The sequence below is a fragment of the Zosterops lateralis genome, assembly GCF_965231275.1.
Source record: "Zosterops lateralis genome assembly, contig: HAP1_HAP1_SCAFFOLD_55, whole genome shotgun sequence".
Classification (NCBI taxonomy): domain Eukaryota; kingdom Metazoa; phylum Chordata; class Aves; order Passeriformes; family Zosteropidae; genus Zosterops; species Zosterops lateralis.
Window position 1 is genome coordinate 280,227 of NW_028154611.1, and position 72,089 is coordinate 352,315.

General features: G+C 41.9%; 1 protein-coding gene and 2 pseudogenes across 3 annotated transcripts in view; 2 read left to right on the forward strand and 1 right to left on the reverse strand.

The window, feature by feature from the left end:
• LOC310923449 (beta-sarcoglycan-like) overlaps positions 1-2,310 on the forward strand; it is a 5,267-nt pseudogene extending 2,957 nt beyond the window's left edge. The window contains exons 5-6 of the transcript in view: positions 262-393; positions 1,232-2,310. The product of the transcript in view is annotated as a beta-sarcoglycan-like (transcript). The remainder of the gene's footprint in view (positions 1-261; positions 394-1,231) is intronic.
• An 8,841-nt stretch (positions 2,311-11,151) lies between these two features.
• LOC310923442 (F-box only protein 15-like) lies at positions 11,152-44,035 on the reverse strand (the record flags this gene model as incomplete). The annotated part of the gene is made up of 10 exons (XM_083885446.1): positions 11,152-11,449; positions 23,317-23,441; positions 28,827-28,972; positions 30,115-30,197; positions 32,421-32,550; positions 34,343-34,552; positions 34,803-35,036; positions 38,568-38,672; positions 40,574-40,687; positions 44,016-44,035. 10 exons carry the CDS (start codon positions 44,033-44,035, stop codon positions 11,180-11,182), a joined length of 1,437 nt encoding a protein of 478 aa, XP_083741572.1. The 3' UTR covers positions 11,152-11,179.
• Positions 44,036-45,233: 1,198 nt separating this feature from the next.
• On the forward strand, positions 45,234-53,148 carry LOC310923441 (mitochondrial import inner membrane translocase subunit Tim21-like; annotated as a pseudogene). The gene is made up of 7 exons: positions 45,234-45,306; positions 46,676-46,978; positions 48,143-48,205; positions 48,306-48,402; positions 49,684-49,755; positions 51,540-51,647; positions 51,742-53,148. The product of its transcript is annotated as a mitochondrial import inner membrane translocase subunit Tim21-like (transcript).
• Positions 53,149-72,089: the final 18,941 nt, after the last annotated feature.

The following is a 72,089-nucleotide window of genomic DNA, read 5'->3' on the forward strand; positions in this document are numbered from 1 at the left end:
AAAATTGTCATATAAATTTGGGGTTTTTTTATACAAGAAAAATTAATTTCACATACCTTCCAAAATTCACTGATCTTGTTTTGAAACTGAACGTGGGAAATAACAAATATGCAGAAGCTAATGGCAGAAGGGCAAAAAGTACATTCAAGGTTTTTATTACATTGCACAGCACTACTCTTAAGGTAATTAAAGTTACTCAGACAAATGCAAGTAGCACATTTTCATTAAGGTGTAATACAGCTTTTTTGGTTATGTTCTTAGATTACCAGCAATGCAACCAGCGATCTAAACATAAAGGTTGATGGTCGTGCCATTGTCCGGGGAAATGAAGGTGTTTTCATCACAGGCAAGACAATTGAGTTTCGAATGGGTGGAAACATGGAACTTAAAGCAGTAAGTATTTCAAATTAAAGCAATTCTTCTAACAGCTTAGTTTCAAATCTAGGCTGATAGTAAACTGATGTAGCTTTATGTCATTTCAAATTTTATAAAATTACTCATGCACAGAAGTCATTTGGATTTAAATAGATGGTTTATTACTTTGCAGTTAAGTAGTGGTTGAATAGTTCCAGGTAATATTGATTTACCACTATTAAGACACCAAAAACCTACAACGCAGTTAAAGCTAATATATTGGCCTCTGTACTGGCATGAATACCAAAGGAAGTTAATCTCCTCTGAAAGCTTAACCAGGGATGGCAATGTTTGCCAGAAGAGCAGAGCATATAGTTTGGAGCATTCTGTGCTGCTGCTCTAAGATTCACTGGCATTTCTTTAAGATTTTTGGAGATTAAGATGGTAGTATATATAGAACGATGGAAAAAAAGGATAAAAATAAAGGTATATGCACTTTCAAATGTGAATGAATTTCATGCATGAATTCAAACACTGTTTCCTGTTTCATGTCCATATTTTATATTTACTGCATTTGCTAATAAGAATGTCAAGTGGAAAGTCACCCTACTGCTGTCTTTCTCAATATCAATACACCACTGAAATAGCAAAGTACATTGCTGTATATAGTCAAGAAATCCACAGGCATTGCTGTAATTGTTATTAAAAAATTATACATTTGCATACATACCTTTTTTTTACTGTTGATTCTACAGCCATCCTAGACGTGTTATTTATCCATTAAACCAGCTTGTCCTTCTCAAAAACAATATGCCTTATTTACATTAGAAGTTGTAATTCTACAACTTCTTTTTTTTTTTTCCTGTCTCCTTACTAGGAAAACAGCATCATCCTGAACGGAACTGTGATGGTCAGCCCGTCACGACTGCCAAGTTCTTCTCACGGGGAGCAGTTCAATAACGGCAACTGGCTGCGCTTCAAGCTGTGCATGTGTGCGGACGGGACGCTGTTCAAGGTTCAGGTGACAGGGCACAACATGGGCTGCCAGACCTCTGTCAACTCCTGTGGAGCCACGCACTGAAAGAAACTGCTGCAGGGACAGGTCTCCTCCGTGTTTACACATATTTGTATGAAGTAATTGCATGCCTTCAAGGGTTTCTTTTTTTGCAGCAGTTTATGCTAACATTTCTTACACTGTATTTTTAAGGAAAGGCTGTTACAGTCAGCAGTATTAGGTCATCATCCTGTTAGCTGCAGTACTGGCACTGAATCTATAAGCTTTCAGTGTACGTGCATACTGAAGTACCTTCTCGAATTGGGATCAGTAGAATATATGTAAAAGAACATGATCTTGGCAACACCTCTACTGCCTACAGTAGTCTCTTGAGGAGGTTTTTGTCCTGTCTCAAGACCTTGAAGACTGCTGAGAATATAACCACAGTCTGAAGTACTTCAACACGAATGTCAACTTTTTGTTGAAAATAGATTCTCCTAGGATGGCTGAAGTGGCAGACTTTTCTCTGCTTTCTTGTTGATACATTGATTTACCCCAAACTTAGGTGGTTTACCAGATGTGTACTGAGGGGTAATGCCAGATTCACTTAAAAATATCACATGATTTCTGCCATGTATTCTCATGTTATTAAAAAAACTGTGCTATCATAAATAATATTTGCAAAGTAATACTGAGTATGGAAATGTAACTTGAATTTTGAAGTAGTCTTGCAGTTATTGAAGTGTTGCTTGAACTTCCATTCTGTCTGTGCAGTTAATGCATTCTGCAGTTGTTTAATTTATGTGAAATACTTACAAAATGTGTTTATATTAGAAGTACGTTTTTAAAGATGTACTTACAACTTGCTTACTACCCAAAAATAGTGTTTTCCGAGGTGCTCTAATGTGAACAGTGTCTGAGTCCATTACTCGATAGGTAATAATCTAAGCTTAACTGTTGCAGCAGTGTCTGACGTCAGTTCTCTCCTTCCCCATAATTTTCAGTACTGATGCATTACTGAAACATCGGAATTAAATTCTGAAGTTAAACTGCAGTTTTGTAATTCTAAACGTGGTGGGAGGACATCAGACTATGTGTATCAGAATTTGTCAACAGTGAAACTATGGTGAACTGGGGCCTGCTGCAGCCTTCCAGTGGCATTTGCAGCAGTGATGTGTTTTGAGCTAAAAATAAACCAGCTATTTATAAGATTCTTTCTTTCCCCACCCCATGTATTTCTTCAGTTTAAAATAGCTTGGTTTAGCAGTAGCGTCAAGTAATCTTAATATTGGAGGTCTCAAAAAACTGTTTGTAACAGCTTTTTGACAAGATTTTTGATAAGCACACCCTTCATTACCTTCAAGTTGCATGAGTTTTGCACATTAACTTCAGAACTGATTATTTGTAACATGAAGGTAAACCATCTACCCTTGTTTTACAGTGCTTAAAGTACATAGGATTCCATAAAATACAAATCAGCTCCTGCTGTAACAAGAAATTCAACTCTAAGGCCCCAATTTCTGAACTTCATGGAAGGCAGTAAACGCTCATGCAGAACGTGTATGGGTGGAAGTGGTTGCTGGAGGGATATTCATAAGTCAGGCATTACAGCACATGGGGGAGGTCAGAGGAGTTGTATTTCTCTCACTGCTCAAAGGCAGATTTTGATGCTCAGTAGTTGTTGGGGGTTTGGGGCTGGTCAGCAGTGGAGCCGTTCTGACAAAATCAGAATAAGCAGAATATAATGTAGCAAAAACCACTGAGTTCTCACACTAAAGATTACGGGGAAGTACTAACATTTTGCATACTGTCTTTATGGACCTCAGACTTTTATCAGAGATAATAGTTACTAAACACTTTAACACACATTTTGCTGCTTTACACCCATCTTTGCTGCTAAGCGGTAACTCAATTTCTGTTACAGTTAAAAGGAGGAAATAAACTAACATTTTTCAAATTGTCACTCATGCTAATGGCAGCTTGTCACTTTCTGTATACAAATGGAAACACAAAATATAAAGAGCAGTATCCTCAAAGCTGACATACATCTTGAAAATGCCTTGGTCAACTAGATTACACACGTATTAAAGCTCTTCTCTGATTAATACTGACATGTCTATATGCTAGTATTGGATTCCCATAATTATCAAGAGTTCTTTTTAAAATACTGTGTGCAATGTACAGCTGAAAGATTTTGTCACAAAGGTACTCTTAAATCATGATCTGCAGAATTTTTTTTCAAGTGTGGATTTTTTTTGTCAAAATGTAGCAAAACCAGTCATAAAAATACCAAATTAAATAAATTATCAAATTTGCTAGCCACTATGTATTGTTAATATATTTTACATTTATATTATGCAGTTTGATAAACGTTGGCACCACACATGCCTTCTGTTGAGCATTTATTTATCTTCTAACTGCCTAAGGTACATTTTTCTGTATGTATTAAAAGCATAGAGTAGAACACTGTTTATTTCAGTCCCACAGATGCACTTAAGATTTTTTGTGTATAAAGTGCATTCTACATGCCTGTGTAAAATGCTATACTGGGTACGCTGAAACAACTTGCATGTGAAGAGTTCTCACCATCTCTCGGGGTTTCAATCCGGTTGTTTCCTCACCCGAGATTCCAAGGCTGGCTGGTGGTTCGTGTGGGCACGAAGGGAGTGATTTTCCCTCTTGACCTCTGAAGGATTTAGGGTCTGCTGTCTGACTCTGTGTCTCTGTGTTCTGTGCTGAGCTCGGTGCTCGGTGTTCGGCGCGAGAATGATGAGGAGTCTCAAGGTCTTGCTTTTCTGGTTTCTCGCGTTGTTGATTAGTTCTTATCTTACAATTCTCTGTGTCCGGCCATGGTGTTCACAGCAGCTCGGACACAAGGCGACTCCCCTCCTGTGTCCGGCCATGGTGTTCACAGCAGCTCGGACACAAGGCGACTCCCCCCTGTGATGGGAGGTCGCTACCTCTTATACAGATAACTACGTACCCATTGTTTACAATTCTGTGCCAATGCCTATCACCTATACTAACACGGTCATTTCTACTTTGATCCAATCCACTGAAACTATTTTGTGCCCACGTCACTGCAGAAGATGGATGCCAAGGGAGAAGAAGAAGAACCCAGGGCACTGCCCTAAAATCACCATCTTGTCCCTTTGCATCTACATTCTAAAAATCCATAACTACAAAATCTTCTGCACAGTGATAACTACACTACTCTCAGTAACACCTTTGTGACTTGCAATTCTTCTCTCTGTTGGATGTTTTTCTCATGGACCAAAATCAAAGCCTGTGTCTTCCTGGGCTCTGTGCCAGGCAAATCCCCCTGCACAGACCCCAGACCCTCTTTTTTGGGTCCCAGGCCTCTCTACCGAGGTCTGTGACTTCCCAGGGCGCCCAGAGGGATGCCCTGGACTCCAACATCTCCCCCCTTTGTTTTCACCAAAAAACACCTCTTTGGCTGCTTTGCCATATGCATTAAAGCAAACACGACTTGATCATGAGAAGAATTACAAGTCTCAATAAAATACATACAATTTTTTTCAAAATTTTCTTCCACAACCGTGAAAGGTTGAAGAAATCAAACATGCCATTCATCCGTGATCTGGTTTCTTCTCTGAGTTTGTTCACTCCATTTCCCAACCGCTCTGTGCTCTCGTGAATTGATTCTGAACCATCTGACAAATTCATGCAATACAGAAGGAAAAGAAAACGCAAGATATAAGTCCTTGCACGCAGAATGAAAGATGTCTGCAGTCTTGACACTGGTTCACATCTGCATACTCTCTCCTCTACTCTTGAAGCTGTCAGAGCTTCTGCGCTTGACATGATTTCCACACTCTTTGCAGAAATTCACTTATGTTCTGTATCTGCAAGAAACAAAAGCTACTTCTTTGCCATAGGTTAGTTAAAACTGTACTTTGATGGAAAATGCACAACTCTTGTTCAAACCTGAAATCCATCAGGAAAAGTTTCACATGCAACATCTGTGCTTGTTGATGAACACATCTCTCCTCTAGTTAAAGCCAAAGTGTGGCCAAAACCCTGGCCTTATCTAGAGTGATATCCTTTAATACATTTTTGGAACAAAGCTCTTAACAACAACAATTATGAAATGCTTAAACAACTAAAGAACATAAAGGAGAATTTTGAAATGTATCATGATACAATTAACAATACTTATTACTTAAAACTTATTATCTTAAACTTATCTTATTTTACCAACTTATCTTACTTATTACCTTATTATTTTAACTTATTTATTATCTTAACTTTAACTTACTTAACTTAAAACTTAACTTATTATCTTCAAACTTTTTATCTTAACTTATTTATCTTATCTATCTTATCTTAAAACTTAATATACTTATCTTAACACTTATCTTAAAACTTATTTAGCTTAATATAAAATATATTTAAAATCTACATACAATAAAACTTTAAATTTATAAAATATAAATCTATCACTTAAACTTTATCAATCCTTATCTTAAATTCAACTTTACTTACTTAACAAATCTTAAAACCACATAGAAATCCCTTCTAATGTCAATACAATACTAAAACACAAATTAACTTGGATCCAAATACATCAACACTATAACCAAAAATCCTTTTCCATGTCATGACAATAAGTCTTTTGCTCCTGATCATGCAGCTGCTTTGCAAACATCCAATGATTTCCAGATCTCTGCTTCTGAATTCACAAAACCTGTAACTTTAATTGAATTCTTATTTTGCCTGAATGCAGCCCCTCCTAACCCCGAGGGTTACTGCCTTCCCCGGCATCCCTCCCTCTCCTGGATGAGGAGTGGAGACTTTAAAACTCTAAGAAAAGGGTAAACCCAGCATGTAGCCGAAGGATAAATGAAGAAAGGGTGTGTGCAGTGGATTCAAGGGAAACTTGGCTACCTTTTGCTGAAAGGAAAACTTGAGGGAACTGGACTGACAATGTCAAAGTGCCGCTTGTGGGCGGGGTCAGGCTCTGCAGCACTCGCTCTGAGGGGGTGGCGCCTTGGAGAAACTCTCCGCCCTGGCCACGCCTCCTCCCTGCTTGCTCTGCCTTTGCCTGCCCCGGTCCTGCCTGCGCTGGCACCACCTGCCTCGGCACTGCCTGTGCCGCCCCGGCGCTGCCCGCGTCTCGCTCTCTGTCGGGGTTTGTCCCGCCTGGAGCGATCCCACTGCTCCAGCTGCATCCCACTCGCTCTCTGCCTGCCGCAAGGCCTTCTGGGATTTGTAGTTTCTAGCTTTGCACTTGCGCCGTCCATCTTGGCTCTGTCACTGCGCATGCGCCAACCGCAAGGCTTTCTGGGGTTTGTAGTTTCCAACTCTGTACTTTCTCTGCCTGTTCCGGCTCCTCACTCGCGCTCCGCGACACAGGCCCTGCTCCGCCCGCGCCGCCCCCGCAGCCCGCGCTGTCCCGACACGGGGCACTCCCCGGCCGCCCCCAGTCGCGATCGCTTTCGCGCGCACACGCCGCAGTGTTATCTCTCACCACTGACGCGATCTGGGCTTGTTTTCCCTGTTTTCCTGGTGTCTCCTCCACTCCCCCTTCCCCCCTCTCTCTGTCTGTCCCTGCGCTGAAGGGGAAAGGGCAGTGGAAAACTTTCAGGCCGTGTCTGAACGCGCTGTGTCTGAGGGGGGCTGCAAAGACTCCTGGATGCACTTTGTCTCACCTCTCCCTCCCCCACTGCTGCGGCAAGTGTCCCGTGCTCACGGAACACGCCTCGAAAACAAGCATGTCCTTATCTCGGGATGGATTAGAAGTTTTGACTTTCCCGAGACGAATTTCTGGGACTGAATTCCTGAGGACTGTGGCGAACCCAGGGAAAGTTGATGACTTTTCTGTGCTAAACTCAAGGAGACCTGCTGACTCTCCTGTCTCGAGGGTTTTTTTACCTCCCTGCGGTAATCCTGAGGGTGCTGGTATCTCTCCTTTCCTATTAAAACTCAGAGGAGGCTGATGGCTCTCCCCTTCCCCACCTCCTGTAAGAGGTGTATGAGACCCGTCTGCTGATAACAGACGACAGGACCTGCCTGGCTGCCGGCCAGCAAAAGAACCCGCTGCTCGCTGCTGGCCACAGACAAACCCGGTGCTGGCTGCAGGCCAGCTGGTAAAGTGTTTCTTCCTCCCTCCCTGCTACACTGCTGCTGCACGGAGAAGGTTTTTCCCTTATTTTTCCCGGGAGAGGGTCTCCTCCCGTGTTCTAAATTTAACTGTTCTTACCAAAATCGAAGAATGCAGTGCAGGTGTTCTCAAATTCAGTTCGGAGGTTTCCTGATCACCGACCTGCAGATTTCAGGAGACGAGTCCTGGGCCCTTGGAACTCGTCGGTCCGAGGTGAATTTGCAATCAGCTGCCGTCTCTGGTTAGAGATTTCTTCCCCTGTCTTCTCAGCTTGTCTTCTTTCCTTCAGAGGTCTTGCTGTGTCCACTGGAAAGCACCGATTCTGCCCACACCGGTGTCCATTCGTGCCCGTTCGTGCCCATCCATGTGCCCACTCGTGTGCCCACCCAGGGACGCCAATTCTCGGGGTTTTAATTCGGTTGTTTCCTCACCCGAGATTCCAAGGCTGGCTGGTGGTTCGTGTGGGCACGAAGGGAGTGATTTTCCCTCTGGACCTCTGAAGGATTTAGGGTTTGCTGTCTGACTCTGTGTCTCTGTGTTCTGTGCTGAGCTCGGTGCTCGGTGTTTGGCGCGCGAGAATGATGAGGAGTCTCAAGGTCTTGCTTTTCTGGTTTCTCGCGTTGTTTATTAGTTCTTATCTTACAATTCTCTGTGTCCGGCCAAGATGTTCACAGCAGCCTGGACACGAGGTGACTCCCCTTCCCCTGTGTCCTGCCATGATGTCCACTGCAGCTCGGACACAAGGCGACTCCCCCCGTGATGGGAGGTCGCTACCTCTTATACAGATAACTACGTACCCATTGTTTACAATTCTATGCCAATGTCTATCACCTATACTAACAGGGTCATGTCTACTCTGATCCAATCCACTGAAACTATTTTGTGCCCATGTCACTGCAGAAGATGGATGCCAAGGGAGAAGAAGAAGAACCCAGGGCACCGCCCTAAAACCACCATCTTGTCCCTTTGCATCTACATTCTAAAAACCCAAAACTACAAAATCTTCTGCACAGTGATAACTACACTACTCTCAGTAACACCTTTGTGACTTGCAATTCTTCTCTCTGTTGGATGTTTTTCTCATGGACCAAAATCAAAGCCTGTGTCTTCCTGGGCTCTGTGCCAGGCAAATCCCCCTGCACAGACCCCAGACCCTCTTTTTTGGGTCCCAGGCCTCTCTACCGAGGTCTGTGACTTCCCAGGGCGCCCAGAGGGATGCCCTGGACTCCAACAGTTTTTGGAAGAGATGCTTTCTTTCATGAAACGGACCACTGCAGTTGACCTAATGTAAACCCTTTCCTCTGTGGAGGTTCTTATCCTTTGTGGAGGTTGTGGAGTGTATATCCTTACATATATAATGAAAAGAAGATGCAAATTGAAGAAATGGAAGCTTCAGTTAAGGCATATGTAACTTACTAGGTTTGATCATACAGGTGGTACCTACTGAATTTGTGCAAGTTAAAACCAACTGAAATCAAAGAAGTGGCATAAATATGGTATCAAGTTTAGGTCCATCTGAGGCCTGTTTCAGGACACATCCTTCATCCTTCATATAATTATAGTCAGTGAAGATACAGGAGAATAGCTCTGCAACAGTTGGGTCCATTTTTTAAGATCTTGGAACAGTTTGCCTGGGTTTTGCTGAATACACGTTGTTGAACAGCAGAAATAAGCCAGCCCAGCAATAACCTGAGGAAACTGCTCTGCCTTGTATCACCTTTTAGGTTGACAGAGCTGCTAAAGACTTATTCTCATCCCAATCAATTCAGTTAGTAAGCTTTCAGGCTACTAGATTAGCCTGTCAGGGGTAGGGACAGCACATTCTCTTTTTTCACTTCCAATGGTGATGCCAGAATTTTCTATAAAACATTCAATTGTATAAAATACTCAAATACTTTATAAATTGAAATTGCTTATTAAAGGAAGTATTTTACTTTTATTAAAAAACCTCTAAACCCAGAAACATTGGCAATACAATAAAAATTCAGCTGGAATGAACAGTGACAGACCTCTCACCATTTGATGGCTGCTGGGTGCCCATTGACTTTGATAGCTTCACAGCAGGGAAGAGAACATACTTGCACATTTCAAAGGAACAATATAGCCAGAATAATTCTACATTTTTGTTTACAAGCTTAGCAGGAAGGCCAATGCCTAAGAAAACTTTAGGACTGAGCTACCATTTCCTTGCTAAAACTGGTATCTCAAACGTTAAATTTGGGCAAAACCAAATATCCAGACTGGCTGCTTGTCTGTGCAGATCACTTTCAGTGTCCGTCGTTCTGGCATTCATCACACCCAGCCCACATGTTAAAACCTTTATATCACTTCAAGGGATCCCTGTTCCCATCAGCATCCAGTAAGAAAGACGACAAAATGCAGCTGATCATTCTTGTTCTGGCTAACGACCAAAGGTAGAAACATTTCCACTGTCTCTTTGGGTAAAGTTAACAAGGTGAACTAGAACGGTAACAGCCTCAGCTTATTGCCTTTGAAAGTCAAATTAACATACAACTCTGTGGCTGTAACATCTATCTACCTCTGTAGCATGGAAGACATGCTTACATATAAACATTGTACAAACCAATTAACGTATGGAAACAAATAAAGAGTATTTATTTTTAAGGAAATCATTACCATAATAAAGTCAGAGCAGTCAGCTATGTAATTGTCCCTGACAGGTAATGACATTGGACTCTCAGTATCGTGTAATTTTTTTTTTGTTGTTGTTGGTTTTTTTTTTTTTTTTTTTTTTGGTTTTTTTTTTTTTTGTTTTTTGTTTTTTTTTTTTTTGTTTTTGTGTTTTTTTGGGTTTTTTTTGTTTTTGTTTTTTAAATACAGGAAGTGGAAAATTTGATCCTAAACTTACTCCAAGGAACTGGAAAGACCAGGCACATATATTCAATTTTCAATTGTATTCATATTGTTAGATAAACTATCAGATATACATTGTTTCCAAAACAACTGGATGTTACATAAATTCAGTATGAACAGACACCAGCTGAGGTTAGCTTATAATTGGGACACTTACTCATAGGCCAATATGTGAGGCAAGTATCTAGGCTCAAATCAGACAAGGTTAGAACATGGGAAAACAGAACAAACAGGAATTTAAAGAAACGTCATAAATAGGTTTTACACATTACTTCCTTAACAAATGCCTTGACTGACATATTTTTCAAACCTGACTTCCCATCTACCCTTTCAATCTTTTACTAAAATATATTTAAGTGACGTTTTTCTGGAAAAAGCATTTAACAAAGCCTGTAATTTACCAGTAATACTCCAACAAACCTGGAGCAAACAGCACACATGCTGTTTTATTGCTAAGCATTAAAAGCCAACGTTCTCAAAACCAGTGCAGCTTATGTAAGGTAAGGCATCTCCACCGTATGGCTCTCAAAAGAAGCAATTCCTTAATGACAGTAACATGTGTCTATAAAGAAAAATCTTCCTAAAAATAATTTAAATATAGCCAGCGAGAAACAGACTAATGTTCAACAGAGAAGAAAGCCTCTCACATAAATCAATATGTCTCTTTGATCCCTCAGTTGCCTATTAAAAAAATTTAGGCAATTGCGCTTATTACTGGAAAATTTGCAGTCTTGCTCGTTGGTGTCAATCTTAAATATCAGTTTGTGGTTTTTTTATTGTGGGAGGGTTGTTTGTTTGGTTTTTAAAGCAAGGAAATTAGTGACCTAATTAAGTCAGTAATTTGTTCCATACCAGCTATTTACCTTTTTGGTGCTTACATAAAGCACCAAACTGACCACAATATATTCCTTGGTTTCTTCCAACCACACAAACTCAACACAGACTTTACCCTCTGAATCTGCATAGTCTGCAGTATAAATATGACCCATGTAGTCATAAAGGCCAGATGACTTGGTAGACAATCCCATGTGGACTGGAGCACTAAAACACCAGAAGGGCTTTCCAGTTTCATCCAAGAGAGTCAGATCCATCACAAAGCAGTCCTACAAACACAAGCAGAAGAGATTATTTCCCCATGGCCCAGTAAGTAGATCTGTCCCTGATGTTAGAAGAAATATAAAGGGTTCAGAGGGTTTTGTACAAAGGTTAAAACCTCAAAATAAAATTGATAATGGTTCACTGACCTATTGCAAGAAATACTTACTTAGAGGTTTTCTACAGAAATCAAAATTGCAACCCACAGACATGAAACACTGCAGTACAGAAGGTACCACTGCCAAACCAAATCAGACATTATTTCTTGAACATTTTTCAGCCCTTAACATCTGTTTTTCTCAATTATTAGTTACTTTACCATTCAAATGATTATAGTCCCTTCAATATGAGTAAGCAACCTAAGCTTAATGTCAGTTGCTAAACTTGTGTGAATGTAGCAATGTTTGCAAAGATACTCAGGGACCACTCAAGGCAGAGCACACAAAATTACCCTTCCAAGCCAGCTGTATACAGTACTTTTTGAAAGGCTCACAGCTTCAGTTCCCAAAAAGGTAATAGTAATAATCCTGATGTAATTCCTCCTCTTACAAATTCTTGAAAATATTTCTTTACAAGATTACACAACTAGATAATTTAAAAATGTTAATGCCAATTCTTTTGTCTTTGCAAACTGATAGTTTCCCATATCCCTTAGAAGCACAGGAGTTGTCTGTCATGGTTAGTATCAGCTGTTCCTTATTCTCTTGAGTTCTGAATCACTAAATGAATCAAATTATCTTAATTATGTTGTATCTGTGGTCCAAAAGCAGAAATAAACCAAAACCAACATATTCCATGCCAAAAAAATTCATTTGGAATGCTTTATTTCTCTGTACTACATAGTTGTGTTTCTGTTGCTCTAACATTGCTTTCACTATTACTTTACTTCAATCAAACAACATAAGGGCAGATGGCACAAACATGAGGCAGTATGATACACACAGTTTCCCTAAGCCTTTTAATGCAGACTATGCTGAAAATACAAAATTCAAACCAAAACTGATAATGATGGTATCATAAACTTATATGAGCTACAGAATCACTGGAAACCAGAAAGAATTACAATTTTCTGGTCTGACAACTTGCATATATAAGGCCAATTACAAAATGTAAAGTGGGATGTGCAGTGGTTCGGCTTTTTCCAATGGGTGCAGTTCCGGCCAGCCCTGCCGCCACTACATCCAGGGGCTCACTTTGCCAGAGGCGTGGGCAAACTCGACCAAGGTGCGGATGGTGCGCAGAATAGAAAGGCGGGACTCTCAGGGGGTGCAACCAAGGGATGCGTAGCCCCAAGGCAGCGCTCCGGAGAGAGACGCTGGCCTCAAGATGGCACGGCTTTTTATTAGGTGGGTTCAGGGGTGGGATTGCGTGGGACCAATTAAAACTCTTTGCCAACATATAATGAGGGATGCAGAACTTTTGAACCAATAAGAAGTAACTTGGGGAGGAGGAATACATGATGAGGGGGTGGGGAAGTTATATAACTTAAAGATTGACAGGTAACCGAAAAGTGGCAAACAACCATTATGGGATGGGGTTACCAGGACAAACAAGATTTTGGCGGGAAGGTTTGAGGGGGGGGGGAAGGAAAGTCTGAGGGAAGGAGAGAAGGAGAGGGAAGGAGAGGCCATCTTAAACAATAGTAATAAATACAAAATTATAAAACACAAATTATAAAACCAAACCGGAGCAGTGAAAACCCAATTGGAATTGAATTTAAGCACCACCACATCTTCCCCTTTTTTATTTTTTTGTGATGGCTTTTGGTAGTGTCTGCTTGGGGGATAGATGTTCTGTTCCGTGAGCCACCTCTCGTCATCAGTCTCCGGTACAAAAGTCCTCTGGGTCAGGGTATTCCTCATCTTCCCATGACGGGAGCTGCTGCATCTCGATCTTCTCGACGGGAGGAACACTGGCCCAGACGTTGTTCACGCTGAGTGACGAGGTGGCTGCAGTGATGGTCTTTTGGGTGACTCGTCGGATGATGCCAAATGCAATTCCAATTATAAGTAACAAAAACTTAGGAGTAACTTAAAATATAACAAAATAAATTAATCAACAAAAAGCCAGTGAGGAATGGGGAAGGAAGGAGCGGACCTCTCTTCCTCCGGACCAACGGGCTTCCTTTTTCTTCGCCAAGTGACATTTTTCACCTGATTATCTGACTCTTTGGAGGCCCTGGGAACATAAGGTCTCACCCACTTGGCCGGCACCCATTTAAGTTCGGTGGGTGTCGATACGCAGGCGTATCCGCGTCCCCAAGTGATTAAATCGTGTGGACCTTCCATTCTCATGGTCTCCGGGTCCTTGACAAGAACTGGCGGCTTGGATTCTAATTTCAAATTTGGGTTCCCTCCAAAGTGCCTAATTATTGGGGGATTCATCAATTCAAATGAACAATTTAGAAAATTAATTGTGTGCAAGGCCCTGGCTAATCGAATTTGGGGTGACTCCAATTTTAGAATTTGTCCCTGTTGATTGAGGACTCTTTTGATGTTTTGGTGTGTCCTCTCCACAATTGCTTGGCCTGTCGGGGAATAGGGGATGCCGGTTTTGTGTTCTACTCCCCATTGCTGGAGGAAGCTGCGGAACTCCTTGGAAATATAGCTTGGCCCGTTGTCCGATTTGATGACCTTAGGGATGCCTAGGAAAGAGAAGGCTTGGAGGAGGTGTTTAACAACATCCCCTGCTTTCTCCCCTGTATGGGCGGATGCATAGACTGCTCCAGAAAAGGTGTCCACAGACACATGGACGTACTTCAGCCTCCCAAACTGAGGGACATGAGTAACGTCCATCTGCCATACCTCGTTGCTGCTCAGCCCTCGGGGGTTTACCCCGGCATGCAAGGTTGGGACTGCATGTCGCTGGCAGCTGGGACACGTCGCCACAATGGCCTTGGCCTGATCTCGGGTTAGTTTGAACCCTCGGACCAAACCTGGCACATTCTGATGGAACAGTTGGTGGCTGAGCTTTGCCTGCTGGAAAACGTCAGGCAGCGGGGCCTTCGCGACAGGGGCAGCAAGAGCATCAGCCCTCCTGTTTCCCTCCGCTATGAACCCCGGCAAATCCGTGTGCGACCTGGTGTGCATCACGTAAAACGGTTGCTCTCGGTGGGAGATCAGCCTTATTAGCTTCGAGAGCAACTTAAACAGAGCAATGTTAGTCACTTCTTGGAGAACTGAGTTCTCCGCTCTGGACACTACACCTGCTACATAGCTCGAATCGGTTACCAAATTAAATGGTTCAGAGAACCTTTCGAAGGCCCTGACGACTGCGGCCAACTCAGCAATCTGAGGGGATCCTTCCACCTCAGCAACGTCAGACTCCCACTGCTGAGTCTGAGGATCTTTCCAAGTCACCACTGACTTGTGGGACCCTCCGGACGCGTCTGTGAAAACTGTCAAGGCTTCGAGCAGTCTTTTGCTCTGAACACTCCTTAAATTTAATTTAAATTGAGCATCCGAATTAAAAATTTTGTGGGCAGGCCGATGGATTGAAATTTGACCAGTGTAACTGTCCAGGGCAAACTGAAGTGCTTCATTCTCTTGAAGCAAGTGCTCTAACATTGCCTTTGAAATTTGGCCCGAATTCAACCGAATTGGTACGTGGATCACCTCAAAGTCGCAGCCAGCCAGTTCTCTAATGCGAACTCTGGCTTTCCGAATTGATTCAGCCATCAACTCCTGTGGGCGTGTCATCCTCTTGGACCTGTGATGGCTGAGAAAGACCCATTCTATAATAAGAAGAGGATCTCTCCTGCCTCGGTCCTTCCGGGGTATGCTGGTCACCTCGTTGTCCCATTGGAATATCATTCCATGGAGGTGCGGCAGATTCCCTAGAATGACAAATCGGAAAGGCAAATCAGCATGGCATCGATTTGCCTGTCTGGTGGACATCAACTCTTGAACCCTTTTCAGTGCTTTCTGTGCCTCCGGGGTGAGTGACCTAGGGGAACTCAGCCCCTCTCCCCCTTTCAATAAACTGAAAAGAGGTGCTAGGTCCTCGGTAGTGAGACCCAGCCAAGGCCTCACCCAGTTCAAAGCCCCACACAGCTGGTGCACATCCGCTAAGGTCTTGATGTTGGTTCTGATCGCCAATTTTTGCGGAACAATGGTCTGCTTATTAATTTCGAGGCCAAGATATTTCCATGGTGGCATCTTTTGAATTTTCGCTTCCTGCAACTCAAACCCTGCAGCAACCAGTGCAGCCACTGTCAGGTCAAGCGCATGCGTCAACAGGTCGTCGTTGGGGGCGCACACGAGCACGTCGTCCATATAATGAAAGATGACGGCCTGGTGTGCAGCTGCACGCACGGGGGTCAGCAAGGAAGACACGTACCACTGGCAAATGGCAGGAGAATTTTTGACTCCTTGGGGAAGAACCTTCCAGTGATACCTTTTCCTTGGGGCCTCTCGGTTGATGTTAGGAACCGAGAACGCAAACCGCGGAGCATCGTCGGGGTGGAGAGGAATTTGAAAAAAGCAGTCTTTAATGTCAATTACTGCCAGATTATAATTTTGGGGCAACATGGCTGGGGAAGGCATCCCTGGTTGGAGAGAGCCTATGTCCTCGATGACCTCGTTAATTTGTCTGAGGTCCTGGAGAAGCCTCCATCGGGTCTTATCCGATTTTTGTATTACGAACACTGGGGTGTTCCAAGGAGAGGTGGTCTCCTCTATGTGACCCTTTCGGAGTTGCTCTTCCACGAGCTCATTCAGCGCCTTTAACTTTTCCTTAGAAAGCAGCCACTGCTCCACCCAAACTGGAGAATCCGTTTTCCAATTCAGTTTTTGGGTGGGGCGCAGTTCAGTGACCGCAGCCTGAAAATTTTGTGGAGGGTCAGGGAATTCAATTGTTGCCCCCCACTGGGCCAGGACATCTCTCCCCCACAGGGGTGCTTTGTAATTCAAAACAAAGGGCTGGATGTTCGCCAATTGCCCATTGGACCCCTTAATTTGCACCATGTGCTTTGATTTTTTCGCCAATTGAAGGCCTCCAACACCCTCAACTTGCTCCACCACTGTCTGCAACGGCCAACGTGACGGCCATAGGTGTTCCGGGATCACCGTTACGTCCGCCCCCGAGTCAAGGAGACCTTTAATGATGGTGGTCTCCCCGCCCACCCTTAATTTGCACACCTCCTCAGGTCTGTCATGTGTGATGTACACGACCGTGCTTATCTGGGGGTGGCAGGTCTTGCAGTCGCCCTCGGGACACACCCTTTCAGGGAGTGATGGTATTGCCTGGGCGACTATCTGTCCCTTTGACAGATAAATGGGTGGAGTCGTGCAGCGAAGCCAGAGTTCAAACCACTCGGGATCCGCAGGAGTGGTTTGGGGAACAATCTCGATCTCCGGCGGGGTATGTTTACAATCCCCCACGACTACATATGTTGTGCCAATTTTGTGCCAGGTACCTCGATTTTTAGATACCGCCACACGGTGCCATTCATCATCACGGATCCACAGGGCATCAGACACTTGAAGATGAAAGGGCACTCCTTCGCTTGTTGTTGTCAAGGACTTTCCTGTGAAAGGAACAGGCACATTCGGGTCAGGATCATCAGGTGAAGGACTCCTCAAAGGGGAGTCTCTTGTCTTGTCCGGTGAATTCCCTCTCAGAGGGCTCCTCTGCTGCCTCTGGGAAGAAAAAGTCAAGTCCGTTAAAATGTCATGTCCGGTACAACTCAAATCATCATTCCCCATTCCTCCTCCCCCGGCTTGGGCCACCCGATTGGGGTCATCGCACTGGGTGGCTCCGCGCTCCCTTATTCGTTTTTTTGTTGGGAGCGTCCTCCCCTCCCATTTCCTCCTTCTCCCTCTTTGGCTTGTTTAAATTCCTGAAACTCCCGTCTCAGGGGACAAGCCTGCCACCAGTGTCCTTGCTTGCCACATAAGGCGCAAGGCCTGTCAGCTGAATTTCCAGATGGACGCCTCCCTTTTGGTACCACGGCCGCGTTGTCCTGATGGCAGGTTGGGCTCTCTGCGGTTGCTGCATTCACGGTTTTCCGTCGCTGTTCCGGCCTCTCTGGCTTTGCTGATGTCATCAGGGGGACCACCTCAGTTACCACCTCGACATAGTCCTGTAATGTCGGCTTGGGAATCCGTGGAAGGGTCAGCATGGCCTGTTTGCAGACTTCGTTGGCGTGCCTGAACGCCAGCAACGTGACCAGCCTCTCCCTTGCCACTTCGTCCTCTTCCTGCTGCTCTATGGCTACCGTTAGCCTTTCCACAAACAGCAGGAAGTTTTCCTGAGGTCCCTGAAAAACATCTGAATACGATTCCATGGGGCCGGAAGGCCGCATGGTGGAAAACGCTTTCACAGCAACCCGAGCAATCTGTTTCAACAACGGCTTTGGGAGGCTTTCAGCTTGCTTTTGGGGCATCTCCCATTCTCCCTCACCCATCACATGTGACAGCGTGATCATGTTCCTTTCATTGTCCACAGCTGTGTCAGGGTCATTTGACCATCCTGGGAGAGCGTCCTGCAAGTGCCTTTTCCAGGTTGCAAACCAGAGCTGATACTCAGTTCTGGAATGCAAGCACTTGAATAGGTACTTGATGTCATGGGGGACAACCTCACTCCCGGTAACTTGGCCATCTAACAAACCAAGGAAGTACGGACTCATGCGGCCGTACTCCTTGAGGGCCTTCATGAGTTCCCTGACAACATTCTGGGACAACTGCTGCCACTTTGCCTCCTCATGCCCTCCTCTACCCCTCCTGTAGGTAACTGGAGCGATAGAAGGGACATGGGGACCATCACTTCCTGGATCCCACCCCTCCCCCTCCTTGCCCCAAGCGTGGGAACCGAAAGAAGGGGCGTGGGAACCGGGAGGCAGTGGGCGGGACTTGGGCGTCACCGAGGGGAGTGGCCTGCGACGGGAGGGGGGCGTGCCAGGGTCTGGGAAAGGCACGCCTTCGGAGGAGTGGTTTTGGGTGGAGACTCGGGAGGAGCGGCAGGTGGGGGGGTCATAGGAAGGGGTTTCAGAACAGTGACAGCCTCGGGGAAGGGTGGAAGGGGACGGAAAAGGGTTGGGGGGGGGAAAACTTGGGGGACTGGGAAGGGGAAGGGAACGGGAGCGGGGCAATGGCGGCGGCGGCGGCGAGCGGCACCCCCGGCAGCGGGCTGGCGGGCAGGGCGGACAAAGAGAACGACCGCGCCATGCGGCCGCCGCCATTCCGCGCCTCTGCCGCGCGAGCACTGCGTGCCTGCGCCTCTGCCGCATGGCTGCCACGCGGTTCTCCCGCGTGGGCACCGCGTGCGCATTCCACGCGCGCGCAGCGCGCGCCTTCCGCGTGGACGCCGCATGCGCCTGCGGCATGGAAGCCGCATGCGCCTGTCGCATCGGCGCCGGGGTCTCCTTCCGCATGGAAGGCGCGTGCGCCTGTCGCATGGGCGGCGCGTGCGTCTGCCGCATGGGCGGCGCGTGCCTCTGCCTCATGGACACCGCGTGCGTTTGCCGCATGGACGCCGCATGCCCGTGCCACGCGGTCGCCATGCGGTTCTTCCGCATGGACGCCTGCCACGCGGGCACCAAGCGGCTTTTCCCCCGCGCCTCCCGCGCGGGCGCCGAGCGGCTCCGCGCCGGTGCCTCCCGCGCCCCCTGCGCGGGCGCCGTTTGGCTCCGCGCAGGCATTTTGCGTGCATTCTTCTCCATTAACACTGAACCAAACTCGGGGTTTGTTTAGGGAGGTTCGGGGAAGGGAAAATTCCTCGGGAGCATGGCCAGTGCTCCGTCGGACATCCCGGGCAGACTGCCCTGTCTGTCCCGGGCGGGGGGATGGCGTCCTGAGAGCGCCAGGGCTGGCGGGCTGGGGTATGCCCGCTGCACCTCTGAGGATGCCACGGCGGGGAGAAGGGGAGGGGGACACAGAACGGGAAGAACAGGGGGTAACAGAGCTTTCTCCGGGAGACCGCTCTTTCTGCACTCCCTTCATGTTTTTCACGGCAGTTTGAATTTGCCGCGACCAGAACAGGTATTTCGCTGCATTTTTGTCTCCAGCGGCAGCTAATTTGGTAAGTTTTAAGATGACGGGGTCCCAATATCGGGGGTCTGTCACAACTTCCGGGTTCGTTCCGGGGAAATGCAGACAGAGCATGCGCACGAAATGCTTCAGTTCTCCTTTAGAAAACTTAACCTTATTAAAACTGAGAACACCAACAAAACAACGAAAAACGCCTTTCTCCTCTGCCGAGAGCCTGGCACCCATTCTCCACTTCCAAACCGTTCCGCAACACAAAATAAACTAAAAACCGAATCCCAGCACTAAAAAACTCCGGTCAGGCAGCCCCCCCCACTGCCTCCGCCCCGAAGGTGCCTCGTAAAACCAAAAAAGCCCGCTTTAAACCCCGTCTGTGCCCGTGCGCAGACAAAAAGCGGGGGGGCTCCGCGCCGGGACCCGCCGGGCTCGCCGCGCCTTCCGCGGTCCCGGTCCAGACCGGGAATCGAACCTACGTCTCCCGCGCCCGGGCCGGCAAAAGGACGAGCACGGCGCCGCTCCGGTCCCGCGATCCCGCTCCCGGGGCAACCGGCTTCACCGGGAATCGAACCCAGGTCGCGGTGGTCAGAGCGCTGAACCCTAACCACTACACCACGGGCTCTGCCGTGTTGCTCCCAATCTCGCGGCCCCGGTTTCTTCCCGCGGCGCGCCCGTGTCGCTTCCCCCGATCCCGGAGCGAGCTGGGACCAGCTCGGAACCGCGGAAACTCAAAACATAAAACAACAAAAAGAAATAAAAACAGGAACCGCGAAACAAAAACCCGAGAGAGGAAAACAACCCCCCCACGGGCGCCGCGCGGCTGGATCCCCCCGAGGACAGTCTCTCCTGGGCTGGATCTTCCCTTTTGGGTAGGGTGAGGGCAAGGGGCTCACACGCTTACCCGTCCCTGGTTCCTGCGTGGGTACAGTGGTTTGGTCTGGGGTAAATCCGCACTGAAGAGGACTTCGCTGGGTGCTGCGAAGCTACCCTCCTCTCCCTCCCGGGAGCGCACCTGAAGGCTGCTTCCACTAGGAGGCGCGACGACAATGAAAAATCCGTAAAAGGTCCTGACGGACCGGATTCGAGCACGTGGCTCTCAAATTGAGGGCACAGCGTCAGAGCCGTCGCCGTCGAGCTGCCAGTTCTTCGCCCACGCGTGACAGCCCCACGTTGGGCGCCAGCTTGCAGTGGTTCGGCTTTTTCCAATGGGTGCAGTTCCGGCCAGCCCTGCCGCCACTACATCCAGGGGCTCACTTTGCCAGAGGCGTGGGCAAACTCGACCAAGGTGCGGATGGTGCGCAGAATAGAAAGGCGGGACTCTCAGGGGGTGCAACCAAGGGATGCGTAGCCCCAAGGCAGCGCTCCGGAGAGAGACGCTGGCCTCAAGATGGCACGGCTTTTTATTAGGTGGGTTCAGGGGTGGGATTGCGTGGGACCAATTAAAACTCTTTGCCAACATATAATGAGGGATGCAGAACTTTTGAACCAATAAGAAGTAACTTGGGGAGGAGGAATACATGATGAGGGGGTGGGGAAGTTATATAACTTAAAGATTGACAGGTAACCGAAAAGTGGCAAACAACCATTATGGGATGGGGTTACCAGGACAAACAAGATTTTGGCGGGAAGGTTTGAGGCGGGGGGAAGGAAAGTCTGAGGGAAGGAGAGAAGGAGAGGGAAGGAGAGGCCATCTTAAACAATAGTAATAAATACAAAATTATAAAACACAAATTATAAAACCAAACCGGAGCAGTGAAAACCCAATTGGAATTGAATTTAAGCACCACCACAGGGATGGTGTTGGGTGGTGGGATGGTGAGGTTTCCATGCATTTCCTTCCTGGTTCTAGTCAGGATCAGGTTAATTTTTGCAGCAGCCAGGAGGTAGCATGGCTAACACAGTGACATTGTTCTATACCACCTCATCTCATTTCCAGGAGCAAGGAAAAGGTTTTCTTCTCAGTCAGGCTATTGTGGCATGGTCAGGTTGAGTTCCTCCCTTCACATGCATGTTTGCATGTTAATCACTCGCCTCTCTTGTACCTTCTTATTATTAATTTTGTTGCTGCTACTCTCCATTTTCTTCTCCCATTGCTGTTTCCAGTAAACTGCTCTTATCTCAACCTTGACCTTTACCTTTGTGCCTCCAGTTCTCCCCTCCAGCTCAGCACAGGGCAGAGGAAGGGGAGAGAGCCAGTAGAGAGTGTGATTTGGAGTGGTTACAGTGAGAACATTAAATTGGAGAATACCATTCCTAAGCCATGACAATTTCCAACTATCTGTACTTCAGCAATTAAATTTTTTACTAAAAAACCCAGAAGTGCCAAGAAAGCTTTTGGGTTTTTTGGTTTTCCTTAAGAGTATTAAACAAAATTCAAATAAATTCCAAGTAGTGGAATGTCCTACTTCTGTGGCTGATGTTATTCGGCCTCCACACATTTTAAGAATTTTAGACACTTATGGTAAAGACCACAGTGAATTCAACCCATGGCTATATGCTGACAAATTCTATCTGTCACCCCAAAATGAGGCATTTAAAAAAATTGTATTCTTTATTTTGTCGTAGAAACAAACACTCAATATAATTTATGCCGTATGCACATAGGAGGGAGACTAAAACTGAAAAACTAAAGACTACAGCCACAGCTGTTTCCTCTGTCAGATAACTTCCTAAATTCTTATATACTACTCAGGAGTATTTTCATGGAAAAAAAAAATCCTGCCAAGCAGCTGAATCACAGATTAGACTCGGGTTAAAATCACAGAATGATTTGGGTTAGAAGGGACTTACATAAGTCATCTAATTCCAACTCCCCTGCCTCACCATGCTCATCATGGGCGAAAGAATTTTTTTGCCTTTTTTTGTCAATGTCCAATTTAAATCTACCCTCTTTCAGTTTAAAAATATTGTCCCTTGTTTTGTCAACACATGCCTCAGTAAAAAAGTCTCACCTTATCAAACAATATTTCATTCCACATCTATACATGATTGGCAGAAACAGCAGTTTTATTAATTTTGAGGGTCTTTTCAAAAGAAGTGCCAAATTTGAAATCAAGTGTTGAACTAAGTGATTTTCCAGTAGTGCTTAAACTACATTCATCAGAATTTTTACAACTTCTGAAACATTCACGCCGATAAAGTACATTTAAAAATATGTGCCTTCACCACTATTGCAAAAGGTACAGAAATAATCTGAAGCTTTGTTTGAAGTAACTCTTTCAGGAATTTTATCCAACAGAATGTGTGAGCATTCCTCTAAAAAAATAAAAAGTTAATCCAGCTGACTGATGTACCTGACTGGAGCTAGGTGCTGACTGTGTGGATGTGGTCTGTAGTTTCTCCCTGTGGCCACTGGCATTTTAACATTCCCCAGCAGTTCCTAACTTTCACTGCATACACACCACAGAACTGCAGAGTATTTCCCCAGAGGTTCAAGGCTTATTGCTCACAAACAAACCCCAACCAACCAACCAACCCAAAACAAACAAAAAACCACAAAACAAAACAAAAAAAACCAACCCACCCTCACATCAAACCCAAAAAAAGCCCTCACAAAAAGTACATCTGCAGTATTTTTTCTTTTTTTTTTTTTTGTCCAGCATTTACAAGCAAGGCTGGTCAGCCACAGCATCTTTGCTGAGTGGAAAGCACTGGAGTGATAACACACATTACATGAATGAGTCTAGCATGCAATCCACACACTATGAGAGAAAGCAGAAAATGTTTTTCCTCAAAATTCACTTATTTTTTAAAATATTGGAACACAGGTCTTTGTCTAGTAACAGACACCTTCTATATATCAAAAAATTGTTTTAAAATTAGCATATTTAAGATGCACAAACATAATTCTGTTTTGAGATAAGCATTTCCACAAACAAAAAAATATTTCTGACCTTTACATTGCCTTTAAACACATCTGTTTCCCAGCATATGCCAAGTGTCCCAGTAATAGGAAAGTGCTTCCTATTATCCTTCAAGTTTACAACTCTGAGCCTCAGGTATCCATTTTCAATGTCATCTGAAAATATAAACAATATACAACATTACAGCAGTATAAATCAAATTCAGTCCAAGTACGCTGTAAATGTTCTCCTTTTCATGTCTTTTTCATCTCACTCACCAATAAGAAACCCTGCCATACACCAACAGCTAAATATCAAGCACTTCATAGAGGAATTAAGTTGCAGTTCGAAGTTTGATTCTGTGATCCACAGCAGAAATAGCAGCTAAAAATTCTTTTGTATTTTTTAGCATAAAAATAGGAATGGCACCTAAAGAACTTACACAAGGATGCAAGGAGTAAATTTCATATTCAACACTTCCATCTCTAACTGGAAACTCAACCCAATAAAAAGGGTATACAGGTAACAATTTCTCCTTAGAAAGGATATTGCATCATTTAAATTGACATGCATTATGATTTGATTTGAATCAAGTTTTTAAATTATGAATTTAATTTTTTTTAAAGTAGCTTTCCAAAACTCCTGGTTCTTGGGGTTTTTTTGGCAGAACTACTATGATTTGTGATTTTTTTATTACTACGTATATCCATATTTCTTTGGTATCTCTTCTCTCAGAAGAGATTGACTTTTTTTTTTTTTTTTTTCCTTTGCTATCAGAGGAGGAACCAGGGACTCCAACATTCTAATTATAAGTTTGGGAACATTATAATGAACACAATCTGACTACAAAGAAAAGTGAAAATAAAAGCATCACATGACACAAGCAGATTTCTTGGTAGGACATCCCTTAGACAAGTTTCCTTGAACAAGAGATTCTCTCTCAAAAGAGCAAAACAAAAGCACTAGAGACCTCAGTACAAAAAAGAAAATATCTAGGACTTGCAGGAGACAAATGAGAAGGGCGAGAAGGAATTCCCAGGAATATAATGCCTGTCAGGATCCAGTAGCAGGTCCTGGATGGTAAGGTAACAAGCTAAGGGGCTTGCAGAGGTTTAAGATGGAAGTGACAGAGTGAAAAAGGAAGTGTTTTGCCTGTGATTCTCCTTCGATCAAGCTGAAGTAGCAGCATGAGGCCACAGACAGAAGAAGCAACATCAGAAAGGCTGGCTGTGAGTTAAATGGCTGCATCCAGCAGGCAGTGCCAGCAAAACCTCTGCTTGGTGGCTGCTTGAAGCAGATCGTTAGAGGCAGTGAAGGAGAAAGAAAGCCCACACTTCAACACAGAGGCCAAAAACTTCTCTGAACTGGTGCTGTAGAGCCAAGGCACAAACCAATGCTGGAAAGGCATCACTCACCAGTGGGGAGTCCAGAGAATACTTACTCTGGGGAGGAAGCAGCCCAGCACATGACAGAGAACAACAGCTGCAGGTTTTTCAATACAGACACTGTCTGGAATAGGAGTGTGAATACAGTAACCAACGTGACCATGCCCAGGAAATATTTTGTAGGAAATACTTTGTATGGTTGAAGGAAAATGCAATCGTCCGGACCATGATACCCACTGTCTTTGCAGTGAAGTGCAAAAGAAATCAGTGAGAAAAATGTAAGCAGAATTCGTTTCCAGGACCCAGCTCAAAGTAGAAAAAGGGCATTAACTTGATACCTGTCCAAATGGTTCAGTTCCAAAACCTCAGTAAATCAAATTCAATGACAAAATGTCATTCAAGGTAAAAATATTTTACTTAGTTTACTAACTAACCACTGAAAGACCACACTTAAAGTTGAGTTTTTGAACAAGATTTGAAAACATCAGTCAACAAGCATTTTTTTCTAAGATGACTATTTGGTTATCCACAATTCCAGTCTGAATGGAAGTGGCCATTTCTCTTACTCATTCAAATCAAATGAAGTTTGAATGGATTAAAAATGGATTGAAAAAAGCATTCTGCTAATAAATTAATGAAGCCCAGGACATCACTGCCACTGCATGACATTAATACACCACTGCTAGATAGATCAGCTGGCTAAGGTGTATTATAGTTACTTCTTAACTTTAGCCAGAATGGAAATAGGCAACAGATCAAGAATCTGAAGGCTAATTATTCATGGGCTGGTTAATCCAGTCTTTATATATGGGTTTTTTTAATATAAAAGCTCCATTGCAGTCTTTATATTCCAGAGGAGGGAAAAGTCTGCCTAGAAACAAGCAAGGAACTGCAGGCTAAGTACTGAAGTCTTCCCTTCCTCACCCCAGTCACATAAGAAAATGAAATTAAAGGACAGAACAAGCTATGTTAAACATATGAAGAGAAACACAGAGAAAGCAAATTGGACAGGGCTTTCTTCAGCCTGATCCAGACTTTGTTTCATTGTCCCCTTATAACATCTCTAGTCCTTGGTTTATGCAAGACACGCATAGCAGCAAAGCAGCAGAGTAAGTTATAGGGAACAAATATTTCCAAGTAAAGGTAATAAAGAACATATATCATGTAGACAAACTGCAGGGGAAAGAAACAAATAGACCAATAGTTCCGGAGTACTTATTTTAGCTAAAAGCCAAGGAAGTTTGTTTTGCTAACCAAGCCTTTGTTGCAAATTGTCATTTGATTGGTATTTTCAGAGGAAAAGCTGTGCTTAACACTAATTCTGGTGCCAACAACCAGCCTTAAGACACTGAAATGGTTATTTAAACTTGCAAATCAATCTTCAAGGTCAAGCAAAACATTTCAAAAGCCTGATATGAAATTTTTCAAACAAATCTTAAAAGCTCTCTAAATACACAAAAATCAACTCTCACATTTTGCAAGCACATCACATCAGTTTACATCAACAAGAAATGACATTGAAAAGTCAAAGCTTAAACTACCATGTGGGTACAAAGCTGTGCTTAAAAAGTTGAAAACCTAGGTAAATACACTTCAAAAGTATTTATTAAGAAGCTGGATTCATAGCTTCTGGGAGTCTTCTGGGAGAAAAGCCTGTCATACCTTCCTGAAAACAAGGAAAGTTTTCTAAATATTTTCAATTCAGTTACAAAGTATTTAGCATATTCACCCTACACTATCTGCCAGTGAGACCATATTGCCAATTCTGTTTACATGAAAAGGAGAATAAAACAAAATGCTAAACCCCAGCCCAAACAGTGGCAAACCAGCTAATTACTGTAATGTAAGTATTAATAACAGAAAAAAAAATCTGAAGCCATATACACTCCATCTACTTGGTTCAATGAAGTGTGACATAACTTTTTTAATTTAATATTAAGAATTCTGCAAAAAGAATTGCAAACAGAGTAGCAAAATGAAGCTCAATACTAATAGACACTAACAAAAAGCAGATAAATATTAATATTGAACAAATAAACCAGTTATTCTGCAAAATACAAATGGGCATTCTCTGGTAACCTAGGAAGGCCTAGAGCTCCCTAACGAAAACCAATAAATAAGTAAAAGAACAGTATAATAGCTGACAACTGATCTGTGCCTCAAGTTGTAGAAATTGCCATGGGCATGTCTATAATTTAAAATAAAACTGGACTCAGTAGAGAATTTTCAAAAATAGCAAGACAAGAACATTGCAGACTTCCATGCTTCAGAGTCCTCCCAGAGGAAGGGACAAAGAATATTATTAGAAGGGAGCCTAAAACCAAAACACAAACCAGCAAACACAACCAGTCTGGACAAACCTGGCCACCACATTCAGCAACACCATGTTCACCAAAATGAGAAAAATGAACAACAACTTAGAATGAAAAATGTGAGAGCAGACAACCATATGCTGCATCACTACACCATTTCAGGAGGAAGTCAAGCATTTTCCACAAGGAATTATTGTGTGAGCACATGGAAGGGACAAGTTGACAAATGAGCTTATTGTCTGCAGAACCATGGCTTCAGCTGCCTGATGTCCTGTGAGACCAGAATCTGGTGGCTGTCACACTGCTGAAGGTCACAAAACCAGTAATTCAGAAAACACTCGTGAGCATAAAACAGATTCTGTAACTTGCAAAGTGAGATGGCATCACAACTGTAGCTCAGGGACATTTCCTAAAATTTGCATAAAGATCAGCTTATCAGCTTAATCTTTTGTGGAAGTAGCTTCTAAGCAGCAAGAAAGTGGTATCAAGAAAGGAAGTATGCCACATAATACTTTTTCTTGTGCAACTGTATTGCTAGGAGCATAACATTTTCATTTTAGAAAACAAAATATGACATTCAGCTAAACCAGAACAACCAACACAATTCCAAAAACTCAATCCTCTTGCCAATTTTGAGACGTTTTGGGGTTTTTTCTGATAATATAAAGAGGATTCTTGTACTACACAACACTTCAGGTAAGATTTCTTGCTACATGCGTAGACTTTCACTGAAGTTTTAGCCGTAGAATTATTCATTTAGTTTAAGCTTGCAACTTTTCTGGAATCTGAAAAATGTATTTCAGGTATATTTCAGGTTCAAGGACTACTACACTCCACACTGCACAAGGCTGCCATCTAAATGACAGCTCTTGGAATCACCAAACACCAACGAGAAAAACCAAACCAAATCACGGGGAAATTCTGTAGCCCGGTAAAAGCGCTCACGTCTGACAACAGTGCCCTCTACTGACCGAAAAACAACATGTTCTGCAATCCGCACTGCTCAGGAGTGTGGATAAAAAAAATTACTGCCGATACAAAAAAAAATTATTTGGGAGCAATAATTAATTTACAGTACTTAATTCTAAATTAAATTCATGACAATGTCTAATTTTAATATTTTAATCTGTCTCTGCTTACAGAAAGACAGCTATGTAGCTGTAGGAATTTATGCTGAAGTTATGTCAAAAGAGAGATCACACATGTATTTTTCAAAACCTCAGTACAATTATGAATTTGGGCTGTATGAGAATAACAGGGATGGTCAATCACGTCTCATGGAAAGAAGTGCTGAAAACAGAATGAAGCAGCAGTTAAAAAAAATGACTGAAATTGTTTACCACACAATGACGAGATGCCAGAACAGGCAACCTCAAGCTCACCAAAAAAAAAACTATAGATCTTAAAGTTCACAGTAACTTCTACAAATTTATCTATATTTTCAATCTGTCTGTGCATCCAAAGTATACTCAAGGAGAATTCTACAGAAATAAGCTTCCAAATTGTACGAGGACAAACTGTCTCTCCTTTATAAAATACAACTGAAAGAAACATCAGCCTGCACCAAGAGCTATGCCACCGCATTATTAATGCAGCAGAGAACTAAAAGAAAAGACCCTGACAATCTGAAGAATTCAGTCCCAGGCCTGACACTATAAAAATGTAACAATGGGCAGACTTCTTACAGAGCAGCCTTAGGATGCCACACAAAGCACCATGCAGATATAAAGAAACCACACAACTAACAGACATCTTACTCTTAAAATTCCATTTCAGTTTCACCCCTTAAAAGAGAGAAACTGGATACAAGAAGGAAAGACAGGGATCATTTCTAAAACAAACATTATTGTTCTGTCAACTTTACGTTTTCTGCAGAAGAGGCGCTTGAATGATCCACACAGGTACATGCAGGTTCTGCCCTGAAGGTCAAGATGCAGGTTGTACTCATGCAGTCCATACTCTGAGTCAATATCATCCAGTAAAGGTTGATTAGGTGGAGGAGTATATTGACTTGAAAAAAAGAAAAATAATAGAATTTAGCAAGGGGGAACATGACTTAATAGAGATGTAACATACAGCCCTACACTGAGACTGTCATCTTAAGACAGTTTTGAAATCAAACATCTCTAGTTCATCACACTTCTTTTAAACTAATACAGTGTCTAAAACTGCTGATCAGCTGTTCAGCCCAGCCAAAGGGAGAAAATATGGCAGTCAACTTTAAAAGGTACATCTGTTAAACTTCAAAACACGGATTTGTCTTCAACAAAGAAAAAAGCATCAGCTTAACTACAAATCTAAAAGCCCACTAGCTCTAGAGACTTCTCTGAAATAGCAAATATTGAAATTATTTTGCCTGTGCCTAACTAAATAACTACTGCACATAAATGACCTGAAGTGACCACATGCCAGAGGCAACTGAGCAACTTCTACACAGGATCCAATCTGGTACTAAGAGAGAAGGTGTTAAATCTTACATTCTGTGAGAGAAGAGCCACACTGAGTTATAGTGGGCATTTAAGACTACTGGTAGATACAAAAGTATCTGACTAGAAAGCGGAGTGGCAAATAAATTCCCCAAATACTGTTCTAAAGCTAAAAAAAAAAAAAAATTGTATTTTTAAACAGTTTATAATGTATAAACAGGTATTACATTATACACTGCAATATACACATATACAAACACTTAATAGGAAACCCTGCTACTCTCTGAATAGGACTAAAAGATAATTGCAAGCACCTCACCAGTTTACCAGAATTTTTCTCCCCTCTTACACAGCCAAAGATTACTTCTCTACTTCCTGAAATGTCTCCCTCTTTTCTATCACTGTTTCAGATAGGAAGAGGAAATAAAAAGACTGCTTATGAAAAGGGAGAAAGTATGGGCAGTGTATTTCTAACTTTCTCAATACAGCCAGTACTAGTACACTTTTTTAACTAAATTATCTCCACAATAGCATAATGATGGCAATATTTTAGTATGAAAATGCTTCTACATTTTTGTATTTACTGTAACTGTTGTTTATATTACACAAGAATAGTTAATTACTGCCTAAACATAAGCATCTTACCAGCAGGCAATTTTAATTGTAAAACTCAAAGCTTTATTCAAAAGGTTATCTTTACTTCCCACAAAGGAAAACCAAACTTACACAGTAGCAGAACCCAAAATGCTTCTCTCAAGAAGTTGATTATAATGAAGATTCGCCATAACAAAAGCAATTTCATTTTTCTCCTGAAAAGTTAATTAAAGTATATGTATTTTTATCTGGAAATTCTTTTTTTCACAAGGTCTTTCTGAGCATTAAAATTCATAGAGAAATGCTGCCGCTTATTACTCTGCCAGTTACTGTAATAATGTTAGTAATGGCTTGCTTTAATACTTGGACTCCTAAAACCTTTACTGTTTTTTCACAAGAGTACAGAATATATATAAAAGATTACAGAATTTCTGTATTACAGGGAAAGAGAGGGAAACTACCTATGTCTAGGCAAAAATTATGAGAGCTCCAAGAATTGCCCCTAGCTTCTAATAACCACTTTTAAAAAGATACCTAAACAAAATCAAACTGCACTTACTCCCAACTGCTGAAACATCAAGATTATTTTCCCATGTAAAGAACTATTTCCAAAGAGGGCTAACATCAGTGAGGAATACAGAATTATTCAATAGAAACTGTGAATTTCAAAGTAAAAAACATGTCTTCACCAGACTATTTAGTCCTAGGAAAACATTAAAAACATAACCTTCTACAGATGTCTATACAGAGAAAACATCAATGCGAAAACTAGAGACAGAGGTATATATTTACTTCAAGAACACAATACTAGGATATCAAGTTTTTTTTTTTCTTTAAATGCATTTTTTAAAATCCTGCATTTCCAAACACAGAAGTCAATAGGAAAATAATTCCCTGCCAGAAGTCTATTACTCTCCTGAAATGTGGGCAACTACTGTTTTCATCTCTTTGGGTTACCAGAAAATGACATCCTCTATTCAAACTTTTGGCTTTTTAACTGCTCCTGTATTTTCAAAGTGCAAAATTACAGCTATAAAAGATTTAACTAGGGAGATCTATCAATCTCATAATTTCTCAGTCTTTCTCTGTCCAAATACCAGAAGGCCCACGTAACCTGCCCTTGGTTTCTGTTATGCAGATATGTGCAAAAAACAAGACGTGTGGCATTTACAATTATTACACCCACTGACACTTAACTACCTCATATTACTCTGCCTACACAGAGAATAAGAACTGCTGTTCAGAAAAGCAAGCAGGGAAAATATACTGGAGTGAGGCACTCGATTCTTAACAATGATGTGAAACTTGGTTATGACTGAACCATTTCCAGGTGCTGAAAGATCTCTCTTTCTGAGCATGGATGGGGCCAATGCATGAGCAAGACCAGAGAGCCAACAATACAGGGGCACCCATCTACAAAATGTCTGAAGATAAGAGAGAAATGGCTGTTCACTTAGCAGAGATTTTCACAGACTGAAACAACCAATAATGGGTTTATGCCAGTCAGGTTTTCAAGTTTTCCAGGAAATGGATTTTCACTCTTACCTTTAAGTAGGAGTGAAAGAAATAGTCCTTCTGCACTTTTAAACATTGCCTCTGGCGATTGTGTACATTTGAGGCAGCATGTTTGCAGCTGGAGATTAGACACAACTTTGAGGAACTGCTCACAGCCTCCCTTAGGAAAGTTCCAAATAACCTAAGTCTACATCAAGAGCATGGCTGAGGGGAGGAAAAAAGGGCTACCACCTCTCAATTCAGACCAAGAGCAGAACACCTGAAACAGGCCTCCATAGCACCCAGACCTACATAGCCACAGGCAGACACAGAGGTGCCAGTGCATCCCATGCAAAGATGCAGATTCCTTCTGAAGTCGACTTCAGATGTTCGGCACTGCCCTCTAAAGACATTCATGTCTACACTTACCCTACAGAGGCTAACTGCTTAACCTAGACTCTTAATACCAAGAATTTAATACCCCCAAAAGGGCACCATTTACAGCATTCCTGCTGCTGGAGCAGGATACAGCTACCTGGTGATGTAGATTAAAATTAAGTTGCTATGTGGGAACTCATCACTTTGAGTGGCATGGGCAGGTAATGGCATGAATCAGAGGAAGAAGCACTTCTTTTCTCAAACCATTCCATTTAAAATTATTCTAGCATATCAAACTTGGGCATGTGAAGACTGTAAAATAAATAAAATTGAACACAGCATCTAATATGGAATGATAGTGACAGCTCTTCAGGATACAATAAATCTTCCACTTACTGTCCCTACATGTGTTTTGTGGTTACTAGTTTAGACAAGATCTTTCAAAATCCAAAGGGGAAAAAAAAAGAAGATTAAAAAAAAAAGCCCTCCTCAAACCCAAACTACAAGCCAATTTTTTTTTTTTCATTCAAATCATAATAAAATACAGAAACAAAATGTTATCTTACCTTCCAAATTCCTACTAACAGTCCTGGACTCAGACTGAAGAGCTGGACAAGCTCATCAGCACCAACTGCGACACTACTTTCAGTCAGGTTGCCAAGAGGGTATTCAGCAATCAAGGAAAATCGACGAGGTCTTTGAAAAGAACATACAGAATGAAGTAAAAAGGCTGTGTCTCCTTATTCATGTAAAAGTTCAGTTTAATTTCATTTTTAACTGTAAAGTCTGACCAGCAGCACATGATGAAAATGGTTTTGAAAGCATTTGCCATGCAGAATCATAAACCATACATTTGAACAACCACAGTGTACTAGCAGGATCTCAACCCCTAACAAGAAAAGAAATAAAAAACACTACGATCTTCTAAAACATGCTTAAAAAAAGAACTTACGTACTTGCCCAATTTTTCAAGATACAGAATTACTTTATAACTTGTTTTTCATACTCTATTGATACTAGATGAAATCACTGAGAAGCAAAATTCAAAGGAAAGTATCAAACTGTACATATAATAAATTAAAAGCATGTGCTACAGGAAGCTTTCCTTTTTTAGATTTTTTTTCTATATTTTACCTATAATTAAAGCCATTAGCTCCAAAAAAATCTTAAATATAAGTTCATGAACACTCTTATTAACTAATGATGCATTTTAAAAAAGGGCAGTAAGTAAGAGTTTGCATTACCTACTCAGAATGAAGAAGTCTTCCTCAAATCCTTTTCAGACTCAGGCTCTTACTATATTCAAAACAGTTCCTAGACTTCCACATAGTATCACTGTAATACCACCTACAATCAAACACTGAACACTGTCTGGGATGGGGCATCCACAACCTCCCTGCACAACCCATTCCAGTGTCACACCACCCTTACAGTAAAACATTTCTTCTTGATCAACATCAACCTTTTCCATCTTTAAGTCAATCAGGCCTGTCCCTGCACTACTGCCTTATAGTCTAAACAATGACATACTGAAATTGGTGAAACCACTGACTTCATCTATAGTCACAATTTCTAAAACTTGTAACTCTGTGAAATAAACACATCAACTGCCTGCAAGCTTTTTTATTTTCTACATATGAATCATCATCTCGGTAAAACAACTACATTTCCCACATAATTTGACTGCAAGACTTGTTCAGTTAACTTTATACAAAAGGCTTCTCTTGATTTATTTGTTTTATAAGTATATACTCTGCTCATGGTTGAAGAACCAGATGTTTTGTAGGTGACCAATTCCCTCTTTTCAGAGCTCTATGGCCAGGGGCTTTGTGTAAGAAGCAGGCAGCTGACTCTGTACCTACTATACACACAGGCCCAGATGTGGGCAAAACTCCTTGACAGCAACCAAATACCTCAAATAAACACTTTTCATTTATTTTTTAGAATATAATGACAAAAACCACTGTACACATGTAAATTAAAAAACAAGGGACATGCTGTGGACTGTGTGACTACATATGCATGTACTGAAGACTGCACACATAGTTAAACATCAAGTTCCCTAAATTCATATACACACCTACCAGACAGAAAATAAATTTTAACAACATAGAATACCTGACTGTAGCCACATAAATACTGATTAACTCTTCCAAGCTAAATTTCTCACAATAAAGTCTTCTAGATTTACATTTTTCTTTCATGCTCTAGGGCTTAGATTCAGCTTTCCAAGTCAGGACCTATCAGCCTGCATATCACATGCCAATTAACCTATGAATTAATGCCATAGCTTGCTGGATTATACTATTTCTACTATTCCTCTCTAAAAAGCTCTACCAAAGAGAAGAACATAGAAAGAACTACTGCGGGGAGGCTTTCAAATGAAGGGTTAACTTATTGAATCAAACAAATGTCAGATAGGTCCTACAGACATATTATCAATCAGTTACACCCAAAAAATCCTCAAAAATCCTATATTAAAACTCACCCATTCTTGCTGGGAGGTCTGTTTTGGTCAGGAAGCAATGGTGTAACTCCAAACAGTTTTAGGGTTGACAGGATGTCCAAGCATGGCCAGTCTGTACCATACCAAAGTATGGTAACAGATGTGTCCTTAAATGATAGTTTTGGATTCTCTACTACATGTTCTTTTCCATTTTTGTCCTTTAGAACAATTATCCAACTCAAGCCAGAGACTCTGTTATTTAGGAATTGAGAGGGGAGAGGAGTGTTTAAAAACAAATTCTCAAAGTGATAAAATTTAAACTATGCTTTCAACAGAATTTTTACATTTCTACTAACTGCGACTCAGTTTCAGTCATTTATAGATTATCATTGCATCATTCCATTATGATATACATTTTATAGCTCTAATTCTATACTACTCCAAGCCATTAATGTTTTGTACATTGTTCTGAAGTAAATCTTTGTGACAAGGCATTGCTTACTTCATAGCTTCTTTGTTTTTACATGGAAGACCTGTGTAAGGATCTAGAAATTTAACGAGTCGCATTACTCTAGTCTTGAAGGCACACGTTTGTTCGAAGATGTATTCTTTCTTCCAGTACCCAGGCTTTTTATCATGTAGAGCAGCACGGCCCAAAGAAACAGCTTCTGTTTGTTTAGACTTCATTTTCCATTTTGGTTGCAAATAATTGGAATAAAGTTTCAGCCAAATTCCACTGAAAATAAAAATAGAATAAAGAGGAGTAAATTTCAAGAATAGTCACTTCATTTTTACATGCACATCTCAGCTACCACTGAGCACAGTGTTAGCAAAAAACCAGTCTTGTCTGTCTTCTCAAAAATATGGGATCCAGGATGAAGCTCTGTGACAGCACAGTCAGTCAGCAAGTAAGTGAAAACTGATAAAGGTTAAGCAGAAATTTTTGAAAATTCCACCCTAAAACAATGATGTGTCCTCCTCATAGAAAATCAGCTAGTGGAAAAAGTGGTTTAATATCTCCTATTCAACAAAGACCATCTGTAGACTTCAAGTTTCTCAGTTCAGCTGAGGAGGACAATTAGAATCACCTTTGTTTGGTGGTACTAATGTAATTTCAATCCTTTCTGCACTCTCTTTGGAAAAGCCCAGAGAAGACATGACTTTCTGAAGTCAAAGAAATATGTGACTGTAATGATGGGTTCATCTCTTTCATGCCAGGAAAACTATTAGTTCACATTTCAGCCCCTCACACCCCAGTATCTCTAGCACACCCCAGTATCTCTAGGACAATTCACAGAACATTGAGTCCAGGAACCTACAAAAATTCAATCAATAATCTGTGAATATAGGTTGCCAATAAGTTTTCTAATTTTGAAATGCTAGACACACAGTGTACATAACTGCACTGAAGAAAATTACTAGTGAGGGCAACAAATAGTTGAGACATTTTCTACCATTTATCGGCAAGGCTACCAGTTCTCACTTATCCTCAGGCAAACTTACACTAGCATGTATGGTATGGCATCTTCCCTTCTCCTTAAAGTATTCAAGGACTAGATCCATCCCACACTGCCTCCTACCCATCAAAAGCATTCTCAATTCATTAGCTACTGAGAATAACTCCCCACATATTGAGAGCCAGCTCTGGTTATTGATGCAAGCAGACCCAGGAATTTCGCAAAAACCTTCCAGCCTGCTGCTCTGCAGATATAGACAGAATTCCCCACTGCCATTTTTTAAGACAAAAGTGTCTAAAACACACAGACCAATAAGTTACCATAACTGGTAAAGGTGGGTTCACAGTCAACATGAGTTTTCAACCTTCCATTCACCAAAAGCAGAGTGGGAAGGGTAACATAAAGAACAATCCCCATAACTGAAACAAAGTTTTAAAATCCTTCTACTTTAAGACCATAAAGGGTAGCCAAGTTACCAGACAGTATAAAAACATTTCTGATGGAGGGGGAAAGTTCTTTTTTTAACTCCAAAGCAGTTTAGAACTGTCCAGTCATGAAAAAAGGAGAGATGTCCTTAACATAACATCACATGGGGAATTTGAGCTGTGTATCATCCAATTGGTCTTCACCAGCCTAAAACACCCAGTAAAATAACCTCCTATAAAACTTTCCTGATAACTAGAAACTCCTTCCCAAAAAAAGATATCCTTTGATGGAGAGAGATACTCTGCACCTTACTGTATGATGCTGAAAAGACAGGGCTTAGTACTAGGCATTTCCTGCATTTTGAAGTTGCAGGCTCAGGCAATTTAGTTGACTGAAGATAGACTAAGGACAAATACCTACCATGTTCATCCTCACTCTCAGAAACATATTGCATCTTCCTTTCCCAAAACAGTGTTGGGCAAGCAAAGAAATTAGTTCAAGAAACTCAAAAATTCAGCTAGGGCAGGGAGACAGAGAAGAAGATGAAGGAGGACTTGGAATCACAAGTGTTTAGGAAGGTATCACTTCCCCTTCATCCTCAACTTCTGAAGAAGTCAGGGCAGATAAATCAAAAAGGCATCCAACAGGGAAGCACAAGTTTGCCTCTTTCACAGCAGAATACATGCCCTGCCCTTCTTGCCTCAAATTGTTAATACTCATCTCAAGGTCTCTTACTGAACATGACTACAACAAACCAAACAAATCTTCTACTGCTAACTCAGATGCCAGAATCAGACACATCATCATCAGTCATCACTTGACCACAGTGGCAAAGACTTTGCCCTGTGCTCTCACTTCCTCTCACACAAGCACGTTCTGCTGGTGATCAGAATCCTCAGGCCTTCACAGGCAGACCATACCCATGAACTTCCCACACTGCATGGTAGGAAGGCTGGAATATCCCATGCTGTGACAAGGAGGGTACAGAAAGGGAGGGTCATAAACATTTCCTTGTCCTCAATAGTTACACTGGAGAGACATCAGTGCCAAGAACTGTTCAAGTGAACAGCCCAAAGACAAATCACTGCATTAGGCAGCACAGACATAGCACAATGAAAGACTGATGGTCCTGTTGCAACAAGGACAGCTCCCTGTACATCCAGGACACCAGAAATATCCTAAAAACCACAGTCAGATTTGTCACAGAAATATGCAGTGACTCCCATTAAAACTTCTGTTCATTCACTGCAAGATTCAGGGTCTTGAGAAGGTCCAGGAAAATCCATCAGGAAGAAATTACCTGGTCCCCCCTGAACCAGTCAGGCTCCTAGATAAGGGAAACTAACTCTTTCCAAAGTCTCATTTGTGCACGCACACTAATCTCTATTGAGATTAGAAAATGGAAACAGACATTGTCGAGATGGAGACAGATGAATCATCTTCCCCTGGACAGCCACAGTGATTTTATCCTGCTTCACCATCCTGAAGTGGAAAACACATACCAAGATTGGTAATTTGTGTCAACTATGCAATTTTTATCTACCCTCAAAACCTAAATCTGGATTACAGATCTTCCCTTTAAACTCATCAGTTCTAAAGGTATTAATGCCAAGGTAAACCAACTAATTCACCACACAATTTTTAGTAAATAAGGGAGAAATAGATTCATACCTGGTACAGCAACTTCCTATAGAGGAAGACATTTTCTCATTCAAACAACACTAATGCAGTAGAATCCTACAAAGAAAAGGATGCCCAGATCCTAGTTATCACACACCAACCCAAGTGTCTCCTCTTTACCCTTTCACAAAATTATCATGATATTGGTTGGAGCAATTTATGAACTCTGTATAAGCAATCCTTATTAAAAAACGTGTCGGTATTTATCTTTGTCTCTTTTGTTCTCATTTAGACGTCACCAAAGATTCACAAACAGAGCAACAGATAAAAACCACTAGTGGATCATTTGATTGAATCAATTCCTCTTCAAAAATCTAATGAAAGAATAAAGTATGCAGGACTTCAAAATTGTCAAAGCTACAATTCCATAAAGCTACTGGCAACACACCATTAAGGATCACCTGAACCGAAAAGTTTCTGCAGGTCCATGTGAATACAAATAAATATATAGAAATTTTAAAATTAAAAAAGTGCTAACACCAACATTTCAAAGCACTGGATTTAGTTTTTGCCTCATAACCCCCAATAAACAACAGGCCCTGCACAGCTAGAATTGCATGCAACATGTACTGTACGCTGTGCAGGGCAATTTCAGCAGAGTAACTGCCCAGAGGTGCTCTGGCATCAGAGAAACTGAACTGGAAAGACTCATAATTCAGGTAAACACAACTAGGGCACAAACTGAGACCTTCTCTCTTCCTTACTTGTCATTGGCCAACTCATAGAAGCGTCTATTCACACAACCAAGAGACAGTAGGGACACAGCATCTAAATAGGAAAATATCTTCAGCAGCATTTCTGATGGCATGCTAGAAAAGAAGAGAAAGAGGAATTCTGTTAGACTTGCCTGCAAACTCCAGAAATTACAATGGCAGAGAATTTTAATTTCAAACCAGACAAAAACAGAAGAGGTGGAAAGCAGCAGGTTGTAAACAGATGAAACAAAAAATCACCTAAAGAGTTAAATTGTGGAGTTTGGGCTGTAACTTCACTCTTTGGTATGTGGCATTTGCCTAAAATAATTCATCACAACTTATTCCAGTGGCACAGCACGATTACACAAAAAGTTGTAAGTTTGAGGTTTTATTAGACTTTGTTAACTTTAACTATGTTTGATATGAAACTATCTCATTTAGCTTCAGTTCCTTACTGCTTGTACCATGATTTTAACCACAATTCCACAATCACCAGCATTTGCAAAACTGCAGATACATTCACTCTCCCTTTTGACTGCCGCGTCTGGCCTGAGAACGCACCAGGACAGAAATGTCCTAGTCTAACAGCAAGATCATGCTCTACCTCATCATCATCTCCAAACTGTACGTGCTCAGGGGTCTTGTGCAGTTTTCATTTATGTCAGCAGAAAGATGTGAACTTCAAAGTAAGAGCCAAGTGATATCCTGAAAATGCCAATGTCTCTGCATCTGGAAGGCTGCCTGAAATGCAGGAGCCAGTCTAGGCATGACAAGCAGAACATACCCTGGGATTGAGCCAAAGTGATTTTTGCATTAGCAGACATGAACCTCATACAATTTGAGCAGTAGCTCATAGCTGCAGAGTTTAAAATACACGCATTTTATACTCTTAATTTTTTTGAGCATTGAGTATGGCCACATCAAAATCACTGCTGAAAATAAAAGGTGCTGTGAAAGTCAACACCCCATCTGTGCCTCTTGTCCTTTTACTACGGGGTTATTTGCAACACTTGTTGATTTATGACACTGTTTCAGAAGCAGAGAGCTTTAAAGGGTAGCACAACAATGCCAATACCTCAATGTTTGTATTAAACTCACAATCTTAGTTACATTGACATAGAAATAACATGCAAAAACTTGCACTGTTATTATGTGAAATAACTCATAAACTCTAAGTCCAAAGCAATTAGTGCACTCATTCCAGAGACAATTTAGAAGTGATACCTTAAAAAGCTGCAAATTAGCTAAAATAATATACTTGATCCAGAATTTTCAACAGCAGTTTTTACAGCTGTATTCTTTCTCCTTTGAAGGAAGCTGATTTTTTTTTCTTTTTTCTCTCACTATCACACCAGTCAGACAGCATAGAGGTGCTGAACTGGCCATCCAATGCAAAACAGAGAAATCACTACACAGTAGTGATCAAATGTATAAAACTAATTGCTTTTTCAGGTAACATAGTCTTAGAATATTTTTTGTAAAAATGTAACTAATTTTCAAAAAGAAAACAACTCATAATTATATTGAAACTACTCTTTCACTGCCAAACAGCAAGAGAAACATTTACCTTGCAGTAAATATGCAGCAGCCAGTAATTCCTCCCTCCTTTTATCCCAATCCACCATTCTCAGCCTCTCCATACACTAAGATACACTTGATGACAACCAATAACCAAGAGAAACACATGAAGTTTAATTCCAATCTGGCTTTTATTGAAGTAATAAAATAACAATTTTTATTCTCAAGGAACAACACTGCCCATGACTTCCAAAGAAGTTGCTGAAGGCTTCACATGGCTTGGAAAACCTACATAATCCTTATGAACCTAGCAAATAACACAAAGGAGAACCATGCCAGAAAACATTAGAAGGTGAACACAGGATCCCAAAGCAGGCCAGGAAAGAAAATCTTTTCAACTCAGAATATTTGACATAGAAATCTCCAAGATATGAATACAATTACTGCAAGCAGTCAAAAGGCAGTTTACAGGGTGACTTACTCACAGACATACTCACCTCTCAAAGCTCATGTTTCGTTTCAGTTTTCTGGGAGGTGTCAAATACAGACTTTCAATGCCAGCATTTACACTTTCAGAACATTCCCCAGGCCTGGCAGCAAAGGTCCTTAACCTACTTGTAAGAAGGAAAAGCTGTTAACACATATTCACAAAATGAAGAAATACGCATATTGCGCACACCTAGACACAACACTTCAACCAAGGCAGGATGCAGGGAATACACCACGTGGCAATCATTATGATTTGAACAATTACACCCAAGTTAAAATACCTGGCATCAGGAAGATTCAGATTTAAACTCACAGCTGTCAACCCTGTGATTGATCTCTCACAGCAGGCAAAGGCAATAATAGTGTTGCTGCTCCCCCAAATCAGTTTGAATCTGGTAGAGGTTTATTACCCTTAGACAGCTGCACCCCTGTGGCCACTACAGCCAAGCTCCACTGAGGCCCCTGCAGCAAGTCAAACTCACTGATTATTCTTCTGTTTCACAACATTACTCCAGAGACATTTTTGAGCCACTCAACTTTGCTAAGCGATTAAAAGATACCAGATAAAAACAATACGTTGAAACTTCCTCAGAAACTGCTGAGGTTCAAAAAGAATTTGTATCCTTTCAAGCATAAACAAAAAGAAAGGAGATTTAACCCATGAAACAGAGAGCAGCTAACAAGGTCTAAGGGATGTCTAGGTGTTAGACAGACAAATTACTTGTCGGTAGAATTGCTTTAGTAAGGTTTATGGCTTGACACGCTTCAAAGATTTCAGATGTAGTGAGAGGTTAACAAAGCTTGGGAAGAAGGATGACCACTGAGAGTGGACACAAAGAATGCAGAATTTACAGGCCAGAGGGATACCTGGAACAACTCCCAAGATAAGGAAGAAACTATTAAAGCCAACTCAGCAATTGTGCTGAAATCAGCTACAGCTTCCAGAAATGTGAGACTGCCACCACTGACTCAAAAAAGAGAAAGACTGAGCATGCAAACTAATCAGCATGAGAAGCAAGAGAATTGTTAACCAACAGAAGATAGAAAATTAATTAATAAGAGAATTATGTAGCTTGTAGCCAAGGAACTAATTCCTTCCTTTGCTAAATGCCACCCAGCACTGTGCAGAACTGTAAATACATCAAATAACTCCATGTCTGGATTGGTCTCTTGCACACCATGGTGAAAGAACCTGCTCTGGCAACATTTCCAAATCACAGTTGGGATAGAAAAGGAAGAAACTTTGCATATTTCTAACACAAATTCTTACAATCCAACTGCTCACAGATTTTTCCAAGTTTTCTGATAGAAAGGTCTTTGTCAGCTGTAATTGCAAACAAATCCTATCATTAATCCACAGAGAAAGATGGGGACAGAGTTTCAATCTTAAACCAAATCCTTACACTTCATACCCTCGGATGCCACTGAACAAGCAGAGCTCCCCATTCACTGCATTACTGACGCTTTAAATTGCCAGCAGATTTCCAACACCTGGTCAAACCAGCTCGGGGTTTCTAGGCAACCAATCCATATGGGGGGGAAATAGCTAATTTTGAAGTATATGGTTATCATATACATTTAATAAGTTCTTGATTTAAGATTGATTTATGCTTAAAGAAAAAAAAAATCAAAATAAATTAACAGCGCTGGCCTACATTGTCAACTGTGCTATGTAAAACAAAACAAAAATATCCAAGACACTTTACTAAGAATTGTTACAAGCTTAACAAAAAGACATGCACATTTGAGCTTGGGTGCTAACCAACTACATTAACAACTACAAAAAAGTAGTCTTGTAATAAATACAATCTGGAGATCAAACAAAGGGTTTTACTAATGTATCATTATCAAAAACACTTAGATGATGAGGCCCTAAACACTTAGATGATGAAGCAGTAACAAACTGCTGTTAAAGGGATTTAGAGACACAAGTTGTGTTCAACAGCAGCAGAGCCATCACTTCTGTATGTTCCAGGGCAGCACATCCCAGGCTATTCTGCCCTAAATCCATGCTGAAAGCAGAGAGTTTGGGCATACTCTCTAGGGATGCAATTTCACAAACTCCAGGCACAGAAATAATTCAGATACGAAGCTGGATTCTGGATTTTAAAATAAGCTACCTTGGACAAGCATAAACTGCACAGACTGTCCTTCTTGCTCATTTTAACCACTAACCTCTCCCTTCTTCACTCCAGGGAGAAATATCTGAGGGAAGAAACACTTTGCCCATGGGTGCCTTGAAAACTTTAATGTAATAGCTATTGTTTTTGTAAGCTTCAATTTTAAAAAAAATCTGCTGAACTTTTGTATTCGCCAAAACAAAAATATTCTCAAGGTGTGAAGAAACAAACAGCAACCGAATCCATAAATTACTTTTCAAGTACTGCGTGTGCTAAGATTTTAAATTAGCATTAACAAAATGCTTTTAGGTTGCATTGACACAGTTTGGGCAGATAAGCCTAAGATGAAAGTCAATGACAGCTGTTACACCCCCTCTTTAGAGACTTCTAGAACTGAGATGATCTTACTCAAGAGGCACAACTTCAATTGCTTTTTCATTAGCTTTCAACCTGTGGGGCTCACTTTTCCAGTATTTTCATTTTCATACCCTATAATACTTGCAATGTGCCTTGGTTTTTTGATGGTCAGCAAACAATTGTCTTCTGAGAAACATTTCAAATGATGTACACAAAGTTTTAAGTAGTGAAAAAACGTGTCTCCTCCACCTCTGTAAGCGTATGCAGGGAAAAAGAAAAATTACAATGATGTTTTGGATGGGTTGGTTGTGGGTTTTTTTTTTTCCTTCAGCTGTCTATTTCAATTTAATTTTTAAAGGGTGGATATTACCCCAATCCATTAGCAGGTTGAAAAAAGGCAAAAAAACCCACCCAAAAAACAGCAGGGGGAATGAAACTGCTATGAAACCTAAGGCTGTAGAAATGGGTTAGCAGAAAAATCTGTTTTCTCAACTTTGCCTCTAAGACTGATGCTTTAAAATTTTGAAAGCCTACCCTGTACTGTAAGAATTATGGTAATCACACCTTCCACAGCGAAACCCTCCTATTTATCACAAAACCCAAACCACCCTGGACGTATAAAGCAGCCACTAAACTAACTTTGTGGGTACCCATTACAGCATCTCCTCCAAGCTGAAGGACACAGAAGTTTAGGCTCCCCAGGCAGGAAAAAAAGTGTTAACCCCAGGCCTCTGTGCACCTGGCAACACCAGCGTTCTCCACTGCAAGGCGTCCACTGGGCCAGGAGAGGAGAGTACCATGCCCACAGCCCTCGCCGCGAAGACTCGAGAGCTGGAAACCAGAGCCGTGCAACACGTGAAATAAGTTTTTCAGAGGAGCAATGGGAGCTGAGGGAAAACAATTAAACCCCCCTCCCCGTTAAAGGTGAAGAAGGCCGAGCGGGCGGCCCCGGGCCGGCAGAGCCCACGGTTACCTGCCCCGGCCCGTCGCCATGGCCGCTCCAGCACGGGACAGCGCCGGCCTCGCACCGCCCGCGGGGAGGGCAGGGAAGGAACAAGGGCAGCCACCCCCCGGGGCACGCCCTGGGGCGGGGTGGGCCGGAACGGCGGCGCCCGGAGCGCTGGCTGAGGGCGGGCGGGGCCGAGGCGGGGCCGAGCGGGGCCGGGAGCGCTGGCTGAGGGCGGGCGGGGCCGAGGCGGGGCCGGGCGGGCACGGGGGAGGCGGTAACGGGGACGGCGGAGGTGCCTGAGCCTCGCCCCGGCTCCACGGCGAGCTCCGAGCTCTCGGGCACTGTGGGCTCGGGTCTCAGAATCACATAATTAATTAGGCTGGAAAATACCTCTGAGATTACTTTACAATTTATGACCAAACACCACCACGGCAGTTAGACCACAGCACTAAGTGCAGATTCCAGTCTTTCCTTAAACACCTCCAGACCCGGTGGCTCCACCACCTCCCTGAGCAGCCCATTCCAATGTCTAATCGCCTTTTCTGTGAAGAAATTCTTCCTAATATCCAACCCAGACCTCCCTAGTACAGCTTGAGGCCATTTCCTCTTGGAGAACAGGCCGAGTCCCACCTTCAGGCATTTGTGCAGAGTGATCAAGTCCCCCTGAGCCTCCTGTTCTCCAGGCTAAACATCCCCAGCTCCCTCGGCCACTCCTCAGACTTGTGCTCCAGACTCTTCACCAGCTCCACTGCCTTTCTCTGGACACACTCCAGCAACTCAATGTCCTTCTTAAATCGAGGGTGTCAAAACCGAACACAGTACTCTCAGTGGTGTGGCCTCAACAGTGCCTGATAAAAATAAAATGTTTATCCTACAATGTAACAGTGGAAAGCCACCTCAGTGGCACGTGGCACCTTTCCTCCCAGACCACCTTAAAAACGGAGAACCTGTTCCCATCAAGGAACTCTCAGGAGCCGCGCCCCCACCCCGGGTCAGAGATGGGGCGAGGGAGCCGCAGCGGAGCCACCCGCCTCAGTGGAGCTCCAGCCGCGGAGCAGTCGGCCGTCTGGCACGGGGAGGTTCCGACCCCCGCCGCCGCCGCCGGAGCGGAAAGGAGCCGGCCGCTTTCCCCCCCCCAGGCTCAGCACAAAGAGTTCCAGCCGAAGAGCAGCCTGACTGCAGCCGCTCCCCGTGCCGGAGCGGAGAAAAGAGCCCCGGCCGCCCCGTCTGCCCGCAGTTGCCATGCTCCCCGTACGAGCCGCCCGCAGCCGCCACGCGGTCAGCCGCCTCGGCCAGATGAAGCGTCCCCGAGCTGGCCGGACCGCTGCCCCGCTTCAAGAGAAAAACCCCACACCCGCCACGTTCCACCTCCCACCGCACAAGCCCCGGTCCAAACCCCCACAACGTTGCCGCCGCTGTGAAGCAGCGTGAGACCGAAACGCCATTGCTGCGGCAAAGACTACCACGTGGCCGCAAAGAGCTTCAAGTGCCCGCCCCGGTGATCCCGCATGCAAATTAAAGACTCCAAAAGCGTCTCGGGATGAAATCTGACATAAAAAAACCCTTATCAAATAAAAACCAAGTAAAATTAAAACAGATAAGAACTAATACTCAGCCGTGTGGACCCTGAGGAATCAGAAGAGCTAATTTCTCCGGTTTTGCTTACTAGCCGTAAGTTAAAAAGACCAAACCGGAGATGAGACCACAGGAGAAAACAAAGAACTGTCAGGACTCTGGGGTTGCTCCCCAGGCGAGGGCCAGTCCTCCAGCTCTGTTGAATTGCATGCAGCAGAGCTGATAAAGCCCTCCTCCTCCACGGCGACCAAACCCCTCGGGCAAATATCAATAAGAGCTGATTAATAAAGGCGTTTATGGAGATTAGTATTTTCTCCGCCCATTTTTATTCATAACAGTGCCAATACAGTGGGACAATCACCTCCCAGTCCTGCTCACAACACTGCTTTTGACACAGGCCAGGTCACCACTGGCCTCCTTGGCCACCTGGGCACACACTGATATCATATTATCATATTCAGCCGCTGTAGATCAGCACCCCCGGATCTTTTTCCCCCAGCAGCTTTCCAGCCCCTCTGCCCCAGCCTGTTGTGGGCAGGGCCCGACACTGGGCCTTGTTGAACCTCGGGCCGTCCATCTCGGCCCACCCATTTAGTCTGTCCAGATCACTCTAGCCGGCCCTATCTGTGGAAATGTCAACTGCATCTCTTTAACACATATGCGTGTACAAGACCAAGAAAAAACACAGGCATGAAAACACAGCTTTAAAGGCGTGACGGGCACGGCAGGCGCCGCCAGCAGCCCCCCTGTGAGGGGCGGTGTGTCCCCGCCCGCGGAGGGCGGGCCGTGGCCCTGGCGGTGGCGGCGCTGGGCACGGCGGGCGCTGTAGTGACCTCGCTGGGAGCCGCTCCCGGCGGCGGGTGGGAGAGGGAGCCCGCTCAAACTACCGCTGCCAGGGCCCGCCGCTCCGCCGCCCCAAACATTTCCGCCGGGGCGGGGGCAGGCAGCAGCAGCCGGCGGCAAAGGTTCAGGTGGGCTCCTGAGCTGGGGCAGCGGCCGCTGGGGGCCGGAGGCCGCCCGGGCACTTCCCCGAGGGTTCTCCGGGAGAGCGGTGGCGAGCGGCACAGAGTCTCCATCCGGCGGGCCTGCCCCGGCCGTGCCCCTGTGAGGCGGCGGAGCCGTGCCCGGGATGCTGCCCCGGGCCTCCCTCGGGCGGCGCTGCCTGGGCCGCTGGCTGCTCGCCACCCGCGGGTGGGCGATCCTGGGGACTGGTACCGGCACCGGGGCCTGCTCCTGCTCCTGCTCCTGCCTGGGGCGGCGGCACCAGCCCCCGCTGCTGCTCAGGGCCGCCCGTCGGGGAATCGGGACCCAGGCAGGAGGGCTGAAAGCTGCAAAGCCTGGCGGCGATAGCAAAGATGTGTCCGTGCAAAGGGCACTGAACGAGGAGACGCTGGTGTCGGCGGCTCAGAAAGGTAAGGCGCAGGATGCTGTACGCTGCTCAGCTAAAGTTTTGTAGTTCCAAACATCAAGTATCTAGGAAAAAAAAAAAAAAAATCTCAGCACACCGAGCCGGTTTCTTTTCGCATCATATTGTTTGGAGCAGCTATTACATTTCTATGTATGCGTTGCACAATCAGAACAAATTATGTGATTTCTTCTAAATAATCTGTGGATTTAAGTAATTATCAGGCACAAGGTGTAGCAGACTCTCATTTTCCTTTTCAGAAGGAAAACCTATCACATGCAGCCTGACTGTAGGGCTGTTGGGATAAATTCACCTCCAACCAAATCGTCACTACACGTGATGGATTGCCTTCACTCATTCACTTCAGTGAAAAGTGATTACTGCATAATTAGCCTCAGAAAGTTTAAGTACTTTGAAATGATTTACAAAAAACGCCTTCAACTAATTAGAAGACTGCAGGAGAAATAGTTACTAACGTTTCCTCCTTAACTTGTACTCCACTAAAATGCACACTGCCACTAAAAGATAGTAGTCTCTTTCCAAATACTCAAATATTTTGAAAGAGAGACTCTCATATGACTTACTTTGAAGTATATACTGACACTTGTACTTTAGATCAAAATTGAAAGATAAAAACTAATCAAACAGCAGTTAGTTTTGTTAATAAATAAAATATTGTTTTGGGGCTAATATTGCCCCTTTTACTGTTCTATTGATTGCTAATTCATAAAACCGGTTATTTTCAGTGTGTGTGACTTTTAAGCTTTCACTTTTTTATTTTTACTTCTTTTCTTTGCATAAGGATTGCAGTGATTGTGCGTTTAGGTGGTAGTGTGAATACTGCAGTGCTAAATGCCTCATTAGTTCCTAAAAAATCTAGCTCTCATGTACCCAAGAAGTAGCAGTCATTGCTACTTTGGATCTTGCAAACATCTGGCAAACCGAAAGTAATAAGGCTTAACACTGACATGTAAACATGACCTGTACAATGTAAGAGATGTTCCTTGGCCTGTTTTACAGCAATGTGGCATTATGGAAACTGTTACTGGAATTTTTTCTTCTGGTAAAACGTTGTTTGAACTACAGACTAACAGAAGAGCATTTATGTAAGAAAGGCATACAAGTGTTATCCAAGGCTGCAACTTATGTGTTATTATCTTTTTTATTTCAGTGAAAGAAGCTGGAAGAGACTTTACCTATTTTATTGCGGTGCTTGTTGGAATTGGTGTTACAGGTTATTTTTTTTAAATTACATTCTTTATCAGAAGACACTTCTCGTTAATTCCATCTGGTTTCATAAGTTTTCATTTCATCTGCTGTTGTCTCTGTTACAGGTGGCTTGTTCTATGTGATTTTTAAAGAGCTATTCTCTTCTTCTAGTCCAAATAAGATCTATGGAGATGCCTTGGAGAAATGCAATCTCACCCCGAGGTTGGTTTTTGAACTTCAGTCATCAGTTTGTGTTTCTCAGTAGTTACCGCCTTTCTTCAAGTCAAAACTTCACACTAGGAATCTCACAAGCTACTTGAAGACCCGTGTGGTGCTTTAGCAGTTCTGCCAGTGCTTTTAGCTGGGATGGGGTGGGTCAGCTCCAGAGCAGAGCCTTCATCAGGACAGGTCAGTGCAAGCATTGAACTAGCCTGCTAGAAGCCAAGTGAGTGTGCCACAGCATAAAAACTGATGGAAATACAGTCTGTCTTTCAGAGCCTGGGCTTGTGTCACCATACAGAAACTCTTAGGGACTTACCTAAGTGCCTGCTAAATATAGAACTTGAATTCTCCATGTCAGAGAGGCAACTAGTCCCACTAAGTTGTGTAGATCTAACCTGCTGCCTTTTCTCAACACTCTTACTCTATTGTGACACTTCCCTATGGTTCTGTCATTCTGTGAAGCACTGCACTGATACCCAGGAATTGAAATTCTTCATTTGAAGCACAGTTAGCATTCCTTTGGCTAACAGGAAAACAGGCAGAGAACAGTCATGGGATCACACAGTCATCATAGCTAGGTGTAAACAAAAAAATCAGTGTGAAACTAGATTTTAAAAAACACTACTTCAGACAAAACATCCTTCAGAAAAGATTGTAGCAGATGCCTTTGAAGGTAACCTAGAAATGAAGTGACAAGTCGTTGCTCTAGTAACAATAAAAAGACTGCTTTGGAACAAGTTTGTAGAATTAATACTTCTTTCCAGTACTTGCACAGTAAAACTTCTCTTCTTCTAACCAAATTTAAAGTAAGTTTAAGACTATGTTGATCTACTCTGATTTTATAGATCTGAAAAAAAAAAAATTACTGAATTTCTTATTCAGTCGTGGTTTTTAGATAATAGGAAGGGGAATGCATTTGCATTTTAAACTTTGAAACATTCTCTTGGAGGAGACATAGGCAAATATTTTGTGCTTTTTTTTTTTTCTTTTTACACAAAATGTCAATTTCCACATCTTCATCTCAGAGAACAGTACAAATAGAAGATATCAATAGGATTTATTTTAGGCATTTAATACAGAACTGTAAAAAAAAGACTGGAATACAGAGGCATTTTTCTTAAACTCTTTTTTTTTCATAAACACTCCTATTCTTGACATGTTAGATTCTCCAGGGGCATTTTGTTAAAAGAGGGTGTATTCACAGCAGAGGCGTGAGCTGATACTGGAATACCTGTTTGTATGTTATCCCTTCTGACAGCTCAAACCTCTTTTCTCTTGTAGATAATTGGTGTTTTTGGTGAATCTATCAAAGGTTACGGAGAGGCAACAAGAAGAGGAAGACGACAGCATGTCAGATACCCCTTGGTGTTTGCCCCATAAAGACATCAGTTTCTGCACAGCAAAGATATTTTTGGATCACAAGTTAGTTCTAGAGTGATGAACTGTATGTAACATATCCTGTCACTTTTGATCAAACATAGAAGTTTTTTTGCAGTGCCTCTTGTGTGCCATATATCACTAAGTACAGTGTACATATAATATAAAATGCCAATTCTGAATGCCTCAGAACAAGCAATGGTCATCATGGTAAACATAGAGCTCTCCAGAAAATGGGATGAGCCTGAAAACAGTAGTGCAGAGGCCTAGGCTTGCATGAGGAGAGCAGTAATCTGACAGAAGTTTACAGTCTGAAACTATACTGAGCTGATACACAGGATGCTTTTTGGTACTTGAAGCAGCATCTCTACTGCATATTTAACAGAACGTCTATCACCTTAACCTCTCATGAGTGTGTCTTTTTATTACTTTCCTTTTAAAAGAAACAAGAAAACTATTTCTTACAAAACGTAAGTCCTCCCTGCTTTGCCTTTATTGGGTTATTTGGCAGGAATATATTCAATGAGGTTTCATATAGGATGAGACACATAAGCCCAGACAGAGGTTGAACCATGAAATTGAGATTCCTTGTTAGGTCTGAGGAAAGTGGCTTTTAATCATTGAAGCTCTATCTCTTCACCAGACTCAGTGAAAAAATGTTTAAAGTAAAGCTGCTAAATGAAATCAACGTGCACAAACATCTTGAGCACCTGTCTGTAAATAAGTAAATGTACTATGAATCAGCTTTCCTAGTATTTAATTTCCATTATTTTGAATGACTAGTATCTTAAATAAATTTTTGAGATGAGAACTGTGTAAGATTGTAGAGTTTGCATCTGCAGTATAAGAATGATCTTAAATGTCTCAAAAATCTACAGGGTTTTTTTGTGTATGAATACCCTGAATGTAAATTTACTGCAGTAAGGCTCTTCTTTCATATTTGTTCTCTCTACCATCATGTCACTTTAAACTATATTGGAAGTTTATTTCACAGTGTGTACCTGGGCATGACTGATGGAAATAAGAGATTGGTGCTAAGCAGCAGTTAATATTTTCAGTAGGAAACATAAACCAGAACTCTAATGGGGTCATTAGTTTCCCAAAGTGGTCACTTTGAAAGTGATGTGCTATTTATTTAATACTTGAGCGCAACCCAATTCCAGTCTGAATACCAGCATTTAGGTTGGAGATCTCATATCAGTGCCAAAGTTACACAATTTCAGCAGAACAAAATTATTGCCAAAGTAACTTTGCACATAGTAAACTGTTTGTTTTGATGTGGTTTAACCAACCTAATAATTAATTTGAAAAAATATGCTGTGTGTGTTTCGGTTTGATAACTTAGTTTAGGTGCCTAAAATAACTCTGGAATTCTTGGTGATGTGGGGTCCCTTTCTAGATGTCAGGCTTCAAATCTGGGGTTTTTTAGAATTAATACAAGGCATTTCCATAGTTTTCAGCACTGGATTGCTTTTCAGTTTTGAGGGGAGGACTGGGGTGAGGACATTTAAGCATTTCATCTCTTAATCCTCAGCAGCTAATTAGCTCTTCTAACTCCACTAGTCCTTAGGCACTGACAGTAAAGCTTGAGAGGAGCAGTAGAGAAGGAACCCAAGGTAGAGTAAGGACACCACTGGAATACACTTTCTTACAAAATAAGTAAGCAACTCCTCTAAGTAAGTTTAAATTTGAAGTCTTAACTAGCATATAATCTGTATTCTTGCTGGGTGGTTGGGTTTTTGTTTTCTGTTGCTGTTTTTAGTCACATTGAATACGTAAAGGACGGACTGAAACATATGCGTTTGAAGTTCTATATTGAGGGCATTGAATCAGGGAAACAGGGAACGGTCCATGTGGAAGTCAAAGAGGTATGTACAATTGCTTGATACACCTGACAACCTGACAAGTCATGAATTTAAACTACCAAAGAGAAAAAAACACTCTGAATTTTTTTCTTTGCAGAATCTTGAAACAGGAAAATTCAAGGTTCACTATATTATTGTGGACGTTGAGACCTATCCAAGAAGAACCATTGTTATAGAAGACAACAGATAGCCAACGATCAAAGCTGCTGCCTTATCTCACATTGGATAATGATGTTGTAGCCAGGCTACACATGAATTGTGTGGTGTTGCCAATTGTGTCTCCCAGCTTCAGGGCTGTGTTATGGGAAGTAGCCTCTCAGGACCTCCACTAAGGACTTTTGATAATAACAGATAAGGGATTTAAAGTGAAACCAATGAAATATAGCAGAACTATCATGGAAGATATTCTTGACATAGGAAAATAATGCCTCCTAATGAACAGTCTAATGATCGATAATACTTCTGCACACCCAAAACCTGAGTTTTTCAAGGATTTAGGTTTGGATGGGGAGTTTTTTGTCTTCCTTGGCTTGGATTTCCCACTACCACTGCAATAAAGAAAGAGGTAGTTTAACTGTAGACAGAACTCTACTGTTTTCATTTTGGATACCTTTGTAGTAAAAAGGTAAAGTAAGAATGTTAGTGATGCAAAAGAGATCTAGGCATGTAAGGGTAGGAATGGTGGAGGCACACACACCCATGGCAAACAACTGAAGATAAACACTTTAATATTGGTGTCTTCTAAATAAATTACCAGCAAGCAGAACATCACTACCATCTGCTCTTTCCGGTGTTTGCCATGCTGCTCTGCATGGTTGTAGCAAGGTGGGGATTGGCCTTTTCTCCCAGGCAACTAGTGACAGGACAAGAGGACATGGCCTCAACCTCTGTCAGGGGAGATTTGGGTTGGACATCACCTTCAAAATGTTTTGAAAACCACAATATTTAATTTAAACTTCTCTTTGCCACCTTGTCTGTATCTACATCTGATAAACACCTGTGGTGTTTATCATGGCATCTTTGATCCGTAAAATGTTCCACATTATTTTCTTTTACTGCCTGCATCACCTTGCTAGCTGAGATTTACCAGGATGCTTCTTTATATTTCATGAATGAGGGACACAGCTGTGAAGGACATAATTTCTCCTGTGTTGTGAAAAAGCTGAGAATATTCTTGATAAAATTAAGACAGAAAAAGTAGCAGAAGAAATCCACCTTTATCTGACCTTAATGTTCTTAATTTGAATGAATTACAAATACAAGGCTCAAATGCTTTCCAATCTCATTGCAGGAAGCTTTTTGTAATCTTTTTTCTAGGAACATCTCATCAGTGAAGAAAAAAAAAAAAAAACCACTTCATAGCTTTGTTTGTCAACTTTCTACTAGCTGGATACCTATCACCAGCAAGATTATTTAAGCCTCTTGAAACTTCAGGAGTGTTAAAGCTTTTTAGAAATATAGATTGTCTGCAGAAATAAAAGTCAAACATTTTTTGCTAACAGAAGTCTTATGTGAACTGATTACTTCTTTCCATATTTCTCCTGAGGCTGAAGTTCTCTTTGTGGACTTGGCTGGCACCCATGCTTACAAAGCTTTCTTAAATTCTGTTTCATACAAATGCATCTATGGAGACACTGTAATCAAAATTAGGTGAAGATTAGTTGAACAAGACATTTGGAATACTGAACATTGATCTCTTGTGCAGTATCATCTTTCCTGGTGGTAGTTTGCACTGGAGGGGAATAGCTGTGTTCACTGAGTTTAAACAATGTTTTAGAACACCGCTTTGGTAATTCCAAAGAGTGTTAGCCTCAGTTTTCCATATGGAGCTGCCCCTGCTTCACTGGATCATTGTACTACCAGAAAGTCGTGCAGAGATCCTTCTCCATGGCAGAGCTCAGTGTTCCATCCTCTCACTGGAGGCTGTTAGGCTGGGGAGACAGCAAAATAACTGAAAGATTCACCTTCAGTTGTCGGTAAACACAAGCAGTAACCATTTCACTATTTCCTTTTTAAAGCTCTCACTTCTTTTTCCCTTGGGAAAACAAAATTACAGCATCTGCCAGTTACTTTCTGAAGTAAATGTGTCATGTTATTGTTACTCAAGTATTGGGGAAAAAATCACTGCTAGCAAGTCAGAGCCAAAGAAATTAAGTTTTCATAGAAATTAAACACATTTTTCAGAGTTCAGTTTTGATTGTTGCAGAATAAATAAAAGTAGTATTCTTAAAACCCCTCCTTTAGGAATCGGAAATATGTTACTCACCAGTGAAAGGTTGTTTTTCCAGAAACACTGTGTGGCAGACTATTCAAAATGTCTTTTAAGTAGGTGTACAACTTGGTCTTAAGTTTCCCATCTCTACATTCATTTTTGTGGATGCCAAACCCTATGTATGCTTCATAGGCAGCCAATATCCTTAGAGGTGGTTTATGGGAATAATGTTACTGTGTCATCTCTATGACCTGTGTTTGATTCTAGATCCTGTGTATACTTGCTGTATAGCAACAAAAAGAAAATCCCTCTAGGAAATGAACTGAGTGGAAACTTTAAAATATATATATTAAAAAAAATCCAAACAGCAACAACAGCAGCAAACAAAAAATAAATAAATAAATAAATAAGAAAATTAAATAAATAAATGAATTAAAAAAACCAATAACAAAAAAAAAAAAAAAAAAAAAAAAAAAAAAAAAAAAAAAACACTCAATAAGCTTTGATAAACAGAAGCTCTTGTAAAAAAAATGAATGTAGATTGGGAAGCAAAGGTGTTGTTGTGCATGACTGAGTTTAAAAATAACCTTGTTACCTAAATATTTCTTGCACAGAATTCAAGTTTCAGCAACTGATTTAGGCAATGGAGTCATGATCTTAGAAATGGTTGTGAATAAATGCATATCTGATACAAGAAACTTCAACAAACTCATTTAACAAGTGAAGAAACAAACAAGACAGGAATGTGAGTAAGACAATTACTGTATCACGTGCCAGATGCAGAGATAAAAAGCCAAAGAAAATGTGCTGGGAGTTTGCTTTCAGCTTTCACTTTGCTCTCAGTCTCATTCACTATCACAACAGATGCTATCCACCCTAATACTTACAGGATTATTCCACTGTGTATATTGTCAGCAACCAAACATTGCAGATTATGCCCAAAAATCATCAAGGACACATTTTGAACCCAAGCCCACTTTTATGATTCACTCCAGCTTGTAAACTGACAGAAGTCAAGCTTAAAGGTGACAGGGCTCACAACTGGTCTCTGCATATGGGGTTGTGAAGTCTGTCTGAAGATCTGGGGTACAGTTGGCACTGGAAAAACAAAAGTTTGAAAGCAAAGCCAAAAAATTTGAAAGCAAAAAGATCTTCACCCTCTTTTTTTGAGAGGGGGAAAAAAGGCCCTAGAGAGTCCCTAGAGAGATGTTCACTTGCTCCAAATAGGAAATAATAGAACTCCAGTAGAAATTTTCCTTAGGCATCTGGGAATGTATGTTGTTATGGTATACAGTGATTCCAAACAGTACAATAAATAATTGAACAGCAGAAGTATTTGATAGTTTTTCTTAGTAAATTCTCAGGGTTTTTTATTGTGTATGTGTTCTGTAAAATAATGTATAGGAATTCTAGAAAAATGTGAATTAATACCATCCTGTATTCAAATTCAGTCTATTTATATTTTTTAATGATATATACTTAAAAGTTGAAAATGTAGCGAAAATATTTTGCAATTTAAAGGAAACAAAGGAAACAAAAAAGCTTTTTGGAATTTTGTTCTTCTTGGGAGAAATATGCTGTATTTGATTCCCTTCCTCTATATAGGTTATTGTAGAACATTTGTAACTCAGCTAATCAAAAATATTTATCACAAATACCCATTTCAGTAAAAGAGATCAGTGTGGAAAGCCTCTGTTTGCCTCTCAGGGTTCAGTATCAAACTACTGCATTTCGTTTTAATATCCATGTAAAAAAATTCTGTCAGTTCTGGAAAAAGCGTAGTATGGGAGGGATGCCCTCACCTGCTCCAGCCCGCAGCCACCCTGCAGCAGATCAACCTTGGCCAGCACCCAGAGCTGCTCCCCCCACAGCAGGATGGGGGTGGAAATGGGGACCAGCAGAAATGAGAAATCTTGGGGGTTGTGAGCAAGACAGGGACATCACTTGCCAGTTAAGTGTTGCAGGTGAACTAAACTTCAAAATGAGCTCAATTTATTGCCTTTTGCTGGCCAGAGCAGCAGCGTGGGCAGTGTGCCGCAGTGGTGAGCACTTAGCAGGGCTGGCAGCAGTGGTGTCTCGACTTCCAGATCACGTACAGGCGTCTGCCTCCACATCTTAAAACCTTCCCGTACTGTGCTGAGAAACCTTTTCAGGATAATCGTGTTTATCCAACCTCTATTTAATTACAATTCCCCTTTATCAGAATCACAATTATCTTCTCTAGCACGAGTTGCTGTCTTGTATTACTCCCCACAATTAACTCTATTAACCTTTTATCCAAGCACATTTTTACCCTTTATGGGAACTGGGTTGTTTTTCAATTTCAATCCTAATTCTTCTTTTTTTCCATTAAAAACATAACAATCTCAGCCATAACAACATTTTATTACAGTTATACACGTACTAAATCATGGCTATATTCCCTGAGATGTGATTTGCTTCATTAGTGCTACAACCTCTGTAGAGGAGCTGGAAGTGAATTGCTATCTTGTATGCTGTCTGGGACCATGCATTTTCCTGTGTTTTAATAAAACAGAGACAAATCCCAGTGTCGGAGTGCAGATTTGCAAAATGCCACCAGTTGCTTTTTGGTGTGATACCTGGTGAGGTACAGATGCCCTCGTCTCCTCTGTGTGGCTGCAAAGAACCACATTCAGGGGTCTGACACTGGAGTTAGGATAATAGTGTTGGGGAGAAATAACTGAGACATCTCAAGATTTAAAACAGCAGCTTTCTATCAACTGCCTTGAGCATAAAAGCCTCATAATCTACAACTATTTTTCCCTGAAAACATCTATGCAAAGTGTCCTGCTGTGCTAACTTTTTTGTATTTTTCACACTTATTTTCCTTGAATTTCTCTTTTAACACCTTTTTTTGTGGGGACTCCTTCCAGCATCTGCATGTATTTCTCTTTTCCTTCAAATTACTGTGTTTAACTTGTGTGTCTGCATGTCTCTCCTTTACCTATATTTAATTTAGCAGAATAAAAGCTAATCTCCCTCAACTTCTCATCGTAAGATATTTTCTAGACCCTTTGTCAGCTTCATTGCCCTTATACATATATAGACCCATGCATAAAAACATTATAAATATATAATGTAGAGCATATATGTTGCATAATATATATTACACAGATTTAAAAAAATACCTATCTCCATATATGTATATATTTATGTTCCTGACTTCATCTTGAAAGCTTTTCAGGTAACATCAAAATAAACCAGCTTCTAGGGCCATTCCAAAACAGACACTTCCCATTACTGACCAAGTCATGTTGCAGAGCTGGTCTCCAGAGATGGTCCTGAGAGCACTGTGATCCTCATAGGAATGGAACAAACAACTCTTGAATTCTGGGTGGTGGGTCCGATTGACACCTTCATTTTTAGCTGATATCCCGCACCCCATCCAAGCGTTGGATGACTGACAGCTACAAAAGCTCCAGGTATCTCTCAGTGGCAAATACTTCAAGGTGAGTTATGAAGAAATTAGATAAGCAAAAGGATGTGAGTTGTGCTAAGATTAGAGCCAGTCAATTCTAATCTCTTCTGTACTGAGTGAATCATGATGGCAATTCCTTCTTGATAAGCCATCCTGCATTATAATGGTAAAGGCCAGTAAAGTTGTCCTGCCTTGCTGGTAGTTGTCAGCTTGTCAGCCTTTGGGATGGGATTAGAAGTGGAAGTATGTGAACATGGCTTTTGTGCTTTTGTAAAAACATGCATTTTTCGTGTGGGAAGTATCCTAAAGCAACCATCAATGTCACAGTCAGCCCCATTTATCCACAGGCTATAGCTGTCATGCTGTACTGCTCCCACAAGGGATGTGACATAGGGACTTCCTTTTCCCAGAGGACAAGCTCTGTGCGTCCTAAACAGTGTTCCTGCATAATGCCTCTAAAATAACTGTACACCTCAACATAAATACCAATGCATACACAAAATCAAGGGAAAACTAATGCTTTAAAAAAATGAAACATGAAGAAAACAATATGGATTCCATGGACTGAAATCAATGTTTTTACATTTAGCACATTTCTGTGAACATTACCAGGTAATGCTGTAATCAGTGAGCGATCTTGCTCTGTGAGAGGATTAAATACTCTGCTATGTGCCCATTTGGATGTGGTTACATTGCTGTCCCTTGTCACAGAGTTCAGGAGCAACCAGCACATACATATCCATGTTGAGGTGATTGTGATGGTTTTTATAAAGGGTTTTGCTGCTGTGCCAGCTGGTGTCCTGCTCATGGGAGTCTCCAGCTTTCAAATGGCAGACATCTGATGCTTTCTAAAAATACATTCTCCTCACCCTTGGAGCCCCAGGAATGGTTCTTGTCTAATTCTTCTCTAATTCATCTCTTCTTAAGGAATAAGAAGCCGTTTGCTGGTTGGCCTCTTATTAAGCGACCAACTGCAGGCAGGTCTTTCAGACCTCTGCATACCACACATGTCCCTCAGGCCATGCTTTCTGAAGCAATTCCATGCAGATGTCACTGGATTTTAAAGACCAGAAATAACATGGGTATTTTTGGAACAGCCTGTACATTACCACTGCTTCATACAGGGTTATGTGCAAATCACACTTTCACACTGAAATAATTTACTTAGTAGAAATAAGGACATATTAGTAATGATACAGATTTATTTTTTTTTCATCACACAGATAGGTAGTGAGCACAGATGGCACTCAGAAAATACTGATTGTATGATAAATTCTATCACCCTTCTCTTCTGTGGACCAGGAGTGAGTATTGTTGTCTTTTTCTCTGCTATAATAATCACTTCTTGCAAATGTTGTGAGAATCAGGTAAGGAACTGAAGCTGCAGACAGCCTGGTCAGGTAAGCAGGAGAAAACAATGAGTCTGAGGACCCCAGAAGGATCAATTTTCAGAAACCCTTGATTTCTAAACACATTTCAAGTCAGTACCTGAAACCATTTTTCCAGGAAGAAGATTTCATCACTTCTGTCTATCAAAATGATGAGTAAAGAAATTGTTTGATAACGTGTCACAACATTAGGGAAACAAACACTATTGACCTTTATCTCAAGCCATTCCTCCAAAAAATCCATTGTTATGTAGGAAGTTTCATAGTAAACTGAGAATATTAGCACTGATGATGAAGGGTGGAAGTGTCCAGTAGCCCAAGCCTGGTATTCCTGGACATCCCACATGCCTGCACTGCAATTAATCTCTGGTTTTAGTGAAAACATCTTCAGACTTGAAAAAGAACGTGACCAGAAGCAGAAGCTCAGTTTTAAACTCAGGTTAAAAACAGCAAACAGAAGAATTTTATGCATAGCAGAACAAAACTCATCACTTGAGGACAGAATGAAATTCTTTATGCATATGAAGAATAAAATATATTTTATCCTGAGCTGGATGCAGCTTGCTTATGATGCAAACAGCAGGCACAGTCCTATGTGCACATACATCACTCTACATTATAAACAGCCTAGAAGCCACAAAGTTGAAAGCAGATCTTGATTCTCACATAATAAAAGTAAGAGATGCTGCAGGAAGGATTGAGCTTTCCTGACACTGGACTGGGAACTTATCAGGAGATAATAAATAATAGTATCCTAAGCTTATTCACCTTCTCCTTTTTTTTTTTTTTTTTTTTTACTTCCTACAGCATTCCTTCTGCAATCTTTCTGGATTTTAAGAAACGGCAACAACCATCACTAAGTCCTTTAGCTGCAGGGTATGCAGCTCCCTCAGCTTTTTCCATAATTTGTAGTTTAGCACCACCTTCCTAGACACCAAAGAATTGCAGCTTTGCACTGCCAGAACATTTGGCTTGAAAGCCTTAGAACAAAAAGGAAAGTGCAAAGAAAGGTAGTTTGTAGTAAAGCATTTCTCACACCCAGCAAGTGTTTTCCATAAAGGGAAAGTTTAAGGCTCACCCCTTAAGGTAAAGAGCCCAGATTGTTCCCTACCCTTCTGACAAGGGTTGGCTGAGGGCCAAGAAAGAAGCATCTATTGGATCTTGTCACTGTTCTTCAAACCCTCTATCCCTCTCTATTGGCTCTAAGCCAGGTTATCCCTCCTAAAATATTAAGAATTCAAGAAAGAGCACAAAAGGGAACTCTAGGCTTTTCAAGGTGTGTTAGCAGGGTGTCTGAGGTTTCTCAGGTGCCTATGCACAACTTATTATTTGTTTTCTGCAAAGTTTGTTATTTTGTTATTTTTTCTTTATTAAACCTTTTGGTTTACAAAACACCTTCGAGAAGCAGTCTCACTGAAATTAATTACAGGCACTTTTCTGCCAGGCTGGACCCTCAGAGTGTGAGGCAAACCCACAGTGGTTATTTCCATATCTGTTTTAATTATTAGACCTTTTTAACAAGATAGCATCCTCTGTCCTCATCAACTTTTGCAGTTCATCAGTTTTCAGAAACCATCCCACAGACCAGTGCTCCCTGTAGCACTTCATTTATGGCCCTATAGCTGCGGCTCTATGCTGTCATAATTTCAGGGCCCATTGCTTTTGTTTCCAAGTAATGAAAACTGAAGTTTCTAATGTAAACTGTATTTTATGCTGAATATAGTGTGTTTTAATGTTTAAAAATGAGCTTGTGAATGCTTGATGTGAACATGGTATTTTCACTCAACATTCATAGACAACAAATTTCAACTTCTTTTCTGCAGTTCATGATAAATAGCTGTTAAGGAGAGAGTTTTGATGTCTCATTGAAAAACAGGATTGACAATGGTAGTCTGTAGCCTCATAGTACAAAATATAAATATTTTCTTCCATAATCCGAGGAGTTGGTAAGAAAAATGGTAAAGGTGACAGACACATGGGTAACTGACCTGCTGTGGTGTCAAAGACAAACCCATACCTCAAAGAACATTCATGCAAAGCATGTAGATTTTTTTAAAAATTCATCATTCAATTTTCCCTTTCTGTGTGTTTCCCCAGCATGTCCTCACTTGCATGGGATATGACCAGGATCAGCTACCCAAGAATAAGCTTAATCACAAAATTACCTTACAGTCACCCCCTGCAAAACCTCCTTCTACACTGAGCTCCTTATCTTGTGACCCAGAAGCTGCAAATACCCACCATGACATGACCTGTTTTGCAAAATTCTCACATATTGATCCCTGAAAACAAGCTAGAGGTCTGTGTGCTTGGTAATTGGCTTGGTGCTTCCCATCAGCACTGTATGAGGAAGTCCCAGAAGGTGCTCCCTAGTACGTTGTCACAAAATTCTGGGTGGCACATCACCATCCTCTCTCAGTTTGGGTGATTCAGGTGATTAAATGATTAAAAGTCCTTGGCCCTCTAAAAGCCCCGAGTCGCGTCACAAGGAAAAAAGCGGAGTCTTCAAGGTCTCGTTTTCAGGTTTCTCGTGTTGTTTATTATTTGATATCTCAAAATTTTTCTCCACACCAGCCAAGATCTGAACAGTGACTGGGACACCAGGCGACTGACTGCTGATGGAGTGTCGCTTTGCTTTTATACAGATAACTACATGTTGGTTATTTACAATTTCATACCAATGCCTAGTGCCTATACTAGAAGGGTCATTTCTACTTTGACCCAATCATCTCAGACTACTTTTTGTCATCATCACCTCAGAAGATGGAGGAAGAGGAAGAAGGAGAGGAACTCAAGGAACCACCCTAATTCCTCCATTTTGTCCCTCCACTTACCTCTATTCTAAGAACCCCAAAACTACTAAATTTTTCATCTTGTGATGTGCTAAATTATTGTTTTCACACTTTTGTGGTTTGTAATTCCTCTCTCAGTGTTGGAAGCCTCTCCCATGGACTAAAATCAAAGCCAGTGTCTTCCTGGGCTCTGTGCCAAGGTCTCCAACCCCTGTGGACTGGCTCCACACCCTCCTGTCCAGGGTTCAAGCTCCTTTCCTCGGATCCCAGGTCATCCAAGGGGATGCCCTGGACTCCAGCAATCCTCCCTATGATTCTCTGGACAGTCCAGTGGCTAAGCCGCTCACTGCCATGTTGGACACTGAAGCTCCATCCCCTCTTAAGCCTTTGCTTCCCTCTACTTTATTCACCAACTAGAAAACACTTCTGTTGTTGGGGAGACCTTTTTGGCATTTTGTTCCTTCATTTCTTTGCCTGTGAAATTACTCAAGTGTATATATACACGAGTATATATACACTGTGAATATAAAACAACACCTCATTTTTGTGTCTTTGAGGGAAGAAAAAACCCCATGATATTACATATTAAGCAACATTTTCCCTGCTAGGTATCCAGCCTTATATCACACTTTCCCAAAATCAGTACCTCAGTGGCAAATTATTGCAGTTTTAATTAAGTCAGTGAGTTGAGAAATGGGCACTCATTTAACATCTGCTGACTGTGGGCAAAAACACACAGAGAAAAATAAATGATAAGAAAGGAGCTGTAGGTGTCAGTCTTTAAAATCTTCCCTGAGTTCCACATGTGAATCAGGTAAGGTTGCTTCAAGCAACCTCAAGAAAATGCATGTGAATGAGTCTTTTAAGGTGTATTAGTTTAATTTCTTTACACTTTTATCTGGATATGCTCATTCAGAATTTAAAAAAAAAAATCCTAAAGTGGCCTTAATTTAATTTATTTAATATCCAAGGAGAACTAAAGCAGATTGTATTAAGGAAACTGAAATTCTGGGTAGGAGCGTCTGTGTTATGTTTTTAAATGAGGTTTAATTCTTGACTTTTCAATTCACATCTTTAATTTCCTGGGGCTGCATTTCCAGTGCAGCCCTGAGAAGCCAAATAACAAATACATTACTGGGAAGAGTGTCACGATAGTGTGCAATGCTAAACAAATATATATTAATTTTTGTCCTATTTAATGGATTCTACAAATATTTCCACATACACTGCTACTCAACAGAGGCAACTGCATGAGCACATGCAACTGTATGTTCATATGGCACATATTTTTTATGCTTCTGTTAAAATTTGAATTTTACTATAATTGTGCCTGGAGTTTGCATAGAAAATGTGTTATATAAGAGTATTCTTATATAACACATATATCATATATGACATAAATATCATATATGATATTTACCTTCACAGGAGCTACTCATTTTTATGCAAACTTGCCAAGTGTAAACAGATTAGCTCCTATTCAGCAGGGAAACTGGTTTTAGTTGTCTGTAATCCCCTGGCTGTCCAGACCTTCTCAGACACCAATCATTATCTCTAAAACCTCTCTGAGATTCTCCAGTATCAGATGCAGCCCAGCCACAGTGTAGGACAGGTAGTTCAGTCAGAAAAGCCGTGGGGTGGACTCAGGGCATCATGGCATTTTCCAGTCACAATATTTATATCTCCTGTTCATGAAGCTGATTTTGGTAGGCTCTGGCTTCTCTTTGTAAAACATTAGCTCTGTAAGTGAGTCAGCAGGTGTCTCAGAAGTATTAGCACTGGACAAAAAAGCCCTTTACAGCTGTGGTCCAACAAAAGTCACAAGCACAGCCAGCCAAGTAGGCAGTCGCCCTGGGCTGATAGCGCTTCTTCTTCCTCCCCATCTTCCTTCACATGTAGCATTGCTGGCAGTGCCAGAGGCCAGCAGCACCTGGGGACTCTGAGGTATTGTGAAAAAGGAGCCTGGAGAAGGATCTGTGGGTTGCCCATGAGCAGGAGTTATGGACCTCAGTCACTTTGATTTAATGCTTTTCTTCAGTATAGTCTATCTCTTCTCGTAAGTGACAGATGAGGAAGTCAAACTATTGTGAGCAGGGAGATATGTCTGGTGAAGACATTTGTTTGCCAAGCAGTTTTCCATCTTTCAGGTAAGTGAACTTCCCAATTAGCTCCTGAGCATGGTATTTGTATGAAAATCGTTCCATTAACGACACTCTCTTTGTCTCCAGCTGCTGCACTTCAAATTTGATGGCATTGTGTGTTGTTAGAAATTGGAATAGAACAAAAAGCATACAGAGAGAACAGAAGGCAAACAGAATTAGCAATTATTGTTTGATGAATACAAAGTAATAGCGCCAGCTATAAAAGCTGAAAAAGTTGTGCTTACAGTTGCTTAACAACTTGGAATTAAATTTTACACAATGAGCATCTGTTATCAGTTGATTTTCCCCCGTACTCCAAAAGCTTCAGTCAAGATAGTTGGCCCATTTTTGGGGCCAAGGCTGAGGAAAAAATATGTCACTGCTTTTCCTCTGCCTGATGTAAAGTACCAAGACCTTCTATCAGCTCCAGCAACCTCAGATTTGAAGTAGGGATTTGGACTTGCCTGCAGACAGTTTGTGCAGCAGAAATCTGCCCTTTTATTCTCATGAAAATCCAGGTAAACTTTTCCAATAAATAAAAAAGTGATGATTGCACTTGTCTGCTTTGCACAGACCAAATGCCTTGGGGCACCCAAGCACCTCTGGGTGACCATGCCCCATGCTGCTGGGTCATATCCATGTAGATGTCCTGCTGGGCAGCAGAAGATCCCCTGGAGCTTTGTAAATAGCCTTTCTCCAGCATCTCACCCTTTCCTACAGCATTTAGAGCAAGCAACAGGGAATAGCCTTTCTGTGAACTGGAGGGCAACAAAAGTGCTGAACAGCTATAAAACAAGTGTCAGAAAACGACATCAGAAAAGAGCCAGTTGCAGTAAGATGCTGGAGACATGCTCTTTGTCTCTCCTGGTCTGTCACAACAAAATCTAAATGTGGCTTTGGGTCATTCCTTCAAGCTGTAAAAAGCATTATAGTCATCTTCTGACTTTTGGTGAGTGGTGGCAGAAAGAGAGGTTGTACTGTGGCTGCTTTGGACTACACATTCATTTCAGAGTGATTCTAAGGATAGAATTAAAATGCCATAGTATTTCTACAATATCTGAATAAATCTGATTCTTGTCTTAGTGGCAGTTTTAGCTCCATGGCTTTCTGTGTCCACAGCTATTTAGACACAATATAAAATATATTGCAAGAATAGTCCATTCCCCAAAGTGGAGCTAAGCTAAGAAGTGAAGAACCCAATGGAATGCTATATCTTTTTGGATGCAGAGGGCCCCAGAGCACCCACAGTTATGGGGATGACATCTTCCAGGAATTCAAGGAGCCAGATAAGTTTAGTCAGACCTATGTACTGTGCTCTGCCCTAATATGTGTCTACTGGTGGCAGGGAGGAGTGCAACCTTTCTGCTCCTAATGCTCGCTCTCCATTTGCAAAATACACACCCTGGGGCAGCTCACTGTGTTGGAAAGCATTGCCTAGAATAGGTAGGTCTCTGGTGTTGAAAATAAAACAAAAAACAACTCTTGGAAGGCATTTGAGTGTTTATTGAGGGCGGGAGCCAGCAAAACGCCAAGCTGGCTGCAGCACTCTGCCAATGTGCTCTGCCAGTGCAGCTTCCAGCTGGGCACTGGGGCTCCCCTCTGGGCCTGGTGCTGTGGCAGGGGTCATGTGAGGGGACCGTGTACTCTTTAGAGTGGCCATCTGCTGGCACCGAGCACACGAGCAGCTGGAACAGCTGCCTGCAGAGCGAGCACATCGCACTCTGTCTGGCCCAGTGCTGGATGCAGGCAGAGCAGAGCCCGTGGAGGCAGAAGGGCACACAGGCTGAGTCCTTGACATCTTCCAGGGAGAGGGGGCATTGATGGGCTCCTCCAGGCCTGCCTGTGGCACCTGCCTCATGCTGCTGTTCTTTGCTCCTGCAGGTCTGGCTCAATGGTGCCCAATGTCATGTCCTGCCAAGAGAGACATGCAAAGTGCTGGAGCTTTTCTGGTGCTGAGAAAAGAGGAGCAGATAAAAGCCCAGAGAGCTGTGGAGGACACCCAGATGGATCTCCTCAGCAATTCCTCAGCTTTCAAGCCCCCTCAGGCAAGATGCCTGGGGCAAACTGTGGAGAGCTGTTGGGGGGACATGAGGGGAGAGCTGGAGCCTCCAAGCCCCCAGAGCACCGTGCTCTTCACCAGACACCAGCTGGATTAGCACAGGGCGTGTGCCTTCAGGAGGTGGTCAGAAAATCTGGGCAATGTTTGGCATGGCTGAAATCCCTGGTGCTCTCGTGGTATGTCTGGTCCCAGGGCAGGCAACAAGGATTCTACACAGGCCTACACAGCTGAATAGAGGAGCAAGAAGTGCTGGAAGTGGGTTTGAACCTCGGGGTCTATGTGTCATGTGGGTCCAGTGTACTAAAGATGGAGACCCAGAAAATAGGCACCCCACACTACAGTGGGGGAGCCCTGGTGAGCCAATGGAAGGAGCACCCCAACTTAGCTCTTCCAAGGGCTTCACTGGAGGTAGAAGTGCCTGACCCTTGTCCCTGAAGTAAAAAGCTCTGAGATGACAGTTGAGGTTGGAAGGGACCTCTGGAGGTCACCATGTCCAAGGTCCCCACTCAAGCTAGGTCAAGATGTACAAATACAGGTGTTAGAGGGACTTGAAAGTAAAGAATTAGAGGTTTTATCTCATAAAATTTTTATCCTATTCTGCCAGCTTCTGTCTTTTTGGTCCTCCTGGTGCCAGTCTGCAATAGAGTGATCAACAAAAAATACAATTTATTGCTTTACTGGAAACAGGTCCTGCCATATTCAGCATTTATTATCCTTCATGAGCAGCAGCAGTACGTATGATGTATGTGTTAATGAAGTCTTCATCCATTAGATGAAGATGGATGCTGAAGGCTGTGAACATTTTCAGTGTAAAATTTGAAACAGACTAACACACACCCTGAGTAACTGTTTTTCCCACTTTTCTCTGTCATCTGCTCTGACTTGCCCTGTTATTACTTCCATGCAGAACTGCTAAGTGCCAGCATTCCTTGCCTGGGTGACCAGTGGCAATACTCAGGACCTGACATGCTCACTCATATATAAAAATAAATGCTTTTTAATTATTTCAGTGATACAACTATTTGTCTTTCTGCTACTACCTGAACTTCTGTGGCCTGTGACAACTTAGTTTCAGGCTTCTGTAAATAATATTCTTGGTAGGTATTAAAATTATTAATATTTACATTATTACTTCTAAAGTTATTACCTCTGATTAGCACTTCAGAACTTACTGAAGAACTGTGAAATATAAAAACTAAATGTTTCTATTTTCTATCTACTCTAGAAGACCAGTAATTCAGTAATATTTTTAATAAATGTAAATGGATCTCTCATTATCTGCTCTCCTGAGACTTTGAAAGTGTCAGTAGAATTCTTAGGTCCAACCTTACCTATTCCAACAATCTTTGTGTCCCTATATGTCTTTCTGTCATCCTTGGGTCCCTGATGACTCTTAGAGACGTGATGCATAAAAGAACTCTTCTTGTCTTCAGATGTTTCAATGAAAACTCCAAAAAAGAAGATTCTTCATAAGGAATAAATGTTACATTTCAAAGGACATTTCTAGATTTAACAACCCCAGAATTTAAGACTTTGAAAAAACATTACACTTTTAGGAAAATGGAGCTTTATCAACCACAGTTTTTACGATGTGATTGTTTTGTTGTATCGCAACCAAACACTGCCTATTCACTAATCATGGATCAGGGCTCTTGAAAAACATTTCTAATCCTTTTGTTTTACTTATATATCTCTTTAGGCTTTGAATTACATGTCAATGTGCTCTGATTTTCATCACAGTCACAAAGCCTACAAACTCATAAACTGAGAATCTTGGATAAATCACTTGACTCTAGAAATTGAAGATTTATGTGGATCTGTTTTTAAAATGCAGTGTTGCAAGTAAAAGCCTATAAACTAAAGGGAAAGAGAAGTTTATAACCTATTTCTAATCAAATTGAAGGACAAGAAGACGAAGTAGGAAAACTAGATTAGGTAATTTAAGTATTTCTTTTTTCCATAAGAACTCTTGGTAGACAAGATGAGGATTATTTATAACTGAAAGTATAATTTAATTGTTTAATCTTCACTGTTGTGGTTCCACTGAGAGTTCCTAGTCACATGTGTTGGCCATGGAACATGAGTGTCTTGGAGGGCACATAGGACAATGAAAATTTGGCAAAACAAATGACAATTCCTAAAAAAGTAAAGCAAGGCTTCTTACTTCATATAGAAGTACAGAAAGCCTAAGCTCACTTCTCTGGAAATGGGAAAACCTCTTCCCTTTGGTTGTTTTTTTAGGATTTATGACATTCAGAAGAAGGCTTGAGTTTAATGACAGCAGAAGGGATCACATCAACCCTACACAGTGATGTCTGCTGCCTCAGATCTGCTGATCCTCCATTTTGAGGGGGATTGATCACCACATAAAAAACAGTCCTGTGAATTATGTCTTTGCTTCAAAAATGTTTTGTGCTTCCCACTACATTGCAGTGTTGCAGTGACAGGCATTTTACCCTGAATGAAAAATAGATGAAAGGTAGCTGGAAATGCAGTTTCTTGAGTTTTTTTCCTGAACAATATCAAAATTCTTTTCTCTATTCATAACTTAACTTGTTCAGCTGATCTTTACAAAGAGCAGGTATAGGATTTCATAGTACTTTGTGTACATCATGCATCTCTTTTTACATAGCTACAGTGACATAGTATAAAATGGGAAGATAACTTCCAAACAATGCTCACAGGTTTACAAACTTTCCCTGATAACCAGCAAATCTGGCTAGATGCTTAGTGATTTTCTTTCCAATGCCATATGTCAGCAAACTATGACTCATACCAAATTCACACAGCCCCTAAGAGGATAATATTAACTCTGGCTGAAGCCAAATAACTCAAAGTCTTTGTGTGTGACCAGGAAACAGATTCAACACAATTTTTTGTTAGATTAACATAGCAATGAAGGGGCTACAGCAGGCAGAGGAATGAGCTATTGGGTTGGATATGCCTCATGGTTTCTCAGAACTGATGAAATGTCTTTCAGAGCCTATGGGTATTACCAAAGAATCAGCAGGACATGGCAAAAGTCCTACTGATTTGATTGAACTACTGCTGACTGGATAGATGTTCCCAGATATTTAACTGCTGACTTGCCCAGAGTTCATCCTGACAGGTCAGCCTGCAGGCACTGATCCTGAATAACACGGAGGAATTTGTGATAGCTATATCGACTACATGTTGTGTACTGCAAGCATAATAATAAAATTGTGTTACATTGCACAATAACCATAAAGAACATACGCATGAAACCATAGTAACTATTGAGAGTTAACAACTTTTAATCTTTCTCCATTTTGCTGGTACTGCAGAAGTAGCCTATTAGTTCAAAAAATGCACCTTTTTTCTAGTGTAGCTGCAAAATATTGTAGTGTATCATCACAAAATTCAAAAGAAAGTGTATACTAGTTTAAATTACCGTATACTGAATATACAAGCTCTGCAATAGTTCTTAATGCAATTCTTAGCCAGCAAGGAGAAAATGTTAAGACTATTAAAGGAAATCATAGTAGCTTTTAGGTCTTGTAGACTCCCCTGCTAATTTCCTGAAATACGATCATCCATCTTTTAAATTAGTAAATACTTTCCTAAAGTATTTACTAATTGGAGTATTTTCACAAACACATTTTTTTCACCCCCAACTTTTACTACTATTGGTTTCCACAATGAAGCTATGCAGCCAGCAGCCACTTGCCTTTATCTGTGATAAAGGAGGCAGAGGGAAAAGGGAGTGTGCAGGAAAGTGAAGTGTTTGGTCTCTTGCTTCTGTTCATGCTGCCCCTGGCTCCAGGATCCTTGGAGGCTACCACTCTGGGTACAGCTCCATACTCTTGCTTCTTTGCAAGCTTTGCTCCAGCTTTGCCCAAAAGCCCGTGCTGACCCTGTGTGAGACCTGTCACTTTTGCACAGTGCAGGGAGGACAATCTACAGTCTTTCCTAAATCTGTGGGCTGGACAACCTGAATGTCTGTGACTCAAATCGCCACTGCTACAACCTGTCATAGTTTCACTGCTGACTTTTCTCTCTTGTTCATGCTACCTTTGACCTCAGTGTCTAGACTCCCATTTTCTTAACTCATATTTACAGGTAAAGCACCCACAGGAGAGCACAAGGTCAGTGCAAGAGAACTGTGTCAGAGAAACATATGGAAAACTACCCAGCACATCTTTGCACTCACCGGGATACACAGCCCCACAACAAAATCTGGAAATGAGTGGGACTTGCCCACACAGAGCTCAGGTTATCATACCCATCTCCATATCCCATTTCTCCTCTGCTTTGCAGGCACCAGCCACAACAATTAGTCAGTCTCTCCTGAACAGCTGTTCTCAGTGTGTATTTAGCTGCACAGGTTGCCAAGAATTTTAAACCCAGAGACCTTTTGCTATACTTGCACAACAGAGTGTTTGTTAGAGGAAGCCAATGCATGCACACCCACCCTTTCAGCTTCCACTGTATCTTGATATTGCAAACTGCTTTTGGACCTGAGAAGTCATGGGAGAGACAGACTACTCTTATGAAAGTAGTCTGAAGCTAACACATCCCACACCCACATCCAGCACTGCCAATATCCAACAAATGGTAAATGGAAATAAATGAAAGGGAAGTGTGTTGTAAGTGAAATATTTGCAGACTGTTTATAAGGAACAGTTAGGGACTTTCCAGAGATGCAAAACAGGACCGTCTTTTTCCTGAAGAAACTAGTAAACAAGGGCAGAGAAACACTGGAGGATTCTTATGCACAAGATACCACTGGAAATTATTCAATTAGAATGCAAAGAAAAAATAATTTTTATCATCAGAGGGAAAGTTGTTATCTTTCACCCAAAATTACCCTTACATATTTGTCATCACATACCATATTATTAACTGCCATGTTTAACAGGAGAAGAACTTCTTGCTTTAAAATTCTACTAATTTAAAATTAATCAGTAGATCGTCAGCTGCAATAGCAAAGGCCACAGCAATGTTGTAAAATAAGTACTTTCCGAAGCTGCAAGAGAGATTTTCTGCAGAAACCTGAAGGAAACTGCACAATGGTGCTGTTCTGTACTGTTACCCCTGCCCTTAGAGGGGCAACACGTTGCGACGTGGTGTGGACCCTCACAGAGGACAGCAGGCAGTAGCAGGGTGAAACATGGAAGGCTCTTTATTATCTGACTCCAAAGGCTTATATACATTTTGTACAGAGAGCCAAGATTGGCCCAAAGAAGCTACAATCTCCTGACTCCATTGGTCAATATGACCATCAGTCAAGTTCTCTCTCAGAGAACAAGAATGCAAAACATACAGATAAATTCTAAGAATACATATTGTTTACATGAAGCAGCATTAGAAGCTGCTGCAAAGACTCAAACACTTGAAAGCAAGAAATGCAGGGGTGACGCTGTACCTTCTCTAGGACATATATAATGTGGAACAAACATAAAAAAACTGTCTTCTGCAAATGTCAGCAACCTCACTGCTTGGTTTCATGTACAGTGTCAACTTCTGATATGGTAAAAAATGTATACAAAAATTCTTTATGTGTATGAAAATTAGGTATCTGTATAAGGGCAACTCATTCTTCCTACAAAACCCATGTATTTTTATTGCTCTTACTATAAATATTTTTCATCTGCAGGTACAGACTGTTCTCCCCCTGGGTTTTAGAGGAAACACTCTCCCATAATTGCCATTAACTCATATTGATCAGCAGCTTACAAATGGGCCATTTGTGTGACTGAACTGCTGCAGTATCTGCTGCCATACTGGAAAGAAAGTTGGATGGTATTTTTCTCATCTATGTCCCTGGGAGGTGATGGGTTGTCCTAGTTCACTCTGAGTTCCTGCCAAGGCCTGGATGACAGCCTCAGAAGAGAATAAATCCCAAAGAAAAAGAATTGTTGGCCTCTTTTTGTACATGATTGATTTGATAGTTTGGAGCACAGAAACATATTCCTTTGTGTATTACTAGCAGAAAATTAATAACTCCTTTCTTTTGCCACAAGAGCATTAGGTGCTTGCCTCATGGATTCTGCCCCCTTTCTTAGCTTAATTAGCAAGAATGAGTTTAGATGAGAAGCACTTTGGATCCTAAACCTTTGCTGATGATTAATGCTTTTGGGACATTTCAGCATTTCAGTTTTAGACTCTCCTCCAAAATAAATGAGATGTGTTCACCCTTCTCCAAAACATCTCTGATTCTGTGACATGCAGTGACACGCTACTTATCTATCAGAGCTGCTGATCTTAACAGTTGTGTATGTCTTGCCTTGTAGTACCCTGACACAGGTAAATAAATATCCACTGAACACATTAAACAGCTTTCTTCTTGTATTTATCTAAAGCTTTTGTGGTCTGTTCTTGTTGTTCCCTGACACAGGAGTTAATCGATGTGCCAAGCAAAGCTGCTTTGACATCTCACTGCTGAAATGTAAA